Genomic DNA, 72,089 nt, shown 5'->3' with positions numbered 1-72,089 from the left:
ACAACTAAGAATAATGTAGAATGTATTATGCGAAAAGCCGGCAATTCATCAGCGGCATACACCGGTACCCGACAATTTACAACAGAAAGAATAGAGCTTCACACATAGATTAGATAGATAGAAACATGTCAGTCACATATATATGAAGTACAGTGACAGTGTTGCTTAATGTACTTGTCATTTAGTGCAAAGGATTTATTAAAAAAAATATTAGTGTTTTCATGCACCGTCTCTTTAAAAAAGCCGGCCGGCAATTCAGCAGCGGTACCCGACAATTTATAACAGACAGAATAGAGCTTCACACATAGATTAGATAGATAGAAACATGTCAGTCACATATATATGAAGTACAGTGACAGTGTTGCTTACTGTACTTGTCATTTAGTGTTAAAATAAAGGATTTATTTAAAAAAAAATTGCCGTGGGGTTCCCCTTAATTTTAGTCTCTAGAGGAGGTTAAGCAGACAGCTGGGGCAGATGTTTGAAGCCTAGGAAGGGGGTAATACCCACGGAGCTTCCCAGGCTACTAATATCAGCCCCCAGCGGAATACTTAGCCTTTACTAGCTATTAAAATGGGGGACCCCCCCCAAAAAATGACGTGGGGTTCCCCCTAATTTAATAGCTAGCAAAGGCTAGGCAGACAGCTGGGGGCTGATATTAATAGCCCAGGAAGGGTGCCATGAATATTGGCCCCCTCCCAGGCTAGAAACACCAGCCGTCAGCCGCCCCAGAAATGGCGCATCCATAGGATGCGCCAACTCTGGCACTTTGCCTCGCTCTTCCCACTGCCCTGTAGCGGTGGCAGTGGGGTAATAGGGTTGGGGTTGATGTCAGCTTATAATACCAGCTGACATCAAGCCCAGGTTAGTAATGGAGAGGCGTCTATAAGACACCCCCATTACTAACCCCATAGTCAAAGTTAAAAAAAAAAACACAAACACCCAGAATAAAGTCCTTTAATTGAAATAAACACACAATTCTTTATTGTTCTAAATTAAACCATACTTACCGTCACGCCCATTCCAGCTGAAGCCAATGATCTCCTGCAATAAAAGAAAAATAATAAAGCAACCTCATCCTTACCTTTCCATGGTTCCCACGATGGCTCCAGATCTGCTACATCGAGATGACAGGCTGGACCGCAGGAGAAAGCTGCCATCCAGCCTGTCATCCCGCAGACACTGAGAAGCGCAGGCATGCTTGCGCTCCTCAGTGTCTCTCTGTGACGGCATCCAGATGAGCCGACAATGAACTCAGCTCACCTCATGCACGTCACTGACAGCGTGGGAGAATTCTCCTGCACTCAGCTCTTCAGCGTGAGAATTTTCCCACGCTGTCAGTGACGTGCATGAGGTGAGGTCATGTCCAATGAACTCAGCTTACCTCATGGACGTCACTGACAGCGTGGGAGAATTCTCACGCTGAAGCGCTGAGTGCAGGAGAATTTTCCCACGCTGTCAGTGACGTGCATGAGGTGAGCCGAGTTCATTGGACATGACCTCACCTCATGCACGTCACTGACAGCATGGGAAAATTCTCCTGCACTCAGCGCTTCAGCGTGAGAATTTTCCCACGCTGTCAGTGACTTGCATGAGGTGAGCTGAGTTCATTGGACATGAACTCGGCTCATCTGGATGATGTCACAGAGAGACACTGAGGAGCGCAAGCATGCCTGCGCTTCTCAGTGTCTGCGGGATGACAGGCTGGATGGCAGCGTTCTGCTGCGGTCCAGCCTGTCATCTCGATGTAGCAGAGCTGAAGCTGTGGTGGGATCCATGGGAAGGTAAGGATGAGGTTGGTTTATTATTTTTCTTTTATTGCAGGAGATCGTTGGCTTCAGCTGGAATGGGCGTGATGGTAGGTATGGTTTAATTTAGAACAATAAAGAATTGTGTGTTTATTTCAATTAAAGGACTTTATTCTGGGTGTTGTGTTTTTTTTAAATACTTTACTAGAAATTCATGGTGGTCATGTCTAATATTGGCGTGACCCCATGAATTTCGGGCTTAGGGCCAGCTGATAATGCCAAGCTGGTCTTAACCCCTTTATTACCCAGTGAGCCACCGCACCAGGGCCCTGGATGAGTTGGGTACAGCGACAGAAGATGGCGCTTCTATGAACGCGCCATTTTCCGGGGCAGCTGCGGACTGCAATTTGCAGCGGGTGGGGCCCAGAAAGCTTGGGCCTCCCTGCGCTGCAGATTCCAGCCCCCAGCTGCCTAGTTGTACCTGGCTGGACACAAAAATAGGGCGAAGCTCCACGTATTTTTTTTTTTAATTATTTCATGAAATTCATGAAATAATTAAGAAAAAAAGGGCTTCCCTATATTGTTGTGTCCGGCCAGGTACAAATAGGCAGCTGGTGGTTGGGGGCAGTCCGTTCCTGCCTGCTGTACCTGGCTGGACACAAATATAGTGCGAAGCCCCACATCAATTTTTTTTAATAATTTCATGAATTTCCTGAAATAATTAAAAAAAAATTGACTTGGGGCTTCGCACTATATTTGTGTCCAGCCAGGTACAGCAGGCAGGAACGGGCTGCCCCCAACCACCAGCTGCCTATTTGTACCTGGCTGGACACAACAATATCGGGAAGCCCTTTTTTAAAAAAAATATTTCATGAAATAATTAAAAAAAAAAATACGTGGGGCTTCTCCCTATTTTTGTGTCCAGCCAGGTACAACTAGGCAGCTGGGGGATGGAATCTGCAGCGCAGGGAGACCCAAGCTTTCTGGGCCTCCCCCCCACTGCAAATTGCAGTCCGCAGCCACCCCAGAAAATGGCGCGTTCATAGAAGCTGGATGCTGTACCTGGCTGGCATACAAAAATATGGCAAAGCCCACGTCAAACTTTTTAGGAAAAATTAATTAAAAAATAAATAATAATTTAGAGACTGCATCTTTATTAACTCCTCAAATGTCATTTAGTGTTAAAATAAAGGATTTATTTAAAAAAAAAATTGGCGTGGGATGCCCCATAATTTTAGTCTCTAGCGGAGGTTAAGCAGACGGCTGGGGCAGATGTTTGAAGCCTGGGAAGGGGGTAATACCCACGGAGCTTCCCAGACTACTAATATCAGCCCCCAGCTGAATACCTAGCCTTTACTAGCTATTAAAATGGGGGACCCCCCCAAAAAAATGACGTGGGGTTCCCCCTATTTTAATAGCTAGCAAAGGCTAGGCAGACAGCTGGGGGCTGATATTAATAGCCCAGGAAGGGTGCCATGAATATTGGCCCCCTCCCAGGCTAGAAACACGAGCCGTCAGCCGCCCCAGAAATGGCGCATCCATAGGATGCGCCAATTCTGGCACTTAGCCTCGCTCTTCCACGCTGCCCTGGTGCGGTGGCAGGGGGTAATGGGGCTGGGGTCATGTCAGCGCCAGCTGCCATGAAGCCCAGGTTAGTAATGATGGGCGTCTATAAGACACCCCCATTACTAACCTACAAAGTGTTAAAAAGAAAACACACACTACACCCAGAAAAAAATAATTTATTTGAAATAAAACACACCATTTTATTTAATTCTTAGTTTACTAAAAAAAAATAGTTACCTGTCCACGTTCCTGCGCTGATCTCCCATGCACAGCTGTCACATCTGGAGATGGTGACAGCTGTGCATGGCTGCTGTAAGCTCACACTGCCGGGAACACGTCCGCTCCCGGCAGCGGGAGCCACTGACTGAGGTCACCGGAGTGCATTCAGGCAGCGCAGCTCCGGAGACCTCCTTTACGGCACTGCTGTACCGTGGGAATTTCTCACGATACAGCAGGGCCGTAAAGGAGCTGACCGGAGCAGCGCTGACTGAACTCCGGCGAACCCGCTTATGCAATGACGGGGCTGCTTTACGGCCCCATCATTCTAGCGGCGGCAGCGGTTCAGAGCGGTCACATTCTATGTGGCTGCTCTGAACTGGAGATCATCGTGGGACACTCGTGGACTACTACTGAGGGGTAAGGATAAGGTTGTGGTTTATTATTTTATATTTTATTACAGGAGATCGATGGCTTCGGGGAATTAGGTGTCTAGGTGAGTATAGGTGTAGTTTTTTATTTTTTACTTTATTTTAGGTGGCGATCGGCGGGGACAGGTAATGTATGAACTAATTTATTGTAGGTAACCACTGGCCACCAATGACATGTATTTAAAATTTATTGGGGACACAGTAGGGCAAATTAAATAGCAGGATCAGGCTGATGGGAACTACTGCTCCCATCGAGCTGATCCTGCTGGCACGAGTGGACGGGGGACAGACATAGGCCGATGGGAGTAGTAGTGTCACATCGGCCTATGTCTGCCTGCACGCACACACCCCCAGACATCGCGCAGACATCGCACAGACACCGCACACACTCGCAGACATCGCACAGACACCGCACACACCCACAGACACCGCACAGACACCGCACACACCCGCAGACACCGCACAGACACCGTACACACCCGCAGACACCGCAAAGACACCCCACACACCGCGCACACCCGCACAGACACCCACACACACCAATCATGACCGGTCTGGGAGGTGTGGCTGACCTGTGCGACCGTGGGAAATTTCATTTCAGTTCATGCAGTCAAGCATGAACTCACATGAACCCTCTGAGGGCACCGCGGCGACTTCAAATGAACAGCTGATCGGCATCACCTGATACCTCAGCTGTTCATTTGAAATAACCGGCGGGAAAGCGCAGCACAGAACGGGAAAGCCGGCGGTGAAGTCTTTTCACTGCCGGCTTCCCCGCCCGGGTTCTTCGCTCCCCGCTCTTTGGTGCTGCGCTCCCCGCCCGGTCCTAACTTACGATCGGGATGGGAGGTGGTGAGGGGAGCGGAGGATCGGGGTGGGAGGCTGCGGGGAAGCAGTATGGGGCTGTGTGATTGTTTAAAAGCCGGCGGGTTTTTACCGCGCGCCGGCTTTTAAACAATCAGGAGAATTCTCCCACGCTGGGATGGCATTCTGATGACAGGCTGGATCTCAGCTGAGCGCTGCCATCCAGCTTGTCATCCTTCAGAGACACTGCAGAGCGCAGGCATTATGGGAACTTCCCATTCCGGTATTCGATATTGTAAAAGTATCGGAATTAAGTATCGGAATTCCGATACCGCGAATATCGGCCGATACACGATATTTCAGTATTGGTATGCTCAATACTAGTCTTAGCTTATTACTATTTGTTATTTGCTTATACAAGAGTAATGCGTATATCCCCTTTGTGTCCAAATTCAATAGAACTGTCCGCATCTTGGCAGCCATGCTGTTGCATTGTCCACCTATTATACATCCATATATGTGTAAAGTTCTTCTTTATGGCCTGATAGTGTTGATATTCCACTAGGTTGCCCCATACATTAAAAATGCCCCCTAAGTGGCTCATACATTAACAATGTCCCCTTATATGACCCCCATCCATTAATAATTTCCACCTATGTGGACACCATATAATAATATCCCCATGCAGCTCTCATATAGTAATAATGTCCCCCAATTCCAACCCCATAAACAAATAATGTGGCCCCATCTAGTAGTAATGTCCCAAAATTTGGTGACTATAAATTAATACTGTCCCCCTATGCAGACCCCATATAGTAATAATGTCCCCCAATTCTGACCTAACCTAAAAGTACTTTAAAAAATATTCGCAATCGGCTTAAAGTGGGTAATTAAAACAAAATACTCTACTCACCTCCTGTACCGGCACCGCTCTCACTAATGTATTCCTCACTGGTCTTGAGGCATCAACATCCAAAGGCGTTTCAAGTGACAACTGCATCAGATTAACCAATATTAATGCCCTTATGCAGGCTCAGGACACAGTGGTAAGTGCCAAGGAGCAGCGCTGGTCCAGGAGGTGAGCATAGGATATTTTTTATTACTTCATCTTTAGTTCATTATTATTATTTTATTACTATTATTTTTATTATAGTTAGTGTTGAGCGACCACTAAAATGCTCTGGTGCTCGAAGCTCGGGCCGAGCTCACCGTGGTACTCGACCCAAGCAACGAGCCCAATGTTAGTCTATGGGAGACCCGAGCATTTTTGCGGCGGCAACCCCGGCAGTCTGTAGAAAGCCTAAAAAGTGCCCAAAACGATAGTGACAGTGCTGAAATGACATGGGGACGGCATGGGGATTGTCCCAGGAAGCATTTCTGACCCCCAGGTCACTGCTGTCAACAACGTGGTCAGAGGTATTAAGCCACTTTTACGGGCTCACAATAAAACATTTGAAAACAAAACTGAAAGTGCTTTCCTGTGAAATATGTTAAGGAACATCCTTTCCAGGGTAAAAACTTGTGTATAAGGTAAAATAAATAACCCCAAAAAAATACTCCTCCACACCTTGGGCTATGTTCACAAGTAGCATTTTTTATGTGTTTTTGCACTTTTGTATTGCTTTCAACCGTGACAAATGCAATGTCATTTTAACATTTTACAACCTTATCTGGCCATGTGCTGGGTGACACATGCATATGTGGCACCCCAGGGGTCTGGTTTTCCACAGTAATGTAATGTTATGTCTGAGAGCAGGTGGGAGGTCCTTTGGTCAGGGATCCTGTGCATGCCACACCTCCTGCCCAGTCTTGGGAGGGGAAGAACTTCCCCTGTATAAACCCGGGGCTGAGGCAGGGAGAGTCAGACAAGGAGAGTGGAGAAGAGAAGCAGCATAGGAAACAGCAGAGTTACAAGGAGTCAGGGGCTGGCAGCTACAGAGCTCGCCCTGACTAAGAAGATTCTTTACCGGACCCGGAGTCCGAGGCTGTGGGGACTAACTCCTACCCAGCAGCAGAATCCGTCGGGCAGGGGATTTCAGGTCCCCTGGCCCAGAAGCCCGAAGGCACGGTCACACGCGTGGGACCAGCACCGCCATCGTGGAGCGGAAGCCATTAGAAGGCCCCGAGTCACCGGCCATACGGGTGAGCACCACACGGTACACTCAGGGACGTGGGCTACTTACATCAGCTTCTAGCAAGGTAGCCAGAAGAGTACAGTCAGTTTGGGAGGCCTACAACTACGCCTGGCCAGGGGAGATCCCATCTGCTCAAAGACTGACCAGGCCCCGTTTGCTAGCAAGTACTCCGGGAGGGTCTGTCGTTTTTACCAGTAAAGACCCTGAACTACACCGTACCGTCTCTGAGTGGTTCCTGCTACCCCCATCATCCACGTCGGCTGCCCTGAGGCCATACCCCTCCCGTTGGGGGTTATACTATCACGCTGCACAATCCTACCACCGGCCTCAGCGGTCTGCCCTGCAGCAGCAGCTTCCTGGCTGCACTCAACGGGTGGCGTAGTCATCAACTATTTACTACTAATAGACTGCCGTCTAGTTTGACTCCCTGGGCACGGACCGGGTCACCGCCACGAGATTACAACCCTCCACGGATCCGGCTCTGGGTAAGCTCCCGCGTGCGCACCGCAGCGCGACACAGGCCCAGGGGCGCGTCAACTTTGGCGTAGTCGGCAGGATTTCGTGCCCGCAACCACCGGGTACTGCGTGCCTGAAAAGCAAAGACTGTTCAAACTTACCAGTGGTGAAGATTCCCGCTATCCATGGAGGTTTCCCGCCATCCGGCGCCATCTTCGGCCTTCTTCCCGCCATCCGTGGAGTTTTCCCGCCGTTGGACGCCATCTTGGGGACGCCGCGCGGGAAGAAGAGGGGCGTGGACTCTGAAAGCGCGCGAGAACTGAAGCCCCGCCTCACGTCCGGACGTTGCGTAAGGTCCTGGAAGGAGCCCAGCAGACGCCGACGTCACAGGAGCGCGACGGAAGGTCCTCAACCCTGACGATCCACTGCGGAGCCGCGGCCTACGGAAGAGGATCATCGCAAGGTAGGCCACGGTCCACTAGGGGGGAGGAAGATGTCGGATACGGAGGAGAGCTTCACTGCCCCAACCCCCGCCAGCGCTACCGCTGCTGCAGTTATGCCCTTCACCATGCCCTATATCCCGGGAGCAGCTTGGCTACCCCAGTACTCAGGGGAGTCACATACCCTGCATGACTTTAGAGAAAAGCTGGATAGCCTCTTCCAGGTGTACCCCCTCACAGAAGAGCAAAAAGTGAGCATCCTGGTGGCCCAACTAACCGGGGCAGCCAAAAGGGAAGTAAAATCCTGGCCACCTGGGAGGAAGACTGTCGCAGGGATACTAACCCGGCTGAAGGACACCTTTGATACCCGCACCTCAGCCGAGATTAAGCTTAGATTCTACGGGTGCAAGCAGCGAGCGCATGAGAGTATAAGGGACTATGCACTAAACCTACAAGAGGCCCTGAGGGCCATAAAGCAGACCGACCCTGATGGGGTGGGAAACGAGGACAGGCTGTTGACTGAACAATTTATAGAGGGTTTATATTGCAATGCCCACCGAACCCAGTTGCGGGCAATGGCCTTACAGGATCCCCATCTGGACTTTGCACAGTTCAAGGACAGAGCCATCCGGGTGCTCCGAGAACCGGCACCAGGTGGCGTTGTGACCCACAGACGCCCCACTACCACTTACTACCAGGAGGCGGCGCCCTTGTCAGCAGGGCCTGTGGGAGCTGATGCGCAGGCTTTGGACAATGACCCGGCTCCAGACCTACACCATCAGGTCCAAGAGCTAGCTAAGAGCGTTGCTGCGCTAACCCGAACTGTGCAGTCTTTACAGGTTTCCACCCCAGGGAAGATCCAGCTGGCATCCGGACCGGAGGATATCCCGTGGCGTCGACCAAGGAGGACCCCACCGGCCAGAGGAAGACCCAGTGACCGATACAGCGAGGACGGACGACCCATCTGCCGCCGCTGCAATCAATCCGGACATATGGAAAGGTACTGTTCTTTAAACGGGCACAACCTGGGGTAGAGGGCCAACCCCCAGGAAAAAGATCACCAGGCCCATCGAACTGGCGCGACAGATATGTGGGAGGACGTCCAGTCTTGCCTGTGGTACTGGATGGCATTCCCATGAGTGCCCTACTGGATACCGGGTCACAGGTCACCACCATCCCGTACGTGCTCTTCAAGCAGTACTGGAATGACTCGGATATTACCCACTACCCTGACGACGACTTGAGTATCATCGCCAGCAATGGCCAGCCCGTGCCACAGATCGGATTTAAAGAGGTGGCCCTCAAAATCGGTAGAGTCGAACTGGCCGCACAGGGACTGATCATTGTAGATATTGATAAACATGAGAGTCACCCAAAAATAACTCTAGGAACTAACGTAATTGAAAATTGTCTTGCAGAGGTGATTTTCCTTTTACAGCAGGTTGCCAAGAACGCCAGCTCCGGCGAGCAGCGGGTGCTCCAGAAAGAGATCCGGGCACTGATGCAACGGCAACAAGTGGAACTCTCCGGCGGTGAGATTGGTAGCGTAAGAATGTGTGACCCTTTTCCTATTGCCATGCCCCCAAAAAGTGAAATGATGATTTGGTGCCGGGCAGCTATTGGTCTGAGAGGAAGAGATTACCAGGCAATGGTAGAACCAGTTTACTCAGACAGTAGGCCCACCATTTTGACAGCACGGGGGGTGGTCAATGTACGCCATGGGAGGGTGCCCATTCGCATAATAAATATCGGGGAGAGGGAAGTGTACCTGCCCCGGTATGCCACGCTAGCCAAATTATATACCACTAATCAAAATTCTATACAATCTGTGGAACCCTTGCCTCAATCTCACCCGGAGGAAGGTAACGGCTCTAAGAAAGACATGGAGGACTGGTGTCAGCAACTACATTTGGGTACTGATTCCACTCCCTCACATCAGAAACAAGGAGTCTATCGGGTGGTTCAAGAGTACGAGAGAGTGTTTAGTAAACACCCGTTAGACTTTGGGCGGGTCAAGGGGGTAGAACACCGCATCCCCACGGGAGATCATCCTCCCATAAAAGAGAGGTATCGACCCGTACCCCCTGCACACTACCAACACGCCAAGGGGATGCTTCGAGACATGAAGGAGGCTGGGGTAATCCGGGATAGCTGTAGCCCCTGGGCAGCCCCACTAGTTTTAGTCAAAAAGAAAGACAACACCATGAGGATGTGTGTAGATTACCGGAAAATCAATCGTATCACACACAAGGATGCGTACCCCTTACCAAGGATAGAGGAGTCATTGGCTGCTTTAAGATCTGCTAACTTCTTCTCTACCTTGGATCTCACTAGCGGGTACTGGCAGGTTCCTGTAGCAGAGGCGGACCGGGAGAAGACCGCATTCACCACCCCGATGGGACTTAGCGAGTTCACCTGCATGCCGTTCGGACTCTGCAACGCCCCAGGAACCTTCCAACGATTAATGGAGTGCTGTCTGGGCCACAGAAACTTCGAGACGGTCCTGTTGTACCTGGACGATGTCATCGTATACTCCAAAACTTATGAGGACCACCTGAAACACCTGGCGGAGGTGTTCGAAGCTCTGGCGAGTTACGGCCTAAAGGTGAAACCCTCCAAGTGTCACCTCCTGAAACCAAAGGTGCAATACCTGGGACACGTGGTGAGCGCTGACGGAGTGGCTCCCGACCCCGATAAGATCACCGCAATTAAGGGATGGCCAAGCCCCTCCAGCGCAAAAGAAGTGCGGCAGTTCCTAGGGTTGGTAGGCTACTACCGAAGGTTTATTCCCGGTTTCACCAAACAGGCAGCGCCTATGCAGGACCTCCTGATAGGCCAGTCCCGGAAGGCCAAGAACCAGAAGCCGCCCTTCAAATGGGAAGAGCTAGAAGAAGAGTCCTTCCGCCAGCTGAAGATGGCCCTCACGGGGGATGAAATCTTGGCGTACCCGGACTATAGCCAGCCCTTCATCCTCTACACCGACGCCAGTAACATCGGGCTAGGAGCCGTACTGTCCCAGATTCAGCAGGGGAGAGAACGAGTAATCTCCTATGCCAGCCGAAAACTGCGACCCACCGAAAGGAACCCCGAGAATTACAGCTCATTTAAGCTAGAGTTCCTGGCCGTGGTATGGGCAGTCACCGAGCGCTTTAGGCATTACCTCGCTTCTTCCCGGTTCACCGTATACACGGATAACAACCCGTTGATACACCTGGACACGGCAAGACTCGGTGCCCTGGAGCAGAGGTGGATGGCCCGTCTGTCCAACTACGAGTTCACAATCAAATACCGGGCAGGATGCTCCAATACTAACGCGGATGCCCTGTCCAGGATGCCCAACCTGCCGGACGAAGGAGAAGATCCGGAGGGACTGGAAGAAGTTGAACTCCCTGCGTTCCACCGTCATGGGACTATCCAGTATTCCCACCGGGTAAGGGGTAAGCAGGCTGCTACGTTGAACCCCTTACCCCACTACAACTGGGCGGAAACGCAAGACAGCGACCCTGCCGTCCGACTAGTGAAGGAAATGCTGACTCGGCCGGAGGCTCGCCTTGAACCAGACGCTCCGGAGGAAGCCAAACAACTATGGGCGGAGAAGAGTCGACTATTCCTTTACAAGGGGAAGTTGTGCCGCAGAATGGTCAACTCCCGGACGCATGAACTACTCTGGCAAGTAGTGGTGCCACGAAGAGACGCAGCCATGGTGATGGAGGCATACCACGACGGAGCTGGACACTTCGGGTGGAAAAAGCTGGAGTTCCTGCTGCGCGAGCGGTTCCACTGGGTAGGCATGAGGGGAACCATCGAGAAGTGGTGCAGAGATTGTGGCCCGTGCAACCTGAGAAGGAAGGACCGAGCCAGCCAGAAGACTTCCCTGCAGTCCATCGTCACCCGGCAACCGTTGGAACTGGTAGCCTTGGATCATGTAAAACTGACCCCAAGCAGAAGTGGCTACGTCTACGCGTTAACCATCGTGGATCATTACTCCCGGTTCTTGGTTGTCGTCCCCGTCAAGGACTTAACGGCTCAAACAGCAGCTAGAGCCTTCCAGCAGCACTTCTGCCGTCCACACGGGTACCCGGACCAAGTGCTGACGGACCAGGGACCTGCCTTTGAAGCGGAGGTCTTTCAGGAATTCTGCAATCTGTATGGCTGCCGGAAGATAAGGACGACACCCTACCATCCGCAGACTAATGGACTTTGTGAAAAAATGAACCAGGTGGTAATGGATCTTCTAAAAACGTTGCCCCTGGAAGAACGCAGTCTGTGGCCTGAAAAGTTGCCCGACCTGGTGGACCTATACAACCACATCCCGGTAGGTTCCACCAACTGTACCCCGGCTTACCTAATGAGGGCAAGACCTGGTAAGTTACCTGTTGACCTGGAAATGGGAGTCCTGACCCCCGAGGACACTTCACCAGAAACAGACTGGGACACAGAGAGGCAGCAGCAGTACCGGAGAGTACAGGAGAGCGTGGAGCGAAGTCTCTGTCAGGCTAGGGAAAGACAAGAGAAAACTTACAACCAGTATGCTCCCGCTGTTCCCCTGGTACCCGGAGAGCAGGTCTTGAAGAGGAAGAGACGGCTCCACAAGTTGGACGACCAGTGGGAGAAGGACCCGTACACCGTACTGCCCTCAAGCCACGAGAACCCGAAGGTCTGTACCATCAGTAAAGACGGAGGGGAAACCACAGCCATTGTATCCCGGGACCACCTGAAGAAGTGTCCCGAACAACTGAGGAACCCTGAAGAGGAACAAGAAGACCATCGACCCGTGGAAGAAAGGGAAGATATGGTTAGTACCGTGCTCGGGGACTTCCCTCAGTCTTGGACTCAAGTCAATGGTGCAGTTGTGGTACCCGTACTCACCTTCCTCCAACCATCATCCCAAGAACCTACGGAGCAACGGGTAGAGCTGGAAGAACAGCCGGTCCAGGAGGCAGAAGACTCCACACAAGCAGAACAGGAGAATCAACCCTCTGCTTATAGTGAGCCTGCCGTACCCCTAGTGAGACAAAGAGCCGGTAGACAGCTGCCCAGTTTACCCTTGACAGTTCCTACACCCTGTAGTTCAGGGCCAGACAGTCAGCTCCGTAGGTCCACTCGGGCCACTAGAGGCCAGTTACCCGCACGCTGGAGAATTTGAAGTGTGTAAATTGTTTTATTTATGTTTTTCTGTGTCTTGTTGCTTGTATATAATTTTGTGTTTCTAGTTATTTTTAGGGATCCTTGGTGGATTTACCGGGAATCCTTGTACATAGTTGGAGCGTAACCCAGGATGGACTAGAGACTGTTAAGGACTCGGGGTAGGACAGACCCCTACCTGGTTACGTCTCCCTGTGTTGGTGAAATGGACACCTTGCTTTCTTCAGAGACTGCACCCGGTTGCGGACACGCCGTAACCATCTTTATATGTTTTCTTATTGTATTATTAATGTTTTTGCCTTGTTATGTTTTTCTAAATGTGTTTAGTCCCGGAGTACTAAATTTCACTAGGGGGGAATGTGGCACCCCAGGGGTCTGGTTTTCCACAGTAATGTAATGTTATGTCTGAGAGCAGGTGGGAGGTCCTTTGGTCAGGGATCCTGTGCATGCCACACCTCCTGCCCAGTCTTGGGAGGGGAAGAACTTCCCCTGTATAAACCCGGGGCTGAGGCAGGGAGAGTCAGACAAGGAGAGTGGAGAAGAGAAGCAGCATAGGAAACAGCAGAGTTACAAGGAGTCAGGGGCTGGCAGCTACAGAGCTCGCCCTGACTAAGAAGATTCTTTACCGGACCCGGAGTCCGAGGCTGTGGGGACTAACTCCTACCCAGCAGCAGAATCCGTCGGGCAGGGGATTTCAGGTCCCCTGGCCCAGAAGCCCGAAGGCACGGTCACACGCGTGGGACCAGCACCGCCATCGTGGAGCGGAAGCCATTAGAAGGCCCCGAGTCACCGGCCATACGGGTGAGCACCACACGGTACACTCAGGGACGTGGGCTACTTACATCAGCTTCTAGCAAGGTAGCCAGAAGAGTACAGTCAGTTTGGGAGGCCTACAACTACGCCTGGCCAGGGGAGATCCCATCTGCTCAAAGACTGACCAGGCCCCGTTTGCTAGCAAGTACTCCGGGAGGGTCTGTCGTTGTTACCAGTAAAGACCCTGAACTACACCGTACCGTCTCTGAGTGGTTCCTGCTACCCCCATCATCCACGTCGGCTGCCCTGAGGCCATACCCCTCCCGTTGGGGGTTATACTATCACGCTGCACAATCCTACCACCGGCCTCAGCGGTCTGCCCTGCAGCAGCAGCTTCCTGGCTGCACTCAACGGGTGGCGTAGTCATCAACTATTTACTACTAATAGACTGCCGTCTAGTTTGACTCCCTGGGCACGGACCGGGTCACCGCCACGAGATTACAACCCTCCACGGATCCGGCTCCGGGTAAGCTCCCGCGTGCGCACCGCAGCGCGACACAGGCCCAGGGGCGCGTCACATACAGTGCTGAAAAGACATGGGAACAGCATGGGGAAGACCCCTGGAAGCATCTCTGACACCCAGGTCACTGCCTAAAAGTGTGCCCATCAGAAGTGAACCCTACCGCATCAGAAGATGCAGACTTGCAACTATCTCCGTGCAAGTCCTTGTCCCAGGGCTCTGCTCAATTGTACCTCCCCCATTCCTTGCAATGCAAGTGCAAGTATGCAGCCTGCCACCCACCCACCCTCAGGCAGCAATACCATACTGCTTGCTTGCTTGCACTTGAAATTGGGCCTTTTAGGCATGTGAAGGTGGAATCTGGCCACCACGTCATGGCTGCGTCGGCGGCCTGGTATCCATACTCGATCCCGAGCCGCCCCGTGGCCGGGTGCCTACACACGGTCCCCAGCCGCCTGCAGGCGGCCAGGTGTCCATAAACGGTCCCCAGCCACCCCTATTTGTCCCGGTGCGCCTTATACTCAAGTGCGCATGCCAAAACATTACCTGTGCCCTCCCCAGTGCATTTAGTGGGAAGGACAGCCTAACCACAAACACATGGACAAGTGAATGTGGCCAGTCATGGTCCAGCTCACTGACGCCTTCACACTGGGTTAATATTGTGGAAGCCGGGACACAGTTGGACACTGGGATGCAACATGTCCTCCAGACATAGAGGATTGTGGGTTCTGGGTCAATCAGGCTTCAACACAAAGTTCAGAAGGTAGACAGCAGCAGTGGTTAGCCTCCTACACAACGAGTAAATTATTCATGATCATGAGGCCATCCATCTCCTTAGCTTTCTGTTCCTTGGAATGCAAGCGCATGTATGTAGTAGCGGCTAGGCCTGAGGTGGTCAGCGTTTTGGAGCATATCCTACCTCCTCTGAGGATTGCTGGATGTTTTCCTGCTACTATCCCAGTTCTATGACTCCCATTAAAACAAAGCTTCAGGTGATGAATGATGGATGAGGTGGTGGCAAAGGAGAAAGAGCAGGAGGAACAGGGACCATTCACATCAATATCAGGCCAGTCAACCACACATGTCTTGTAGGATATGTTTCTGTACCAAAAGGAGTGATTCAGCTACACAGTTATAGGGCATACAGTGAGTGCAATGCCTACCAAAAATTTTGAGGCACTCCAATGCCCCTTGGAAGTGACATAGAGGTCAGAGGACCTTAACTAAACCGTTTTTCCCATTTATAGCAACTGGGTCTCCTGTATACTTTGGCCTAAGCAGTGAATGGAAGGCTTTCCAAAAATTATGAGGAACTGCAATGCCCCTTGAAACAGACGTGGATTACAGCGTACTAAAAATCTTCTACCCATTATTGGGGAGTGGGTCTCCCTTAGTGTTCGCCTATGCATTGAAAAGCAAAAGCTGACTAAAATTAGGAGGAAATGCACTGCCCTTTGAAAGAGTCGTGGAGGTTAGAGATAATTAAAAACAACATTTCAATGCCCCTTGGAAGAGATGTGGAGTTCAGAGTGGTTTAACAAGATGGTTTTAATGCCCCTTGGAAGAGACGTGGAGTTCAGAGTGGTTTAACAAGACGGTTTTAATGCCCCTTGGAAGAGACGTGGAGTTCAGAGTGCTTTAACTAGTGTTGAGCCACCCCCGTAGTGTTTGAGTTCGGTTCGGTTCGTCGAACACCCGTGTGTTCGCCGAACTGTTCGTCGAACTGTTCGTCGAACACCTTCAAACACCGTTAATACCAATGGCAGGCAAACAAAAACACATATAAACACATAGAAAACACCTTCAAAGGTGTCCAAAAGCTGACAAACTGCTCAGAAGACACAACTAACACATGGAAAAGTGACAAGTACATATAGTCATGCGAAAAGAAAAGAGGTGGAGGAGTAAAAGGAGGGGGAGACACAGATATAGGCATGTCATGCCCTTCTAAAATCCAAAAAGTGAGAAGCCGACACGGCCAGTCCGCTCCTGCCCGTGCCACCTCCGTGTCGCCGGGTTTGTGCCAGAGCCGCGGTGAACCCTGACGGCCAGACCCCCTCTCCCAATACTGGTGCCTGTCCGCTGGTGGGTCGAGCGAGCCCCCCTGTGGTGGAGGCAGCTCTAAGCTTTTTAATTTAAATTGTCTCTCTAATTTGAATGAATACACTTTAAATCCATTTACAAGGATCTATTGAAGGGCAAGTCTCATGCCAGCAGCCGCGTAATTCCAGCTCCAGTAGCGTCCACTAAAGCTGCTGCAGTTAAAAAGCTTTTATAAGGATCGAGCTCGGCTGTCCACCGCAAGGCATCCTACTGCCAGTCCCAGCCCCTATGCCTTGGGGTGCCTCCTGATGCTCTTCACTGAGTATCCCGTGGTCCCGAAGCATTTCCTTTGAAAAAATTAAGTGTCCAAACTACAGGTGGTGTAGCTTGCTTAACAGCCGGGATAATCTGCTGACTAGCAGACACTGCTACTAGGCACAAAGTATTTCCTGGGCTAGATGCAGTTAAAAATTTGTAATTAGATACTCTCGTTTGATGCTGAGAAAGTATTCCATAGAGTCTCCTGGCACGCCATATATGATTCTCTTAAAAAGCTTGGGGTAGGGGTCTAGGGGACCCTTTTATAGCCAAAATCACGGCCCTGTATCGCAATACGTCACCTAGGCTGAAGATAAATGGAACTGTAGCACCCTGAGGGCTCGGTTGCTACAAAGGTATTGCACCTCACCCAGAGGTGTGATATCTCACTCTCAGGTAAGGATGGAGTGTGGATCAGGACCCGACACCTGCATGCATTACACCACATTGCCGTGGGGCAGGGCGACCAATATGCCCCTGAGATGGGCACGACAGTCCCTGTCCCTGGCTGGAGTGGGGGGAGGGAAAACTGAGGAAGGGGAACCCTGTAGTGCAGGAGCAGGGAGGAAGCAGTTACTGGGTGCATTGAGAAGGGAGTATAAAACGTGGGCACCATCTTAGTTCAGTGCAGAGAAGTCTGAGCAGAAGTGACAGGGAGCAGGGGCTCTGCATGAGCTCTGCTCCGGAGGCGGGCCTAGTAACAGAGGCCCAGGCCTGGAAAAGGGAGAAGGAAGGAAGAGGAGCGGAGAAGGCTCCAGGAACGAGGAACGAAGGGATCCCAGGGGTGCGGACGGGCGAGTCGCCACCGCACGCCCGAATCCACCTGCGTGGAGGGGTCAGGCCAAAGGGGGAGACCGGTCCCCGAAACTAGTGGAGGCAGGAAACGACCCTCAGCTAGAAACCGGAGGCTGTGACATTTTATGTGGCGCAGCCCCTTGCTACACCCGCTAGGAAGGCACCACATAGGGTCAGGGAAACTGGCGCCAAGTTTACCAAGAGGAGGCCCGAGGCAGCCGGACAGAAGGGTTGGTAAGAAAGGCCAGACAAAGGACACACAAAGGGGGTCCTGTGAAGCGCTCCAAAGTTATCTGGGAGTTGTCTGAGCCCCTCACCTGGTGAGCACAGTACGACGTGCGCAGCCGTTACCTGCAGACATGGTCTGGATAATAAGAACTGTGAGTAAAGGCCCTGGACGGCATCACTGACTCCGTGTCGTTACTGCTGCTGCCCTGCACCATCACCCCCATCCTCCGCATACACTGCCCTGAGGCTATACTCCTCCCGTCGGGAGTTATGCTACGCTCTGCTGCACCCACAGCACCAGCCTCAGCGTTCTGCCCTGCAGCGGCGGTTCACTCTGACCGCAGTCCACGGGTGGCGTAGTCGGACATTTGAACATCAAAACCACATAAATAGTTCCGCCACTGGTTTGACCGCCCTGAGCCACGGAACCGGGTCGCCGCCACGGAGACTACAACCACCAGCATCCACCAAAAAGGGTCCGGCTCCGGGTGTCCCAAGGCCCAGGGGGTGCATCAGAACATTTTCATCACCTTTCACAATCACCAATGGGACAAGGCAGGGATGTCCTCTGTCCCCTCTCTTATACATCCTAGTGACGGAGCACCTGCTCTCATCAATTCGCCATTACCCCAATATTAGGTGGATTGAGGTGGGAGGCACCGAGTACAAGTGCTCTCTATTTGCTGATGATGTCCTAGTATATATCACTCAATCACATATATCCATCCATGCTGTTATGGCTGAAATAGATCACTTTGTTACATGGTCAAATTTTAAACTCAATGCAGCGAAGTCTGAGGCCCTCGATGTCTCCCTCCCCAAATCCATACAGGATTCCATCCAGTCCAACTTTCCCTTTGCCTGGCCCTCACAGGGTATCAAATACTTAGGAATTCCTATTCATAGAGACTTCTCCCATCTATGTTATCTTAATTTTGGGCCCTTTATTGAACAACTCCATACAGACCACGGTTGGCAAGTTAGAACTGTAAGATTCACTACGTGTGCTAATTAGTTTGGCAGGTGTGTCCAATGAAAGGCAAGACTACTTAAGAAGGCTGTCCCACATTATTAAGCAGCCTACATTTTCTGCCAAAATGGGAAAGAAAAAGGATGTGTCGGCTGCTGAGAAGCAACAAATTGTGGAGTGTTTAGGTCAAGGCATGACTACAATCAACATTGTGCGATGATCAGGATGAAGTGTCTTGGCAATCAAGAAGTATGTAGCTGATTCACAGCACACACGTGTGCGTGCTGATAAGGGCAAATTGAGGACTCTTTCCTACAGGCAATTACATCAGGTTAAAAGAGCAGCGGCAAAAAAGCCTTGTCATAGCAGCAGACAAGTTTTTGAAGCTGCTGGTGCCTCCAACGTCCCCCGAACAACAAGATGCAGGGTCCTTCAGAGGTTTGCAGCTATGCATACGCCATCCTGTCGACATCCTCTATCCACTTCACACAAGCAGAAACGGCTCCAGTGGGCCAAACATTACATGAAGACTGATTTCAAAACTATTTTGTTCACGGATGAGTGCCGTGCAATGCTCGATGGTCTAGATGGATTGAGTGAAGGATGGCTGGTTGATGGACACCCCACGCAAACACGGCTACAGCGCCAACAAGGAGGAGGTGGAGTAATGTTTTGGGCTGGAATCATGGGGAGAGAGATTGTCGGCCCCTTTAGGATCCCTGAAGGGGTAAAGATGAACTCCATAATGTATGTGGAGTTTCTCAAACAGCACTTCCTGCCATGGTTCAAGAAGAAGAACCGTGTATTCCACAGCAAGATCATTTTTATGCATGATAATGCACCATCTCATGCTGCACATAAAACATCTGCATCTCTGGCTGATATGGGCATAAAAGGGGACAAACTTATGGTGTGAACCCCATGCTCCCCTGACCTCAACCCCATTCAGAACCTCTGGAGCATCATCAAAAGGAGTGTCTATGATGGCGGGAGGCAGTTCACATCTAAGCAACAGCTCTGGGAGGGTATTCTGTCCTCATGCAAAACAATTGAAGCAGAAACCATCCAAAACCTGACAAATTCAATGGACGAGAGAGTTCAGAAGCTCCTTTCGAACAAGGGGTCCTATGTGAAAATGTAACATCACCTAGAATAAAGTTTGGAGTTGAAAACTGTTTGATTTCAGTTTCTAATAACCTGCTAATGCTTATAATTTCAAAAATGACCATTTTTTTGGTCTTTATTAAAATGAAAAGGTTGATCGAAAAGTTTGGGGGATCTAAGAGTGTGGCAACCCAGTAGTCAGGATTACTTCGAATTCTGACAATATGAGGGTCATGTTGCAGGTAGTGCAGCAAGAAGGCACTTATGTGTCTTTCGCATCTCGGAGCCCCAAAATTATTTTCCGGGCTAGATGCAGCTAAAAATTATTATTAATTTTAAATCTGGTGGAGCTTAGTATAGATGGCCTAATAGAATCAGTACTGCACACTGCTACAAAGCCCAAATTATTTTCCAGCCAAGATACAGATAAACATGATTAGTAATTTTAAATCTGGTGGAGCTTATTATAGATGGCCTAATAGAATCAGTGCTGCACACTGCTACAAAGCCCAAATTATTTTCCAGCCAAGATACAGATAAACAAGATTAGTAATTTGAAAGCTTAAAACTGTTGGTGAGGTGATTTTAACCAATCATCAAGCTTTTACTCTCCCCAGGATGACACAGGGGTAGAAAAGTCGTTTCCGATCCATGATTTGTTCATCTTTATGAACGTGAGTCTGTCTACACTATCAGTGGAGAGCCGCGTGCGCTTATCTGTCAGCACACCACCAGCAGCGCTGAACACGCGTTCAGACAGAACGCTGGCTGCGGGGCATGACAAGATCTCCAAGGCGTAAGTGGCTAGCTCCGGCCATTTATCCAGATTGGAAGCCCAAAAAGAGCAAGGGTCCAGTGACACAGTCATGGCTTCAATGTTTACTTGGAGATACTCCTGTACCATCGTCTCTAGGCGTTGTCTATGTGTCAGACTTCTTGTCTCCTGTGGCCTTGCAAAGGATGGGCTAAAAAAGTGGTGAAATGATTCCGCAAAATTGATGTTACCAGCAGATACTGTGGTCCTTTTACGGTTTGAGTGCTGAACACTCGACGGTCCCACGGTTGGCAAGTTGGAACTGTGAGATTCACTACGTGCAGCACTGGTGTTTTGTGGAAAAGCACATGTAAGATTCTGCAACAGTCTCTGCTGATACTCCTGCATGCGTGCATCCCTTTCTATGGCAGGAATAATTTCTGCAAAGTTACTTTTGTACCGGGGATCTAACAGTGTGGCAACCCAGTAGTCAGGATTATTTCTAATTCTCACAATTCGAGGGTCATGTTGCAGGTAGTGCAGCAAGAAGGCACTCATGTGTGTTGCGCATCCAGGAGCACCAAGTCCCTGTTGTGTTGGTGGCGAGGTAACAATCATGCTTCCTTCCTCTGTCCTCTCCCCCCAACCTCGCACAACAGAAATGTGATCAAGGTCTCCCTCATCTGATGAGTCTTCCATCAGTTCGTCCTCCACTTCTTCCTGGGCTCCTGCACCTTCCTCACTAGTTTGGCTGCTACCATGCGCCCTGGTAAAACCATCTCCCCCACCCTCACATGCCTGCCGCCTTGGTGCTGCCGACCGTCTGGACCTTGCAGATATTAGCCCTTCCGCATACATCTCCTCCTCCTCTACTTTCTCCACCTCCTCTTGTGTCACCACCTGACTCCGAATTCTGTTTAACATGTGCTCCAGCATGTAAATCACCGGAATAGTCATGCTGATAATGGTATCGTCAGCACTAAACATCTTCGTCGCCATTTCAAAACTGTGCAGAAGGGTGCATAGGTCCCTGATCTGAGACCACTCCTCCAGCGTGAATTGCCCCACCTCTGGATCTCGTTGGCCCAGGCTATATGTCAGAAAGTATTGCACCAGGGCTTGTCGGTGCTGCCACAGTCGCAGCAACATGTGCAGAGTTCAATTCCACCGGGTAGGCACATCGCATTTTAGCCGGTGAAGTGGCAGGCCCAACGACTTCTGTAGAGATGTAAGTCGCTGAGCTGCAGGATGCGAACGGCGGAAGTGAGCACACAGCGACCGTGACCTCTGCAGAAGGCCATCTAGTCCGGGATAGTGGGCTAAAAATTGCTGGACAACCAGGTTCAACACGTGAGCCATACAAGGCACGTGTGTGACATTGCCCCAGCGAAGGGCCGCACCCAGGTTTGCAGCATTGTCGCACACGGCCTTCCCTGGTTTCAGGTCCAGTAGAGACAACCATTCATGAAATTGGTTCTCCAGAGCTGACCACAACTCCTCAGCTGTGTGACTCACATTTCCCTGACATTTCAAAGTAAAAACCGCCTGATGACGTTGAGCCCTACTGCCAGCATAGTAAGGAGGTGTGCAGGATCCCTTCTGCGCAGTTAGAAAGCTTGTGGCATGACCAGACAGGCTTTGGGTGCAGGTGGAGGACCGAGAGGAGGTTGAGGAGGCAGAAGCAGTGGAGGAACTTCGAGATAAAGAGGATTGACGCACAACTCGTGGGGACGGCAAGACTTGGACAGCAGCCCGTTGTCCTGCTGTCACCATAGTTACCCAGTGCCCAGTCAGCGACATGTAACGCCCCTGTCCATGCCTACTCGTCCAAGTGTCTGTGGTGAAATGCACCCTGTCACACACAGAGTTTCTCAAAGAAGCGGTGATGTTGTGTGCGACATGCTGGTGGAGCGCAGGCACACCTTTCTTTGAGAAGTAGTGCCGACTGGGCATCTGGTACTGGTACACGAGTTGGGTCATCTTTATCGATCTGAAAAAATGCCCAGGCTATGCAAGGCTTAGCACCCATGCGACCTGAAGAGCCACCATGACTTGTGGTGAGAGGCAGAGTTGTGTTTGAGGATGCAGTTGTTGACGTGCTTCCAGTACTACGTCTCTGTCCAGGAAGGCGCAACCTGACCTCGTCGACACTAGCATCCTCCTCCACCTCCTCTGCTGACCTCATCTCTTGGCTGACTGTGGGTTGACAGTAAGTGGGATCTCCAACCTCATCATCATCACCCTGTGCGTTATCACACCCGTCGTCCTCAGAGCCAACCTGTTCCTGCCTTGACAAAAAACTAAAGTTGTCGCTCCAATCAGGTATTTGAGTCTCATCATCATCTTCCTCATTGTCTCCACCAACAGGAGTTACAGTTTGGGAATGAGGGTCTACATTATGGTCAGAACCTTCTGCGTCTGGTCCTGGATCCGACTCATAAAGATTCTGGGCATCAGTGCAGATCATTTCCTCGTCTGGATTCACAGAAGCGCTGGAGTCGACCTCTGATTCCCAGGCTATAGTATGAGTAAACAGCTCTGCAGACTCAACCATCTGTTCTACCTCATACTCAGACGGGCAGCTGGAGATTTGGGAGCTGTGAGGAAGCAAGTGTGATTGGGGTGACACCTTTGAGGACTGGAGTATTTGTGATGTTGAAGTTGATGTGGAGGAGAGCCCACTTAAAGGAACACTTGATATCCGTTGAAGCACCTGCTGTTTTTGTGCCTCTTCCGGAATTTGTAGCGATTGGCGTGGCCGTAAGAAAGGGATCTTATCACATTGTCCGCTAAAAGAAGTAGACATTTTAGTTTGGCTGGAAGATGATCTTTCTTCTGCAGATGTTACTGTTGCTTTAACACCTACCCCACGAACACAACCATTTTTCCCCTTCCCAACACGCCTATTCCCCTTTCCACCAGCAGCAGGCCTTTTTCCACTCATTGTGGTGGTTAACTAATTCACAACTCTGGAGTTGTTTGCACAAAAAAACAATGGATGGGAACCGAGCAGAGCTGAGTGGCCAAACTGTGGTATTAGGCCAAAACTATTGGCTGGGTTAGATGCAGAAAAAAATTATTTTTAATTTGCAACCTGATGGAGGTCAGTATAGAAGGACTAATAGAGAAAGTCCCACACACTGCTAGAAGGCCAAAAAATTTTTCAGAGGTAGATGCAGAAAAAATATATATTCAGTTTGCAACCTGATGGAGGTCAGTATAGATGGACTATTAGAGAAAGTCCCACACACTGCTAGAAGGCCAAATATTTTTTCAGAGCTAGATGCAGACAAAAAATTATTTTTAATTTGCAACCTGATGGAGGTCAGTATAGATTGACTAATAGAGAAAGTCCCACACACTGCTAGAAGGCCAAATATTTTTTCAGAGCTAGATGCAGACAAAAAATTATTTTGAATTTGCATCGTGATGGAGGTCAGTATAGATGGACTAATAGAACAAGTCCCACACACTGCTAGAAGGCCAAATATTTTTTCAGAGCTAGATGCAGAAAAAAATTATATTAAGTTTGCAACCTGATGGAGGTCAGTATAGATGGACTAATAGAATGATGCTATGCCCAAAAGATTTTACTTCACTAGGTGCAGTAAAAAAATTGGTATTCTATACACAGGTGGTATATCTAGCAACACAGATAGGCTACTCCACTGACTAACACACTCTGCAATAGGCCAAAAAGGATTAGCTTTGCTAGATTCAGCCAAATGCTGTGAAAAAAACTTGCACAGCACTGGCACAGACCTGCCTGGCAAAAACTGATAGGAACTGATGTAAAAACAGACAGCATAGCCAGAACAATAGACAGAATTTTTAGAAAATAGCAAAAGGCAATGGTACTCACCAGCCAAGGTTTCAAGAAAAAATGCACACCAGGACACGGCCGGCCCCCTTTTGTTAGAAGGAGGTAACACAGCTGCAGAATGCTGATGAACAATCGCCCTCATCCACTCTCACTGGAGGGGCGACTGCCCAGCACTAAAACTGCACACAGATGAAACTTGCAGTAGGGTGCAATTCACACACTTGCGGCACCGTGCCTAGCCAGCATCCTATTACACGCCCCTACTATTCGACTAGGCGGGATGCCCGGCACCCTATCCGTGCATCGCAGAGTTGTGAAGCCCCAACTCACAAGGTCACCATTACTGGGCCTGGCCGTGCCCTGGCAGATAAAAAAAGTGCAAAAAATATCATATGAGGTATTAGTTGATATTTTGGCCAAAATACGTAAGCTCGCAACCCATCGTCAAGGGTCCTCACGGTTTTGCAAGTCCCTACTCTAACATTAAAAACAGACAGCATAGCCAGAACAATAGACAGAATTTTTAGAAAATAGCAAAAGGCAATGGTACTCACCAGCCAAGGTTTCAAGAAAAAATGCACACCAGGACACGGCCGGCCCCCTTTTGTTAGAAGGAGGTAACACAGCTGCAGAATGCTGATGAACAATCGCCCTCATCCACTCTCACTGGAGGGGCGACTGCCCAGCACTAAAACTGCACACAGATGAAACTTGCAGTAGGGTGCAATTCACACACTTTTTGGCCAAAATATCAACTAATACCTCATATGATATTTTTTGCACTTTTTTTATCTGTCAGGGCACGGCCAGGCCCAGTAATGGTGACCTTGTGAGTTGGGGATTCACAACTCTGCGATGCACGGATAGGGTGCCGGGCATCCCGCCTAGTCGAATAGTAGGGGCGTGTAATAGGATGCTGGCTAGGCACGGTGCCGCAAGTGTGTGAATTGCACCCTACTGCAAGTTTCATCTGTGTGCAGTTTTAGTGCTGGGCAGTCGCCCCTCCAGTGAGAGTGGATGAGGGCGATTGTTCATCAGCATTCTGCAGCTGTGCTACCTCCTTCTAACAAAAGGGGGCCGGCCGTGTCCTGGTGTGCATTTTTTCTTGAAACCTTGGCTGGTGAGTACCATTGCATTTTGCTATTTTCTAAAAATTCTGTCTATTGTTCTGGCTATGCTGTCTGTTTTTAATGTTAGAGTAGGGACTCGCAAAACCGTGAGGACCCTTGACGATGGGTTGCGAGCTTACGTATTTTGGCCAAAATATCAACTAATACCTCATATGATATTTTTTGCACTTTTTTTATCTGCCAGGGCACGGCCAGGCCCAGTAATGGTGACCTTGTGAGTTGGGGCTTCACAACTCTGCGATGCACGGATAGGGTGCCGGGCATCCCGCCTAGTCGAATAGTAGGGGCGTGTAATAGGATGCTGGCTAGGCACGGTGCCGCAAGTGTGTGAATTGCACCCTACTGCAAGTTTCATCTGTGTGCAGTTTTAGTGCTGGGCAGTCGCCCCTCCAGTGAGAGTGGATGAGCGCGATTGTTCATCAGCATTCTGCAGCTGTGTTACCTCCTTCTAACAAAAGGGGGCCGGCCGTGTCCTGGTGTGCATTTTTTCTTGAAACCTTGACTGGTGAGTACCATTGCCTTTTGCTATTTTCTAGGAACTGATGTAACCTAGTCCTGAAAAGGACTGCAATTACAATTAGTCTTTACTCCCAACCTATCTATTTAAGAGCACAGACCTGCCTGATAAAAGTCGTAGGAAATGCTGTAACCTAGTCCTTAAAAGGACTGCAATCACAACTATTCTCTACTCCCAAGCTATCTGTAGATTTGTGCAAAAATTGGCTTGAAATTAACAAGGTATAGCGCACACAGCAACAGCGGTGCCGTCTAACACGCAGCTGCAGCAGTGAGAAAACGGTGGCGACGGGGAAAATGGCTTGGTCTTATAGGGCAAGGACATGTGACATACACTGCCAATGACACATGCCCTTGCTTCTGTGAAAAAAAGCACTTCGCTCCGTGTGTGCGCTGCTGATAGGCTGACAGATTGCACCTCCCTACTGTAAATGCGGGAAAGAGAAAAAAAAATGGAGATCTTCATTATTCCTGCAGAGATCCATCCCCTGCCCCTCCCCCCGCCCCGCTGTACACTCAAACTGTGTATTAACATGAATTTTCATCATTACTGAGAAAAAATCCAGTTATGATTTTGGTGCACGAACAGTCATCGAACATAACCTCGAACAGCCGAATTTTTCTCAAATCGTTCGTGTTCGCCGAACGGCTCGAACACCGCCCAAAACAGCTCGAATTTGAGATTGGCGAACAGTTCGAGTCGAACAACGCTCATCTCTAGCTTTAACAATACAGTTTTAATGCCCCTTGGAAGAGACGTGGAGTTCAGAGTGGTTTAACAAGACAGTTTTAATGCCCCTTGGAAGAGACGTGGAGGTTACAGTAGTGGTGGTGGAGGCTGAGGATAAGGAGAAGAGGAAAAAACAGCCAAAATGAGGAAGCTTATACCAATGTGTGGGTGTGAAGCGGTGCATGGGAATACACCTCCGAAAATAACACAGTGGATTTGACTTTATGTTACTCTGCTGTCATTTGGTGGTGATGAGAAGTCTGGCCCAATCCAGCCATTGTTCATTTTGATAAGGGTCAGCTTGTCAGCATTGTCAGTTGACAGGTGAGTGTGCTTATCAGTTATAATTCCCCCAGCGGCACTAAAAACACCCTCCGATAACACGCTAGCGGCAGGGCAGGCCAGGACCTCCAAGGAGTACTGAGCGAGTTAACTCCAAGTGTCCAGCTTGGATACCCAATAATTAAAAGGCACAGAGGAATCACGGAGGACGCTGGTACGGTCGGCAAGGTACTCCCTCACCATCTTTTGAAACGTTCCACTTCTTGTGAGAGTACCCCGCGCCTCAGGGCCTGTAAGCTGGGCGGGTCTCAGAAAACTGTCCCAGAACGTTGACAGTGTTCCCCTGCCTTTGCTGGATTGGAGTTGCGTCTCTCTTGCCTGTACGCCTTGGTTGGGCAACGAACTGTGACCTCTGCCACTAGCGTGTTCAGATGGGAACTTTTTTAACAGTTCTGCAGCAAGGGCCTTCTGGTACTGCCCCATTTTTGTAGACCTCTCCACCTCAGGAATAAGAGAGTGAAAGTTCTCCTTGTAGCGGGGGTCTAAAAGTGTCACCAACCAGTAATGACTGTCACCCAACATTTTGACAATGCGAGGGTCACGGTTAAGGCAGCGTAACATAAAGTCATCCATGCGTGCCAGACTGGTAACGGGCAAGACTTCCGTGTCCTCACCAAGATGAAGACTGACCATGCTCTCCTCCTCCTCCTCCCCCGTGTCTTCAGGCCACCCACGCTGAACCGACGGTATGACAGTTGTACAGATACTACCGTCTACAGCGCATTATACCAGCTCCTGTTCTTCCTCCTCCTCCTCCTCCTCTCCCTCATTGTCCCCCAATGCATATGTTTGTGTCTGCACAGTCAGCAAGACACTCAAAATGTTTTTTTTTATTGAAAAAAGGCAAAAGAGTGCATAATGCAGAGATTTGAACCGTGGAACTGCAAAACCACAGTTCTAGTTATCTGGCCTACACCAGACTCTTTTAAACAGATATATTTGTGTCTGAACAGTCAGCGAGACACTCAAAATGTTTTTTTTTATTGAAAAAAGGCAAAAATGTGGATAATACAGAGATTTGAACTGTGGAAGAGGAAAACCACAGTTCTAGTTATCTGGCCTACACCCGACTCTTTAAACAGATATATTTGTGTCTGAACAGTCAGCGAGTAGATATGAGCGTTGTTCTACTCGAACTGTTCGCCAATCTCAAATTCGAGCTGTTTTGGGCGGTGTTCGAGCCGGTCGGCGAACACGAACAATTTGAGAAAAATTCGGCTGTTCGAGGTTATGTTCGATAACTGTTCGTGCACCAAAATCATAACTGGATTTTTTCTCAGTAATGATGAAAATTAATGTTAATACGCAGTTTGAGTGTACAGCGGGGCGGGGGGAGGGGCAGGGGATGGATCTCTGCAGGAACAATGAAGATCTCCATTTTTTTTTCTCTTTCCCGCATTTGCAGTGGGGAGGTGCAATCTGTCAGTCTATCAGCAGCGCACACACGGAGCGAAGTGCTTTTTTTCACACAAGCAAGGGCATGTGTGATTGGCAGTGTATGTCACATGTCCTTGCCCTATAAGACCAAGCCATTTTCCCCGTCGCCACCATTTTCTCACTGCTGCAGCTGCGTGTTAGACGGCACCGCTGTTGCTGTGTGCGCTATACCTTGTTAATTTCAAGCCAATTTTCGCACAAATATACAGATAGCTTGGGAGTAGGGAATAGTTGTGATTGCAGTCCTTTTAAGGACTAGGTTACAGCATTTCCTACGACTTTTATCAGGCAGGTCTGTGCTCTTAAATAGATAGATTGTGGGAGTAAAGACTAATTGTAATTGGAGTCCTTTTCAGGACTAGGTTACATCAGTTCCTATCAGTTTTTGCCAGGCAGGTCTGTGCCAGTGCTGTGCAAGTTTTTTTCACAGCATTTGGCTGAATCTAGCAAAGCTAATCCTTTTTGGCCTATTGCAGAGTGTGTTAGTCAGTGGAGTAGCCTATCTGTGTTGCAAGATATACCACCTGTGTATAGAATACCAATTTTTTTACTGCACCTAGTGAAGTAAAATCTTTTGGGCATAGCATCATTCTATTAGTCCATCTATACTGACCTCCATCAGGTTGCAAACTGAATATAATTTTTTTCTGCATCTAGCTCTGAAAAAATATTTGGGCTTCTAGCAGTGTGTGGGACTTGGTCTATTAGTCCATCTATACTGACCTCCATCAGGTTGAAAATTAAAAATAATTTTTTTCTTCATTTAGCTCTGAAAAAATATTTGGGCTTCTAGCAGTGTGTGGGACTTGTTCTATTAGTCCTTCTATACTGACCTCCAGCAGGTTGCAAATTGAATATAATTTTTTTCTGCATCTAGCTCTGAAAAAATATTTGGGCTTCTAGCGGTGTGTGGGACTTGGTCTATTAGTCCATCTATACTGACCTCCATCAGGTTGCAAATTAAAAATAATTTTTTTCTGCATCTAGCTCTGAAAAAATATTTGGGCTTCTAGCAGTGTGTGGGACTTGGTCTATTAGTCCATCTATACTGACCTCCATCAGGTTGCAAATTAAAAATAATTTTTTTCTTCATTTATCTCTGAAAAAATATTTGGGCTTCTAGCAGCGTGTGGGACTTGTTCTATTAGTCCATCTATACTGACCTCCATCAGGTTGCAAATTAAAAATATTTTTTTTCTGCATCTAGCTCTGAAAAAATATTTGGGCTTCTAGCAGTGTGTGGGACTTGGTCTATTAGTCCATCTATACTGACCTCCATCAGGTTGCAAATTAAAAATAATTTTTTTCTGCATCTAGCTCTGAAAAAATATTTGGGCTTCTAGCAGTGTGTGGGACTTGGTCTATTAGTCCATCTATACTGACCTCCATCAGGTTGCAAATTGAATAAAAAATTTTTCTGCATCTAGCTCTGAAAAAATATTTGGGCTTCTAGCGGTGTGTGGGACTTGGTCTATTAGTCCATCTATACTGACCTCCATCAGGTTGCAAATTAAAAATAATTTTTTTCTGCATCTAGCTCTGAAAAAATATTTGGGCTTCTAGCAGTGTGTGGGACTTGGTCTATTAGTCTATCTATACTGACCTCCATCAGGTTGCAAATTGAATAAAAAAATTTTCTGCATCTAGCTCTGAAAAAATATTTGGGCTTCTAGCGGTGTGTGGGACTTGGTCTATTAGTCCATCTATACTGACCTCCATCAGGTTGCAAATTAAAAATAATTTTTTTCTGCATCTAACCCAGCCAATAGTTTTGGCCTAATACCACAGTTTGGCCACTCAGCTCTGCTCGGTTACCATCCATTGTTTTTTTGTGCAAACAACTCCAGAGTTGTGAATTAGTTAACCACCAAAATGAGTGGAAAAAGGCCTGCTGCTGGTGGAAAGGGGAATAGGCGTGTTGGGAAGGTGAAAAAAGGTTGTGTCCGTGGGGTAGGTGCAGAAGAAAGACCATCTTCCAGCCAAACTAAAATGTCTACTTCTTTTAGCGGACAATGTGATAAGATCCCTTTCTTACGGCCACGCCAATCGCTACAAATTCCAGATGAGGCACAAAAACAGCAGGTGCTTCAACGGATATCAAGTGCTCCTTTAAGTGGGCTCTCCTCCACATCAACTTCAACATCACAAATACTCCAGTCCTCAAAGGTGTCACCCAAATCGCACTTGCTTCCTCACAGCTCCCAAATCTCCAGCTGCCCGTCTGAGTATGAGGTAGAACAGATGGTTGAGTCTGCAGAGCTGTTTACTCATACTATAGCCTGGGAATCAGAGGTCGACTCCAGCGCTTCTGTGAATCCAGACGAGGAAATGATCTGCACTGATGCCCAGAATCTTTATGAGTCGGATCCAGGACCAGACGCAGAAGGTTCTGACCATAATGTAGACCCTCATTCCCAAACTGTAACTCCTGTTGGTGGAGACAATGAGGAAGACGATGATAAGACTCAAATACCTGATTGGAGCGACAACTTTAGTTTTTTGTCAGGGCAGGAACAGGTTGGCTCTGAGGACGACGGGTGTGATAATGCACAGGGTGATGATGATGAGGTCGGAGATCCCACTTACTGTCAACCCACAGTCAGAAAGAGATGAGGTCAGCAGAGGAGGTGGAGGAAGTAGAGGAGGAGGAGTTGTATGCGGAAGGGCTAACATCTGCAAGGTCCAGACGGTCGGCAGCACCAGGGCGGCAGGCATGTGAGGGTGGGGGAGATGATTTTACCAGGGCGCATGGTAGCAGCCAAACTAGTGAGGAAGGTGCAGGAGCCCAGGAAGAAGTGGAGGACGAACTGATGGAAGACTCATCAGATGAGGGAGACCTTGATCACATTTCTGTTGTGCGAGGTTGGGGGGAGAGGACAGAGGAAGGAAGCATGATTGTTACCTCGCCACCAACACAACAGGGACTTGGTGCTCCTGGATGCGCAACACACATGAGTGCCTTCTTGCTGCACTACCTGCAACATAACCCTCGAATTGTGAGAATTAGAAATAATCCTGACTACTGGGTTGCCACACTGTTAGATCCCCGGTACAAAAGTAAATTTGCAGAAATTATTCCTGCCATAGAAAGGGATGCACGCATGCAGGAGTATCAGCAGAGACTGTTGCAGAATCTTACATGTGCTTTTCCACAAAATACCAGTGGTGCACGTAGTGAATCTCACGTTTCCAACTTGCCAACCGTGGGACCGTCAAGTGTTCAGCACTCAAACCGTAACAGAACCACAGTATCTGCTGGTAACATCAATTTTGCGGAATCATTTCACCACTTTTTTAGCCCATCCTTTGCAAGGCCACAGGAGACAAGAAGTCTGACACATAGTCAACGCCTAGAGACGATGGTACAGGAGTATCTCCAAGTAAACATTGAAGCCACGACTGTGTCACTGGACCCTTGCTCTTTTTGGGCTTCCAATCTGGATAAATGGCCGGAGCTAGCCACTTACGCCTTGGAGATCTTGTCATGCCCCGCAGCCAGCGTTCTGTCTGAACGTGTGTTCAGCGCTGCTGGTGGTGTGCTGACAGATAAGCGCACGCGGCTCTCCACTGATAATGTAGACAGACTCACGTTCATAAAGATGAACAAATCATGGATCCGAAACGACTTTTCTACCCCTGTGTCATCCTGGGGAGAGTAAAAGCTTGATGATTGGTTAAAATCACCCTACCAACCGTTTTAAGCTTTCAAATTACTAATCATGTTTATCTGTATCTTGACTGGAAAATAATTTGGGCTTTGTAGCAGTGTGCAGCACTGATCCTATTAGGCCATCTATAATAAGCTTCACCAGATTTAAAATTAAAAATAATTTTTAGCTGCATCTAGCCCGGAAAATAATTTTGGGGCTCCGAGATGCGCAAGACACATAAGTGCCTTCTTGCTGCACTACCTGCAGCATGACCCTCATATTGTCAGAATTCGAAGTAATCATGACTACTGGGTTGCCACACTCTTAGATCCCCCAAACTTTTTGATCAACCTTTTCATTTTAATAAAGACCAAAAAAATGGTCATTTTTGAAATTATAAGCATTAGCAGGTTGTTAGAAACTGAAATCAAACAGTTTTCAACTCAAAACTTTATTCTAGGTGATGTTACATTTTCACATAGGACCCCTTGTTCGAAAGGAGCTTCTGAACTCTCTCGTCCATTGAATTTGTCAGGTTTTGGATGGTTTCTGCTTCAATTGTTTTGCATGAGGACAGAATACCCTCCCAGAGCTGTTGCTTAGATGTGAACTGCCTCCCGCCATCATAGACACTCCTTTTAATGATGCTCCAAAGGTTCTGAATGGGGTAGAGGTCAGGGGAGCATGGGGGTCACACCATAAGTTTGTCCCCTTTTATGCCCATATCAGCCAGAGATGCAGATGTTTTATGTGCAGCATGAGATGGTGCATTATCATGCAGAAAAATGATCTTGCTGTGAAATACACGGTTCTTCTTCTTGAACCATGGCAGGAAGTGCTGTTTGAGAAAATCCACATACATTATGGAGTTCATCTTTAGCGCCTTCAGGGATCCTAAAGGGGCCGACAATCTCTCTCCCCATGATTCCAGCCCAAAACATTACTCCACCTCCTCCTTGTTGGCGCTGTAGCCGTGTTTGCGTGGGGTGTCCATCAACCAGCCATCCTCCACTCCATTCATCTGGACCATCGAGCGCTGCACGGCACTCATCCGTGAACAAAACAGTTTTGAAATCAGTCTTCATGTAATGTTTTGCCCACTGGAGCCGTTTCTGCTTGTGTGAAGTGGATAGAGGAGGTCGACAGGATGGCGTATGCACAGCTGCAAACCTCTGAAGGACCCTGCATCTTGTTGTTCGGGGGACGTTGGAGGCACAAGCAGCTTCAAAAACTTGTCTGCTGCTATGACAAGGCTTTTTTGCCGCTGCTCTTTCAACCTGACGTAATTGCCTGTAGGAAAGAGTCCTCAATTTGCCCTTATCAGCACGCACACGTGTGTACTGTGAATCAGCTACATATTTCTTGATTGCCAAGACACTTCATCCTGATCATCGCACAATGTTGATTGTAGTCATGCCTTGACCTAAACACTCCACAATTTGTTGCTTCTCAGCAGCCGACACATCCTTTTTCTTTCCCATTTTGGCAGAAAATGTAGGCTGCTTAATAATGTGAGAGAGCCTTCTTAAGTAGTCTTGCCTTTCTTTGGACACACCTGCCAAACTAATTAGCACAGGTGTCTGCAATTGCTTACAGTGATATAAAGAGCCCTGACACACATCACCATCAATGAGTTTAACTGACAAACAAACAAATTCTTCCCTTATCACTCCTAAACACTTTTTGCATAATAATTTGGAACGCGGTGTACATGTGCTTTTCCACAAAACACCAGTGGTTCACGTAGTGAATCTTACAGTTCTAACTTGCCAACCGTGGTCTGTATGGAATTGTTCAATAAAGGGCCCAAAATTAAGATAACATAGATGGGAGAGGTCTCTATGAATAGGAATTCCTAAGTATTTGATACCCTGTGAGGGCCAGGCAAAGGGAAAGTTGGACTGGATGGAATCCTATATGGATTTAGGGAGGGAGACATCGAGGGCCTCAGACTTCGCTGCATTGATTTTAAAATTTTACCATGTAACAAAGTGATCTATTTCAGCCATAACAGCAGGGATGGATATATGTGATTGAGTGATATATACTAGGACATCATCAGCAAATAGAGAGCACTTGTACTCGGTGCCTCCCACCTCAATCCACCTAATATTGGGGTTATGGCGAATTGATGAGAGCAGGTGCTCCGTCACTAGGATGTATAAGAGAGGGGACAGAGGACATCCCTGCCTTGTCCCATTGGTGATTGTGAAAGGTGATGAAAATGTTCTGACGCACCCCCTGGGCCTTGGGACACCCGGAGCCGGACCCTTTTTGGTGGATGCTGGTGGTTGTAGTCTTCGTGGCGGCGATCCGGTTCCGTGGCTCAGGGCGGTCAAACCAGTGGCGGAACTATTTATGTGGTTTTCATGTTTAAATGTCCGACTACGCCACCCGTGGATTGCGGTCAGAGTGAACCGCCGCTACAGGGCAGACCGCTAAGGCTGGTGTTGTGGGTGCAGCAGAGCGTAGCATAACTCCCCACGGGAGGAGTATAGCCTCAGGGCAGTGTATGCGGAGGATGGGGGTGATGGTGCAGGGCAGCAGCAGTAACGACACGGAGTCAGTGATGCAGTTCAGGGCCTTTACTCACAGTTCTTATTATCCAGACCACGTCTGCAGGTAACGGCTGCCCACGTCGTACTGTGCTCACCAGGTGAGGGGCTCAGACAACTCCCAGATAACTTTGGAGCGCTTCACAGGACCCCCTTTGTGTGTCCTTTGTCTGGCCTTTCTTACCAACACTTCTGTCCGGCTGCCTCGGGCCTCCTCTTGGTAAACTTGGCGTCAGTTTCCCTGACCCTATGTGGTGCCTTCCTAGCGGGTGGAGCAAAGGGCTGCGCCACATAAAATGTCAGAGCCTCCGGTTTCTAGCTGAGGGTCGTTTCCTGCCTCCACTAGTTCGGGGACCGGTCTCCCCCTTTGGCCTGACCCCTCCACGCAGGTGGATTCGGGCGTGCGGTGGCGACTCGCCCGTCCGCACCCCTGGGATCCCTTCATTCCTCGTTCCTGGAGCCTTCTCCGCTCCTCTTCCTTCCTTCTCCCTCTTGCAGGCCTGGGCCTCTGTTACTAGGCCCGCCTCCGGAGCAGAGCTCATGCAGAGCCCCTGCTCCCTGCCACTTCTGCTCAGACTTCTCTGCACTGAACTAAGATGGTGCCCACCTTTTATACTCCCTTCTCAATGCACCCAGGAACTGCTTCCTCCCTGCTCCTGCACTGCAGGGTTCCCCTTCCTCAGTGTTCCCTCCCCCCACTCCAGCCAGGGACAGGGACTGTCGTGCCCATCTCAGGGGCATATTGGTCGCCCTGCCCCACGGCAATGTGGTGTAATGCATGCAGGTGTCGGGTCCTGATCCACACTCCATCCTTATCTGAGAGTGAGATATCACACCTCTGGGTGAGGTGCAATACGTCTGTAGCAACCGAGCCCTCGGTGCTACAGTTCCATTTATCTTCAGCCTAGGTGACGTATTGTGATACAGGGCCGTGATTTTGGCTATAAAAGGGTCCCCTAGACCCCTACCCCAAGCTTTTTAAGAGAATCATATATGGCGTGCCAGGAGACTCTATGGAATGCTTTCTCAGCATCCAACGAGAGTATCTACTTACAAATTTTTAACTGCATCTAGCCCAGGAAATACTTTGTGCCTAGTAGCAGTGTCTGCTAGTCAGCGGATTATCCCGGCTGTTAAGCAAGCTACACCACCTGTAGTTTGGACACTTAATTTTTTCAAAGGAAATGCTTCGGGACCACGGGATACTTAGTGAAGAGCATCAGGAGGCACCCCAAGGCATAGGGGCTGGGACTGGCACTAGGATGCCTTGCGGTGGACAGCCGAGCTCGATCCTTATAAAAGCTTTTTAACTGCAGCAGCTTTAGTGGACGCTACTGGAGCTGGAATTACGCGGCTGCTGGCATGAGACTTGCCCTCCAATAGATCCTTGTAAATGGATTTAAAGTGTATTCATTCAAATTAGAGGGACAATTTAAATTAAAAAGCTTAGAGCTGCCTCCACCACAGGGGGGCTCTCTCGACCCACCAGCGGACAGGCACCAGTATTGGGAGAGGGGGGCTGGCCGTCAGGGTTCACCGCGGCTCTGGCACAAACCCGGCGACACGGAGGTGGCACGGGCAGGAGCGGACTGGCCGTCTCGGCTTCTCACTTTTTGGATTTTAGAAGGGCATGACATGCCTATATCTGTGTCTCCCCCTCCTTTTACTCCTCCACCTCTTTTCTTTTCGCATGACTATATGTACTTGTCACTTTTCCATGTGTTAGTTGTGTCTTCTGAGCAGTTTGTCAGCTTTTGGACACCTTTGAAGGTGTTTTCTATGTGTTTCTATGTGTTTTTGTTTGCCTGCCATTGGTTTTAACGGTGTTCGAAGGTGTTCGACGAACAGTTCGACGAACAGTTCGGCGAACACACGGGTGTTCGACGAACCGAACCGAACTCGAACACTACGGGGGTGGCTCAACACTATCAGCGAGACACTAAAAATGTTTTTTTTTTATGCAAAAAGGTGGATTACATCCAGATTTGAACCGTGGAAGAGGAAAACCACAGTTCTAGTTATATGGCCTACACTAGAATCTTTTAAACAGATATATTTGTGTCTGATCACTCACAGACGCACTCAATTTTTTTTGGGGGGTGGGGAAATACCAAAAGGTTAATAAGACGGGTATTTGTACAGTCTGACTGAAGAAAAAAAAAAAAAGAGGATTTAGATGAAAAAAAAGGATTTTTCCTGGCCCCTGAGACCTGGGGCTTAGTCTAGCAATTTGAAAAGGACTGTAATGCAGCGTTTGTTGGTATAACCACTGCTGCGTCTCCTAAACAGCCTGCATGCCTGCCTGCCTGATATCTGGGATGGATATTAGTCCTGAGAAGGACTGTTTGTTTGATTTGGCAGGCTTTAGAGACCCTACACTACCTATTTCGCAGTATAAATCTCTCCCTAACTCAGCAGCACTCTCCCTACACCGTCTGATCTGGAGCGACTGTGTCCAAGATGACGGCGCCCGGTTTTAAATACTCGAGGTGACGCTGTGCGGCCAGCCAATCACTGAAATGCCCACAACCAACATGGCTGCGGCATTACAGTGACTGGCTGGCAATCCCTGCATGTTCATTGGCTCTGTAAAGAGCGCCAAACATGCAGGGCGGAGACCTGAGCTCCCGCCCAAGTAACCCGGAAATGCTCGGTGCTCGCCGAACATCCCGAGTAGTGAGATGCTCGGGCGAGTACCGAACAGTGTCGAGCATGCTCGCTCAACACTAATTATAGTTCATTGGTAATATCTTTCAAATTAGAGGAAAAAAACTTATTTTTGTAATTTATACGAGAAGTTCACAGAAGAAGCTCAATTGTATAATATATTATAGTGTAATTGCACTCTCAGGTGACTTTTTTCAGAGTAATGCTATGTGCCCACAATGCAGATTTAAAAACGCTTGTTAAGTTGTCTACCATGTTTCCCAAAGATAATCCGCATGTGCTCTGCACATGCTGCGGAAATTTCCGCTGCGGATTATCATTGCAGAAAAATCCGCAGCACAACCATTAATTGTGCGGAATCGTGGCAAAATTGCCGCCATTGACTTGCATTGGACCGCATAACATCCGCATGACTACACGTACACATGCGGATATTATGCGATTCAATGCGCAGATGGTATCCGGGTCTGGAGAAGAGGAGAATCTCCTCCAGACCAGGGTACCATAGTACCTGTAGTTAAAAAAGAATTAAAATTAAAAAAAACATATACTCACCTTCTGATGGCCCCCTGTCTGCTACCGGCAGTGCTGCTGGGTCTTTGGCTGCATGCGGTGGTGTAAAAGGAGCTTCCATGATGTCATTTAGTCATGTGACAGGTCACGCGACCGCTGACGTTGGCAGTCGCGTGACCTGTCACATGACTAAATGACATCATGGAAGGTCCTTTTTAGAACACTGCGAGCCGACGAAGACACTGGATGCACCATAGAGGAAACCGGGGGCCATCAGAAGGTGAGTATAATGTTTTTTTATTTTTCAACATGTTTATTGTTTTTTTTACTATTGATGCTGCATTTGCAGCATCGCAACTTGGTCACACAACATATCCGTTTGCATGGATTTATATAGTGTGACCAAGTTGTCAAGCACTTTTTCAAGTGATGCTAAAATCGCTTGGAAAAGCGCTTGACAACCCGCATGCGAAATCACATGTTAAAAACGCTTCACAAAGCTTCTACCTGGCAGAAAAAACACATGTAAAATCCGCATGAGTTTTTTCAGTCAGGGAGATGCAGAAACGCTCAGGAAAAATCCAGAGCATTTCTGCATCATGGCCACTTAGCCTAAGCCATCATGTGTGTGTACATGAGGGGTATCACTCTTCCTGGCCATTATCGGACTAAATTCTGCATTTATTTCAACAGTTTTTACCTCAGAACTAAAAGCTATTGATGAGCAAATATGTTCGAGATCCGATCTCCAAACTTAAGTTCGACACGAATGTGGCACATTCGGATTCGTGATCGGAAAGGCGAGCAAAATTTGTTAAATTCTGGAAAATTGGTAATGTTCAGCGAATTTTCGTGGTTACGTGATTGCAGGCCAACTACAGCATTTTTTACACCGCGTTCAGAATTATTAGGCAAATGTATATTTTGATCACTTCGATACTTTTTATACATGTTGTACTACTCCAAGCTGCATAGGCTTGAGAACCAACTACCAATTAAGTAAATTTGGTGATGTGCATCTCTGTAATGAGGAGGGGTGTTGTCTAATAACATCAACGCCCTATGTAAGGTGTGCTTAATTATTAGGCAACTTCCTTTACTTTGGCAAAATGGGTCAGAAGAGAGATTTGACGGGCTCTGAAAAGTCCAAAATTGTGAGATGTCTTGCAGAGGGATGCAGCAGTCTTGAAATTTCCAAACTTTTGAAGCGTGATCACCGAACAATCAAGCATTTCATGGCAAATATCCAACAGGGTCGCAAGAAGCATGTTGGTCAAAAAAGGCGCAAAATAACTGCCCATGAATTGAGGAAAATCAAGCGTGAAGCTGCCAAGATGCCATTCGCCACAAGTTTTGCCATATATCAGAGCTGCAACTTTACTGGAGTATCAAAAAGCACAAGGTGTGCGATACTCAGGAACATGGCCAAGGTAAGGAAGGCTGAAAAACGACCACTTTTGAATAAGAAACATAAGATAAAACGTCAAGAAGGGGCCAAGAAATATCTTAAGACTGTTTGTCAAAGGTTTTATGGACTGATGAAATGAGAGTGGCTCATGATGGGCCAGATGGATGGGTCAGAGGCTAGATCAATAAAGGGCAGAGAGCTCCACTCCGACTCAGACGCCAGCAAGGTGGAGGTAGGGTACTGTTATGGGCTGGTATCATCAAAGATGAACTTGTGGAACCTTTTCGGGTTGAGGATGGAGTAAACACTCAACTCCCAGACCTACTGCCAGTTTCTGGAAGACAACTTCTTCAAGCAGTGGTACAGGAAGAAGTCAGTATCGTTCAAGAAAAACATGATTTTCATGCAGGACAATGCTCCATCACATGCATCCAACTACTCCACAGCGTGGCTGGCCAGTAAAGGTCTAAAAGAAGAAAAAATAATGACATGGCCCCCTTGTTCACCTTATCTGAACCCCATAGAGAACCTGTGGTCCATCATAAAATGTGAGATCTACAGGGAGGGAAAACAGTACACCTCTCGGAACAGGGTCTGGGAGGCAGTGGTGGCTGCTGCACGCAATGTTGATCAAAAACAGATCAAGCAACTGACAGAATCTATGGATGGAAGGCTGTTGAGTGTCATCATAAAGAAAGGTGGCTATACTGATCACTAATTTTTTGGGTTTTTGTTTTTGCATGTCAGAAATGTTTATTTCTAAATTTTGTGCACTGATATTGGTTTACCTGGTGAATATAAACAAGTGAGATGGGATTATATTTGGTTTTTATTAAGTTGCCTAATAATTCTGCACAGTAATAGTTACCTGCACAAACAGATATCCTCCTAAGATAGCCAAATCAAAAAAAAAAACACTCCGACTTCCAAAAACATTAAGCTTGGATATTTATGAGTCTTTTGGGTTGATTGAGAACATAGTTATTGATCAATAATAAAAATAATCCTCTAAAATACAAGTTGCCTAATAATTCTGCACACAGTGTACAGTTTTGCTAGCATAGTGCTTGTGTATGATGAGCGGGGAGACGTGGTAGATGAGAGGGGGGGGGCTGGTGATAGCTCAGAACAGGTCAGATCAGCGGCGCACTTCTTTTTTTTCCTGCGGGCAGTAACTTTAAATCAGGAAACCGCGGCTAGTCATTCAGAGAACAGGAAGCATCCACGGTGTCCCAGACACAAGGGCTTCTGCAATTGGCTGCTGAAATCATAGGTCCTCTCCATATAAAAACCGGCCATGTTCTCTCAGCGCCATTTTATGCATGTCACTGAAGGAGATAGATGCTGCTCAGTGTGCTGTGTCCTGTGTAATGAGAGATATTAGCTAAATAGATGGGCGCTTCTGTGGAAGTCAGATAGTGTAGATAAGTCTTGTGCTGTGTACCTGTTCTATCGACTTTGCAGCCCTTTTTTTTGTGCAATTACTAAGATTCTGATAGAAAGAGCAGGGCCTATGGCATAGAACAGCGTTGTGCACCGGTTGTACTGTCTATGCTCCATGCAGACCTTCAATCTATTTTTGCACTTGCTAATGTGATAAAGCAAGCAAGCCCTTGTAGGCCACTATTTGATTTTGTGGGGTTGAAATTCAGCTATCTGCAGAGCTTGTCAGTGCAGCGATTCTGAGTGCAGAGCACAAAAAATCTTTTTTTTTTCATTTGCTAATGGGATAGTTCAAGCTGTGTTAGCCAAGTTTGCCATTTTTTTAGTGGATGAACTTCAGCTTTATGCACAGTAAAACAAATATTTTTTTTTATGTTGCTAGCCACAGTCCACCAAAGATTTTTTTGTGTGGAAAACGTGATACAGTCTGCTAAAATCCACCTACTAGTTTAGTGGCGGTGAACATCAGCTATTTTCAAAATAAAAAAAAATGATTTTTTTGTCTTGCTAGACAGTCCGCAAACAATTTTTTTGTGTGGCAAACGTCATAAACTCTCCTATACGTCAACTACTATGTTAATGGCAGTGAACCTCAGCTGTTTTAGAGTAAAAAAAAAAATTTTTCTGTTACTAGACAGAGTCCAAAAAATATTTTCTTCTGTCGCAAACATGTTACACTCTGCTATAAGCCACCTAGTCCTTTTAGTGGCGGTGAAATTCAGCTGTATTCAGAGCTTGTGCAGAGTCAAAAAATCTATATTTTGCTGTTCCTAACATTATACAGCAGGGACATCTCAGTTTGAAATAGTTTGGAGAATATCTCCTATGTTATACAGTCTTTATCCACAGTAAAAAATACTTTGTTTGGTTAACAATATACAGCAGGAACATCTCAGTTTGAAATAGCTTGAAGAAATCTCCTATGTTATATAGGCGTCATCCACAGTAAAAAAAAAATACTTTGGTCGGATAGTAACGTTATACAGCAAGCCATATCTTACCTTATCATTTAGTGCTGCTGAAATTCAGGTGTGTGCAGAGCTGTTGCAGAGGAACAAATCTAATTTTGTTTTGCTAATAGCGTGCTCCTACTTCAGTGTCTGAGCAACATCAGTGGGGAAAAAGAGAGGTTGTAGTGGAAGGGGAATAGGCTTGGTGTTCAAGGTTTACGTGGGGTAGGTGCTAATGATAGTGAAAGCACTAGTGAACCAACAACGTCATGTCCTATTCAAAGACAACTGACAACTTCTGTTACTGGACGGGCTACTCCACTCCCTTTCTTTGGCAGCTGCACAGAGATACACCTTGTTGATAACGGCCAGAAAGAGCCGGTGCTGCAGTGGATGGCAAGCGCTGCTTCAAGTGGCCTCTCCTCTTTTTCCTCCACCTCAACATAGCACACAGTACAGTCCACAGAGGTGGCACCCCAATTACCCTTGCTTCCCCTCGTGTCACAACTGTCCAATCGCCCAACTGACTGTAGCAAACCACAGATGGGCGAGTCTGTAGAACTGTTCACCCATTCTATACCATGGGCATTAGAAGTGTACTCTAAACATTCACAGAGTCAAGAAGAAGAGGAAAGCATCTGCACCGATGCCCAAAATTTTTTTACATTGGATTCAAGGCAGGACGGAGCAGGATTCGAGCAGGTTCCTGACACTCATCACCAGATGTTAACCACTGGGGAGGGAGGTGATCCTGATGAGAATCAAATAACAAAGGCTCATGCGCACTGCACTGTGCTGTCAGGGTAACAATAGGAGAAGGGTCACTCTGAGGGCGAAGAATGGGATAACATATTGGATGATGGTGAGGTTGAAGATAGATCCTACTTGGTGTTAACCCAGAGTCACGCAGCCGAGTAGCTCATCTGAGGAGGTGGAGGAGGAAGACGAGGAGGTTACATTCGGCCCTACGGCGCAGACATGGAGTGATGCAAGCACGGGGAGCACAGCATTCTTAGCCACAACTGTGGCTGTGGCCGGCAGTGGTCACAGGTCTGCAGCTCGCAGGGGAGGCAAGGGTTACCTAGCCTGGGCCTTTTTTGAGACCACAAAGGATGAGCCAAATCACGTTATCTGCACACTTTGCAAGAAAAAAACTCAGTAGAGGGAAAAAGTGCAATAATTTGACTACTACATGCATGAACCTTCACATGAGCACACAACATGCGTTAAGCTGGGAATCTCACTGCGCTAAAATGCAGACCAGCGTACCTCAACAACCATCAGCTGCCCCATCAACCGCATCCACTGCTTCTTCATCCTCCTCTGTTACCGTGACAAGTGTTGACACGCAGGTCTCCCACCACAAAACTTCTGGTTCTCTACCCGCTCCAGTCAGGCTGAGTGAGAGCCCGTCAGCTGTAATGGAGGCGGACATGCCTGCTGTGATGTTTCACCAAGCACATCACACGTTTCTCAATACACCGTAACATCTGTGCCTGCATCTCACTCACAGTCCAGCAGTTTGTCGTCCATTTCACCGCACTCCACCCTCTCTCAGTACCGCAGCCTGCCCTCGGTCCCGCAGTTGTGGTCACGTAAAAGATTATTTCAGCCTACACATGACAAAGCTAAGAGGTTGAACTCCACCATCTCAAATCTGTTGGCCATGGAAATGCTGCCTTTCCACCTGGTAGATACAGACGGTTTTTGAAAGCTGATGGCCGTTGCAGCCCTACAGTACCAGTTGCCCAGTCGCCATTACTTCTCTAAGAAAGCTGTGCTTGCGCTACACCAGCATGTCGCAGACAACATCACCGGTTCCTTGACTAAATCTATATCTGCCAGGGTGCATTTCACCACAGACACCTGGACGAGTAAGCATGGCCAAGGGCGTTACATCTCGTTGACTGGGCACTGGGTGACTCTGGTGGCTGTGGGGACAGGCAGGGAAGGGGCTGCTCCACAAATCTTGGAATCCTCAAGGCTTGCAGAAGAAACCTCTGTATTTCCCACTTCCTCCACTGCTTCTGCGTCCTACACCTCTTCTAGGGCCTCCACCTGCGCAATCAACCTCTGCCTTAACGAGACACGCGTTCCAACAGTGCAGAGTGAATCCACACCACCTCTGTACTGCTCAGCCAGGCCTCACAGCAATCAGGCAGTCTTCAAATTAATATGCCTTGGAGATTGCAGTCATACAGCTGAAGAGTTGTGGACAGCTCTCCAGGCTCAGTCTCGGTAATGGATGTCTCCGCTGAACCTGGAGTCAGGGAAGGCCATGTGTGATAATGGTACGAACCTGTTGGCGGCCCTACACCGAGCCCAACTCACACACATTGCATGGCTCACACCCTCAACCTGGTGGTACAGCGATTTGTCCACCACTATCCCGGCCTGGGTGAGCTGCTTCAGAAAGTACGGAAGCTATGTGCTCACTTCCGCCGTTCGCACCCCCTATGTCTTCGACTAGCATCGATACAGAGGTCTTTGTCCATGCCAGTTAACAGGTTGATATGCGATGTGCCGACGCAGTGGAATTCAACTCATGTTACAGCGACTGTGACAGCAGCAACGAGCCCTAACACAGTATGCAATGTCTTATAGCCTAAGCCAACGCAGTACGGACGTGAGGCATATCACGTTTATGGAGTGGGAACAGATTAAGGACCTCTGCACCCTTCTGCACAGTTTTGAAATGGCTAATAAACTAGTTAGCGCTGATAATGCCGTCATCAGCATCACTATTCCGGTCATCTACATGCAGGAGGTGGCTATCCCAGAAGAAGAGGAGGATGCAGAAGGGATAATAATTAGTGTTGAGCCACCCCCGTAGTGTTCGAGTTCGGTTCGGTTCGTCGAACACCTTCGAACACCGTTAAAACCAATGGCAGGCAAACAAAAACACATAGAAACACAAAGAAAACACCTTCAAAGGTGTCCAAAAGCTGACAAACTGCTCAGAAGACATAACTAACACATGGAAAAGTGACAAGTACATATAGTCATGCGAAAATAAAAGAGGTGGAGGAGTAAAAGGAGGGGGAGACACAGATATAGGCATGTCATGCCCTTCTAAAATCCAAAAAGTGAGAAGCCGACACGGCCAGTCCGCTCCTGCCCGTGCCACCTCCGTGTCGCCGGGTTTGTGCCAGAGCCGCGGTGAACCCTGACGGCCAGCCCCCCTCTCCCAATACTGGTGCCTGTCCGCTGGTGGGTCGAGCGAGCCCCCCTGTGGTGGAGGCAGCTCTAAGCTTTTTAATTTAAATTGTCTCTCTAATTTGAATGAATACACTTTAAATCCATTTACAAGGATCTATTGGAGGGCAAGTCTCATGCCAGCAGCCGCGGTAATTCCAGCTCCAGTAGCGTCCACTAAAGCTGCTGCAGTTAAAAAGCTTTTATAAGGATCGAGCTCGGCTGTCCACCGCAAGGCATCCTACTGCCAGTCCCAGCCCCTATGCCTTGGGGTGCCTCCTGATGCTCTTCACTAAGTATCCCATGGTCCCGAAGCATTTCCTTTGAAAAAATTAAGTGTCTAAACTACAGGTGGTGCAGCTTGCTTAACAGCCGGGATAATCCGCTCACTAGCAGACACTGCTACTAGGCACAAAGTATTTCCTGGGCTAGATGCAGTTAAAAATTTGTAATTAGATACTCTCGTTGGATGCTGAGAAAGCATTCCATAGAGTCTCCTGGCACGCCATATATGATTCTCTTAAAAAGCTTGGGGTAGGGGTCTAGGGGACCCTTTTATAGCCAAAATCACGGCCCTGTATCGCAATACGTCACCTAGGCTGAAGATAAATGGAACTGTAGCACCCTGAGGGCTCGGTTGCTACAGACGTATTGCACCTCACCCAGAGGTGTGATATCTCACTCTCAGGTAAGGATGGAGTGTGGATCAGGACCCGACACCTGCATGCATTACACCACATTGCCGTGGGGCAGGGCGACCAATATGCCCCTGAGATGGGCACGACAGTCCCTGTCCCTGGCTGGAGTGGGGGGAGGGAACACTGAGGAAGGGGAACCCTGTAGTGCAGGAGCAGGGAGGAAGCAGTTCTTGGGTGCATTGAGAAGGGAGTATAAAAGGTGGGCACCATCTTAGTTCAGTGCAGAGAAGTCTGAGCAGAAGTGGCAGGGAGCAGGGGCTCTGCATGAGCTCTGCTCCGGAGGCGGGCCTAGTAACAGAGGCCCAGGCCTGGAAGAGGGAGAAGGAAGGAAGAGGAGCGGAGAAGGCTCCAGGAACGAGGAATGAAGGGATCCCAGGGGTGCGGACGGGTGAGTCGCCACCGCACGCCCGAATCCACCTGCGTGGAGGGGTCAGGCCAAAGGGGGAGACCGGTCCCCGAACTAGTGGAGGCAGGAAACGACCCTCAGCTAGAAACCGGAGGCTCTGACATTTTATGTGGCGCAGCCCCTCGCTACACCCGCTAGGAAGGCACCACATAGGGTCAGGGAAACTGGCGCCAAGTTTACCAAGAGGAGGCCCGAGGCAGCCGGACAGAAGTGTTGGTAAGAAAGGCCAGACAAAGGACACACAAAGGGGGTCCTGTGAAGTGCTCCAAAGTTATCTGGGAGTTGTCTGAGCCCCTCACCTGGTGAGCACAGTACGACGTGGGCAGCCGTTACCTGCAGACGTGGTCTGGATAATAAGAACTGTGAGTAAAGGCCCTGAACTGCATCACTGACTCCGTGTCGTTACTGCTGCTGCCCTGCACCATCACCCCCATCCTCCGCATACACTGCCCTGAGGCTATACTCCTCCCGTGGGGAGTTATGCTACGCTCTGCTGCACCCACAACACCAGCCTCAGTGGTCTGCCCTGTAGCGGCGGTTCACTCTGACCGCAATCCACGGGTGGCGTAGTCGGACATTTAAACATGAAAACCACATAAATAGTTCCGCCACTGGTTTGACCGCCCTGAGCCACGGAACTGGGTCGCCGCCACGAAGACTACAACCACCAGCATCCACCAAAAAGGGTCCGGCTCCGGGTGTCCCAAGGCCCAGGGGGTGCGTCAGAACATTTTCATCACCTTTCACAATCACCAATGGGACAAGGCAGTGATGTCCTCTGTCCCCTCTCTTATACATCCTAGTGACGGAGCACCTGCTCTCATCAATTCGCCATAACCCCAATATTAGGTGGATTGAGGTGGGAGGCACCGAGTACAAGTGCTCTCTATTTGCTGATGATGTCCTAGTATATATCACTCAATCACATATATCCATCCATGCTGTTATGGCTGAAATAGATCACTTTGTTACATGGTAAAATTTTAAAATCAATGCAGCGAAGTCTGAGGCCCTCGATGTCTCCCTCCCCAAATCCATATAGGATTCCATCCAGTCCAACTTTCCCTTTGCCTGGCCCTCACAGGGTATCAAATACTTAGGAATTCCTATTCATAGAGACCTCTCCCATCTATGTTATCTTAATTTTGGGCCCTTTATTGAACAACTCCATACAGACCACGGTTGGCAAGTTAGAACTGTAAGATTCACTACGTGAACCACTGGTGTTTTGTGGAAAAGCACATGTACACTGCGTTCCAAATTATTATACAAAAAGTGTTTAGGAGTGATAAGGGAAGAATTTGTTTGTTTGTCAGTTAAACTCATTGATGGTGATGTGTGTCAGGGCTCTTTATATCACTGTAAGCAATTGCAGACACCTGTGCTAATTAGTTTGGCAGGTGTGTCCAATGAAAGGCAAGACTACTTAAGAAGGCTCTCTCACATTATTAAGCAGCCTATATTTTCTGCCAAAATGGGAAAGAAAAAGGATGTGTCGGCTGCTGAGAAGCAACAAATTGTGGAGTGTTTAGGTCAAGGCATGACTACAATCAACATTGTGCGATGATCAGGATGAAGTGTCTTGGCAATCAAGAAGTATGTAGCTGATTCACAGTACACACGTGTGCGTGCTGATAAGGGCAAATTGAGGACTCTTTCCTACAGGCAATTACGTCAGGTTGAAAGAGCAGCGGCAAAAAAGCCTTGTCATAGCAGCAGACAAGTTTTTGAAGCTGCTTGTGCCTCCAACGTCCCCCGAACAACAAGATGCAGGGTCCTTCAGAGGTTTGCAGCTGTGCATGCGCCATCCTGTCGACCTCCTCTATCCACTTCACACAAGCAGAAACGGCTCCAGTGGGCCAAACATTACATGAAGACTGATTTCAAAACTGTTTTGTTCACGGATGAGTGCCGTGCAGCGCTCGATGGTCCAGATGGATGGAGTGGAGGATGGCTGGTTGATGGACACCCCACGCAAACACGGCTACAGCGCCAACAAGGAGGAGGTGGAGTAATGTTTTGGGCTGGAATCATGGGGAGAGAGATTGTCGGCCCCTTTAGGATCCCTGAAGGCGCTAAAGATGAACTCCATAATGTATGTGGATTTTCTCAAACAGCACTTCCTGCCATGGTTCAAGAAGAAGAACCGTGTATTTCACAGCAAGATCATTTTTCTGCATGATAATGCACCATCTCATGCTGCACATAAAACATCTGCATCTCTGGCTGATATGGGCATAAAAGGGGACAAACTTATGGTGTGACCCCCATGCTCCCCTGACCTCTACCCCATTCAGAACCTTTGGAGCATCATTAAAAGGAGTGTCTATGATGGCGGGAGGCAGTTCACATCTAAGCAACAGCTCTGGGAGGGTATTCTGTCCTCATGCAAAACAATTGAAGCAGAAACCATCCAAAACCTGACAAATTCAATGGACGAGAGAGTTCAGAAGCTCCTTTCGAACAAGGGGTCCTATGTGAAAATGTAACATCACCTAGAATAAAGTTTTGAGTTGAAAACTGTTTGATTTCAGTTTCTAACAACCTGCTAATGCTTATAATTTCAAAAATGACCATTTTTTTGGTCTTTATTAAAATGAAAAGGTTGATCGAAAAGTTTGGGGGATCTAAGAGTGTGGCAACCCAGTAGTCATGATTACTTCGAATTCTGACAATATGAGGGTCATGCTGCAGTTAGTGCACCAAGAAGGCACTTATGTGCCTTGCGCATCTCGGAGCCCCAAAATTATTTTCCGGGCTAGATGCAGCTAAAAATTATTTTTAATTTTAAATCTGGTGAAGCTTTAGTATAGATGGCCTAATAGGATCAGTGCTGCACACTGCTACAAAGCCCAAATTATTTTCCAGTCAAGATACAGATAAACATGATTAGTAATTTGAAAGCTTAAAACGGTTGGTAGGGTGATTTTAACCAATCATCAAGCTTTTACTCTCCCCAGGATGACACAGGGGTAGAAAAGTCGTTTCGGATCCATGATTTGTTCATCTTTATGAACGTGAGTCTGTCTACATTATCAGTGGAGAGCCGCGTGCGCTTATCTGTCAGCACACCACCAGCAGCGCTGAACACACGTTCAGACAGAACGCTGGCTGCGGGGCATGACAAGATCTCCAAGGCGTAAGTGGCTAGCTCCGGCCATTTATCCAGATTGGAAGCCCAAAAAGAGCAAGGGTCCAGTCACACAGTTGTGGCTTCAATGTTTACTTGGAGATACTCCTGTACCATCGTCTCTAGGCGTTGACTATGTGTCAGACTTCTTGTCTCCTGTGGCCTTGCAAAGGATGGGCTAAAAAAGTGGTGAAATGATTCCGCAAAATTGATGTTACAAGCAGATACTGTGGTTCTGTTACGGTTTGAGTGCTGAACACTTGACGGTCCCACGGATGGCAAGTTGGAACTGTGAGATTCACTACGTGCACCACTGGTATTTTGTGGAAAAGCACATGTAAGATTCTGCAACAGTCTCTGCTGATACTCCTGCATGCGTGCATCCCTTTCTATGGCAGGAATAATTTCTGCAAATTTACTTTTGTACCGGGGATCTAACAGTGTGGCAACCCATTAGTCAGGATTATTTCTAATTCTCACAATTCGAGGGTCATGTTGCAGGTAGTGCAGCAAGAAGGCACTCATGTGTGTTGCGCATCCAGGAGCACCAAGTCCCTGTTGTGTTGGTGGCGAGGTAACAATCATGCTTCCTTCCTCTGTCCTCTCCCCCCAACCTCGCACAACAGAAATGTGATCAAGGTCTCCCTCATCTGATGAGTCTTCCATCAGTTCGTCCTCCACTTCATCCTGGGCTCCTGCACCTTCCTCACTAGTTTGGCTGCTACCATGCGCCCTGGTAAAACCATCTCCCCCACCCTCACATGCCTGCCGCCTTGGTGCTGCCGACCGTCTGGACCTTGCAGATGTTAGCCCTTCCGCATACAACTCCTCCTCCTCTACTTCCTCCACCTCCTCTTGTGCCACCACCTGACTCCGAATTCTGTTTAACATGTGCTCCAGCATGTAAATCACCGGAATAGTCATGCTGATAATGGCATCGTCAGCACTAAACATCTTCGTCGCCATTTCAAAACTGTGCAGAAGGGTGCATAGGTCCCTGATCTGAGACCACTCCTTCAGCGTGATTTGCCCCACCTCTGAATCTCGTTGGCCCAGGCTATACGTCAGAACGTATTGCACCAGGGCTTGTCGGTGCTGCCACAGTCGCTGCAACATGTGCAGAGTTGAATTCCACCGGGTAGGCACATCGCATTTTAGCCGGTGAAGTGGCAGGCCCAACGACTTCTGTAGAGATGTAAGTCGCTGAGCTGCGGGATGCGAACGGCGGAAGTGAGCACACAGCGACCGTGCCCTCTGCAGAAGGCCATCTAGTCTTGGATAGTGGGCTAAAAATTGCTGGACAACCAGGTTCAACACGTGAGCCATACAAGGCACGTGTGTGACATTGCCCCGGCGAAGGGCCGCACCCAGGTTTGCAGCATTGTCGCACACGGCCTTCCCTGGTTTCAGGTCCAGTGGAGACAACCATTCATGAAATTGGTTCTCCAGAGCTGACCACAACTCCTCAGCTGTGTGACTCACATTTCCCAGACATTTCAATGTAAAAACCGCCTGATGACGTTGAGCCCTACTGCCAGCATAGTAAGGAGGTGTGCAGGATCCCTTCTGCGCAGTTAGAAAGCTTGTGGCATGACCAGACAGGCTTTGGGTGCAGGTGGAAGACCGAGAGGAGGTTGAGGAGGCAGAAGCAGTGGAGGAACTTTGACATAAAGAGGATTGACGCACAACTCGTGGGGACGGCAAGACTTGGACAGCAGCCCCTTGTCCTGCTGTCACCATAGTTACCCAGTGCCCAGTCAGCGACATGTAACGCCCCTGTCCATGCCTACTCGTCCAAGTGTCTGTGGTGAAATGCACCCTGTCACACACAGAGTTTCTCAAAGAAGCGGTGATGTTGTGTGCGACATGCTGGTGGAGCGCAGGCACACCTTTCTTTGAGAAGTAGTGCCGACTGGGCATCTGGTACTGGGGCACTGCGACGGACATAAGGTCTCGAAAATCCTCTGTGTCCACCAGGCGGAAAGGCAGCATTTCTGTAGCCAAGAGCTTGCAGATGGTGAAATTCAACCTCTTAGCTTTCTCATGGCTAGGAGGAAATGGTCTTTTACTTGTCCACATCTGAGGGACCGAGGGCTGGCTATTGTGCTTAGACGGGGTTGATAAGGGTGTCCCCGGCAAACTGCCGGTCTGTGAGGAAGATGCAGGCGGACATGTTAGGTTGCCTTGATCCAAAGGTGGTGCTATCGATGTCGGACAGCGCTCAACACCAGCTGGTGTTACCACCTCCAAAGAAAATGATGACCTGCCAATCACGCTGGCTGTTGCGGGTAAAGAGGTGGCAGGTCTGCGCCCCAAAACAGGTGTGACTGCTGTCCCCCCAGTCACAGAGGATGAAGAGGCCGCGGATGCACAAGATATGGCAGACGGTGATTGGCCCGGCCGGCTAGGCCGCATTGTAGCACACTGAGCTTCCCACTGCAACTTATGCTTCATGTCCATGTGCCGGTTCATGCATGAAGTACTCAAACTATGTATTTTTTGGCCTCTACTTAGCTTTTGCTGACAAATGTTACAGATAACACGAGTTGGGTCATCTTTATCGATCTGAAAAAATGCCCAGGCTATGCAAGGCTTAGCACCCATGCGACCTGAAGAGCCACCACGACTTGTGGTGAGAGGCAGAGTTGTGTTTGAGGATGCAGTTGTTGACGTGCTTCCAGTACTACGTCTCTGTCCAGGAAGGCGCAACCTGACCTCGTCGTCACTAGCATCTTCCTCCACCTCCTCTGCTGACCTCATCTCTTGGCTGACTGTGGGTTGACAGTAAGTGGGATCTCCGACCTCATCATCATCACCCTGTGCGTTATCACACCCGTCGTCCTCAGAGCCAACCTGTTCCTGCCCTGACAAAAAACTAAAGTTGTCGCTCCAATCAGGTATTTGAGTCTTATCATCGTCTTCCTCATTGTCTCCACCAACAGGAGTTACAGTTTGGGAATGAGGGTCTACATTATGGTCAGAACCTTCTGCGTCTGGTCCTGGATCCGACTCATAAAGATTCTGGGCATCAGTGCAGATCATTTCCTCGTCTGGATTCACAGAAGCGCTGGAGTCGACCTCTGATTCCCAGGCTATAGTATGAGTAAACAGCTCTGCAGACTCAACCATCTGTTCTACCTCATACTCAGACGGGCAGCTGGAGATTTGGGAGCTGTGAGGAAGCAAGTGCGATTTGGGTGACACCTTTGAGGACTGGAGTATTTGTGATGTTGAAGTTGATGTGGAGGAGAGCCCACTTAAAGGAGCACTTGATATCCGTTGAAGCACCTGCTGTTTTTGTGCCTCATCTGGAATTTGTAGCGATTGGCGTGGCCGTAAGAAAGGGATCTTATCACATTGTCCGCTAAAAGAAGTAGACATTTTAGTTTGGCTGGAAGATGGTCTTTCTTCTGCAGATGTTACTGTTGCTTTAACACCTACCCCACGGACACAACCTTTTTTCCCCTTCCCAACACGCCTATTCCCCTTTCCACCAGCAGCAGGCCTTTTTCCACTCATTTTGGTGGTTAACTAATTCACAACTCTGGAGTTGTTTGCACAAAAAAACAATGGATGGTAACCGAGCAGAGCTGAGTGGCCAAACTGTGGTATTAGGCCAAAACTATTGGCTGGGTTAGATGCATAAAAAAAATATTTTTAATTTGCAACCTGATGGAGGTCAGTATAGATGGACTAATACAAATAGTCCCACACACTGCTAGAAGCCCAAATATTTTTTCAGAGGTACTGTAGATGCAGATAAAAATTATTTTTAATTTGCAACCTGATGGAGGTCAGTATAGATGGACTAATAGACCAAGTCCCACACACTGCTAGAAGCCCAAATATTTTTTCAGAGCTAGATGCAGAAAGAAATTATTTTTAATTTGCAACCTGATGGAGGTCAGTATAGATGGACTAATAGACCAAGTCCCACACACCGCTAGAAGCCCAACTATTTTTTCAGAGCTAGATGCAGAAAAAAATTATATTCAATTTGCAACCTGCTGGAGGTCAGTATAGAAGGACTAATAGAACAAGTCCCACACACTGCTAGAAGCCCAAATATTTTTTCAGAGCTAAATGAAGAAAAAAATTATTTTTAATTTGCAACCTGATGGAGGTCAGTATAGATGGACTAATAGACCAAGTCCCACACACTGCTAGAAGCCCAAATATTTTTTCAGAGCTAGATGCAGAAAAAAATTATTTTTAATTTGCAACCTGATGGAGGTCAGTATAGATGGACTAATAGACCAAGTCCCACACACTGCTAGAAGCCCAAATATTTTTTCAGAGCTAGATGCAGAAAAAAATTATTTTTAATTTGCAACCTGATGGAGGTCAGTATAGATGGACTAATAGACCAAGTCCCACACACCGCTAGAAGCCCAACTATTTTTTCAGAGCTAGATGCAGAAAAAAATTATATTCAATTTGCAACCTGCTGGAGGTCAGTATAGAAGGACTAATAGAACAAGTCCCACACACTGCTAGAAGCCCAAATGTTTTTTCAGAGCTAAATGAAGAAAAAAATTATTTTTAATTTGCAACCTGATGGAGGTCAGTATAGATGGACTAATAGACCAAGTCCCACACACTGCTAGAAGCCCAACTATTTTTTCAGAGCTAGATGCAGAAAAAAATTATATTCAATTTGCAACCTGCTGGAGGTCAGTATAGAAAGACTAATAGAACAAGTCCCACACACTGCTAGAAGCCCAAATATTTTTTCAGAGCTAAATGAAGAAAAAAATTATTTTTAATTTGCAACCTGATGGAGGTCAGTATAGATGGACTAATAGACCAAGTCCCACACACTGCTAGAAGCCCAAATATTTTTTCAGAGCTAGATGCAGAAAAAAATTATATTCAGTTTGCAACCTGATGGAGGTCAGTATAGATGGACTAATAGAATGATGCTATGCCCAAAAGATTTTACTTCACTAGGTGCAGTAAAAAAATTGGTATTCTATACACAGGTGTTATATTTTGCAACACAGATAGGCTACTCCACTGACTAACACACTCTGCAATAGGCCAAAAAGGATTAGCTTTGCTAGATTCAGCCAAATGCTGTGAAAAAAACTTGCACAGCACTGGCACAGACCTGCCTGGCAAAAACTGATAGGAACTCATGTAACCTAGTCCTGAAAAGGACTCCAATTACAATTAGTCTTTACTCCCACAACCTATCTATTTAAGAGCACAGACCTCCCTGATAAAAGTCGTAGGAAATGCTGTAACCTAGTCCTTAAAAGGACTGCAATCACAACTATTCCCTACTCCCAAGCTATCTGTATATTTGTGCGAAAATTGGCTTGAAATTAACAAGGTATAGCGCACACAGCAACAGCGGTGCCGTCTAACACGCAGCTGCAGCAGTGAGAAAATGGTGGCGACGGGGAAAATGGCTTGGTCTTATAGGGCAAGGACATGTGACATACACTGCCAATGACACATGCCCTTGCTTGTGTGAAAAAAAGCACTTCGCTCCGTGTGTGCGCTGCTGATAGGCTGACAGATTGCACCTCCCCACTGCAAATGCGGGAAAGAGAAAAAAAAATGGAGATCTTCATTGTTCCTGCAGAGATCCATCCCCTGCCCCTCCCCCCACCCCGCTGTACACTCAAACTGCGTATTAACATTAATTTTCATCATTACTGAGAAAAAATCCAGTTATGATTTTGGTGCACGAACAGTTATCGAACATAACCTCGAACAGCCGAATTTTTCTCAAATTGTTCGTGTTCGCCGAACGGCTCGAACACCGCCCAAAACAGCTTGAATTTGAGATTGGCGAACAGTTCGAGTAGAACAACGCTCATCTCTAATAATAATGTTTCAAAGTTTCAGACTGTCATCACACAGGTGGATGCTAAGTGATGGTGGCTTCCTGCGACCGAGGGGGTTTGGTGATACCAGACATACTGTTAGTGAAGGTGCAAAAGCCGAGGAACAAATGGAGGAGGAAGAGATGATGGGCGAGCAACAGTCAGAAGATGAAGAGGAAAATCATCCCCTCTCTGTTGAACGTGGTTGGCAGGAGGGGAAGGAGGAAACATGCATCAGTGTTACGCAGCCAACAATAGAGTCTAGCTTTGGACCACCTGGAAGAGCCCAACATATGAGTGCCTTCTTGCTGCACTATCTGCAACATGATCCCGGTATAGTCAGGATTCAAAATAATGCTGACTACTGGGATGCCACTCTGTTAGATCCACGTTATAAGAGTAAATTTTGACAGATGCTTCTGACGCGCCCCCTGGGCCAGTGTTGTTAGGGATACCCGGAGCCGGATCAGATGGGGGTTGTAGTCTCCGAGTGGCTGTGACCCGGTCCGTGCCCAGGGTGTCAAACTCACTGTGTGGCAGTCCTACAGATGTTATTAGAGTTCTTTGTGTCGACTACGCCACCCGTTGATTTGCGGTCAAAAGGCCGCCGCTGCAGCAGGGTCCACTGAGGCTGGTGATGTGTGTGCAGCTTAGGTAGTATAACCCCCAACGGGAGGGGTATAGCCTCAGGGGGTCAGCCGTGGAGGATGGTGGTTGTGAAGGTGCAGCAAGGAGACTCAGAGGCATAAAATGCAGTTCCAGGGTTTTACTTACTGGTGTTGCTCGGGTCACTGTGTACAGCAGTGACCACCCAAGCCGTGCTGCGTCCACCAGGTCCTGGACTCGGTCAACTCCCAGGCAACTCCGGAGTGTGGTCCTGAGCTCCTTTCTGTCTCTCCCTTCTTCTGGCCGTTCCCACCAGGGATCCACCTAAGTCCGGCTCCCTCGGGCCTCTTGTTGGTCAAGCCTCCTCTGGGCTCCCTGACCCTATTCTTGGTCTGCCTTCCGGGTGGATTTAGTGGGTGATCGTGGCAGATCCTGCCCACGACCTCCGGTTCCTGGCTAAGGTGTGCTGTAGCCTCTGCCAGCTTGGGATCCGGTACCCTGTTGCCGACCCTTCACCCTATAAGCTCTCTTATGGGCTCTTGGGGTCCCCTCTGCGCCTCTGGGTCTCTCTCTCTTCTCCTCTGCTCTGCTTCTCAGGTTCTCAGACTGACTGACTGACCGACGTCTCACAGACTGACCCTGATCTAAGATGGTGCCCACCTTATATACTCCCTCTATGTGTGAGCTCAGGTGACTAGCACCCAATGAGCTCCTAACTTTACCCAGGCTGCTCCCCCTATCTGCCCCTACACTACTGGGATGTTCCACCCCCCTCCCACTCCAGCCAGGAACAGACACTGTCGTACCTGCACATTTCTTTAGTGGGAGTACCATCGGTCTGTTCCCCGGAAATGGGATGTGTGTAGTGCATGCAGCCTACTAGCTCAGTTCCACACTCCATCCTTACCCGGGAGTGGAATATCACACCTCTGGGTTGAGGTGCAATACCCCTGTAGCAGCCGAATCCTCAGGGTGCTACATTCCCCCCTGGTAAATCACAGCACGTCCTCGGGCTGTAAAATATAAACATCCAAAACATACAATTTTTTTTCATAAACATAAACATAGAAAACATCATATAGATATATCAGCAATAAACTTTTCATATAAATAACATTCTTGTTTCTGGTTCCTCCGGTCACTGTGCAACTTGTGACCGGGTAAAGTGCGACAGTCTCTCTTGGAATAAAACAGTTTCCTATAAAACCGGTAGGGGGCGCTTTAGGAAGCGCAACTATATACAAGGGAAATATGGCCGCTCTCAGTCCTCGGCCAGGTATTAGGGAGGAATGACCGCTCTCAGTCCTCGGTCAGTGGGAATAGGGACACACAGGTTTCAGTTCAATCTGCTGGTCCCAACGGGGACTATATTTTAACTAGAACAGTTCTTATACCCTGACGGGTAACTATGTACAGTCTCTCTCTACCGTACTTCAACGACGGCGTCCTCCTGCTCTTTCTTGTTGGTTGGTTTCAGTTTCAGACCCGTCCGGGTCCTCTTGCTCCTCCTCACACCGCAGCTCCTCCTCCGTCAGGCGATGCACATGGAGGGCGTAGGGTCCTTTGGCACACTTGTGCCGGGTGAAGGTGACCTCGTCCCCTACATACAGGTCACGACCTCTGTGTCCCTCCGGCAGATGGCTTTCTACGTCTCTGCGGGTGACAAAGACGTCGCCGGGGGTGTGATGATCCCTGATGAAACCCCAACCGTGCTGCAGTTGGAATTTAATTACAGTCCCGGTGGCACGGGGACCGTGGGCTGCACGGGGGTTCCTCCGGGTCCGGCTCTTCTGCTCCGCGCTCCTTATCTGCGCTTGCTGTTCCCGGACCCGCCTCTCTCTCCGCTCCCTCTCGAAGACCTCGAGCTGCTGCCGGCAGCACTCTGCACGCTCTGCTGCGGCCGCCCGAGTCTCCTGAGTGAATCCCATGAGGTCTTCTCCGGTGGGGTCCCACTCGAACTGTGCCTTCTCCAGCGGGGGCGAGGTCCTCTTTACAGGCTTCGGAGCCGGAATCAGGGGCTCGTCTAGGGGTCTCTCTTTCCGGAGTCGGGGATGGTGAAACTCCGGTGGCCATATGAAGGGCTGCCCATCCGGGCACGTATGCTGGGCGAACAGGTCCTCACCCAGGTGCGGTACTTTAGGTGCTATGGGCGCTGTGGTGGTAGCGGCGCCCAGGTTGACCAGGCCTTGCGACCAGGCTTGGGGCACGCTAAAGGAAAAGGGCACCGTAAGAACAGCGGCGCCCGTGGTTACTCGGCCCTGCGACCAGGCTGGTGGCTCCGCGGAGGTAGGGGGCGCTGTTGGAATGGCGGCGCCCGGGTGTACTAGGCCTTGCGACCAGGCCGGTGGTATTTCCTGCTTGGCCACGCTCGAGGTCGAGGCGTGTGACGTCACAGGGGTCGCGGCCGCGGTTTCCGGTTGAGGCCTAGTCGGCGGCGGTGACGATGCAGCGACGGGCACGGCAGGGGGAATTTCGGGCTCTGCGACGGGGAGCTGGGGCAGGCACGCGGTTTCCCGGCTCAGGGTAGAGACGTCCCCTTTACCTGCCTCCGTCCGTTCAGCTCCCTTCTCGGCGCCGTCTCCTGCCTTCATTCCTCCTGCGCCATCCTCAGAGGCGGTCTGTCTCCTCGTCTCAGGTGGCGTGCTCCGCTGACGGGTTTCGGTCTGCTGGGCCATCTCTCGGCTCCACTCCGCCAACGTCTCCCGCTGCACCCGGGCCATCCTCCGTGCGAGGCCCTCCAGCTCGGTCTGTGCACACTCCCGGTCTCGGGGGAGCTGTGCCAGGATCTCCACTAAGCCTAGTGGGGTTGTTGCTTGCAACAGGCTCCTGACCACTGGGTCGGTGCTGCCTGTCTCTCCCTCCATCTCCGGGTAGGCTCTCTCTGGACTCTCCTCCAGACGTCTTGTCTCCGGGTGCGCTCTCTCCAGACTCCTCCAGGCTGCACCCATCTTCGTTCTCTTGTTCTGTCTCCGCCCACATCGAGGGTGGTCCCGGGGCAACTTCAGTTCCAGGGGCAGTTCTCTTACGCTGATGGACACTTCCAGCATCACAGTCTCTGTTGGTGGGCGCGGTTTCCGCTTTTGGCGCCATTCTTCGACCTGGCCCACGATGGGAGGTGGCCTTTTGCCACCCTCTGGCACGCCCATAATGGCGTCCGCTCTTCCAAGGCGGGAAATCTTTGGAAATGGCGGGAATCGTCTCCCAGTGGCGGGAAACTCCATGGATGGCGGGAAAAAGCTGCAAATGGCGGACAACCGGCGGGAAACGACCTGTGATGGGGTCCGTTGGCGGGGACCCTCCGGAACCGGCAGGAAACTTCTTTTTGAGGTAACGGTGAACTTTTCTTCAGGCACGCAGTACCCGGTTGTTGCGGGCACGAGATCCTGCCGACTACGCCAAAGTTGACGCGCCCCCTGGGCCAGTGTTGTTAGGGATACCCGGAGCCGGATCAGATGGGGGTTGTAGTCTCCGAGTGGCTGTGACCCGGTCCATGCCCAGGGTGTCAAACTCAGTGTGTGGCAGTCCTACAGATGTTATTAGAGTTCTTTGTGTCGACTACGCCACCCGTTGATTTGCGGTCAAAAGGCCGCCGCTGCAGCAGGGTCCACTGAGGCTGGTGATGTGTGTGCAGCTTAGGTAGTATAACCCCCAACGGGAGGGGTATAGCCTCAGGGGGTCAGCCGTGGAGGATGGTGGTTGTGAAGGTGCAGCAAGGAGACTCAGAGGCATAAAATGCAGTTCCAGGGTTTTACTTACTGGTGTTGCTCGGGTCACTGTGTACAGCAGTGACCACCCAAGCCGTGCTGCGTCCACCAGGTCCTGGACTCGGTCAACTCCCAGGCAACTCCGGAGTGTGGTCCTGAGCTCCTTTCTGTCTCTCCCTTCTTCTGGCCGTTCCCACCAGGGATCCACCTAAGTCCGGCTCCCTCGGGCCTCTTGTTGGTCAAGCCTCCTCTGGGCTCCCTGACCCTATTCTTGGTCTGCCTTCCGGGTGGATTTAGTGGGTGATCGTGGCAGATCCTGCCCACGACCTCCGGTTCCTGGCTAAGGTGTGCTGTAGCCTCTGCCAGCTTGGGATCCGGTACCCTGTTGCCGACCCTTCACCCTATTAGCTCTCTTATGGGCTCTTGGGGTCCCCTCTGCGCCTCTGGGTCTCTCTCTCTTCTCCTCTGCTCTGCTTCTCAGGTTCTCAGACTGACTGACTGACCGACGTCTCACAGACTGACCCTGATCTAAGATGGTGCCCACCTTATATACTCCCTCTATGTGTGAGCTCAGGTGACCAGCACCCAATGAGCTCCTAACTTTACCCAGGCTGCTCCCCCTATCTGCCCCTACACTACTGGGATGTTCCACCCCCCTCCCACTCCAGCCAGGAACAGACACTGTCGTACCTGCACATTTCTTTAGTGGGAGTACCATCGGTCTGTTCCCCGGAAATGGGATGTGTGTAGTGCATGCAGCCTACTAGCTCAGTTCCACACTCCATCCTTACCCGGGAGTGGAATATCACACCTCTGGGTTGAGGTGCAATACCCCTGTAGCAGCCGAATCCTCAGGGTGCTACACTTCCCACCCTGGAAAAGGACAAGCTTATGTTGGAGTATCGAAACAAGCTTTCAAGCAACCTTAATAGAGCTTTTCCCCAAGATAGTAGTGAGGCATACAGTGTGCATCGCAGCTGTAGTCTTTCAACCTCCGGCACATCAGTTCGTCAATGCCAAAACATAAGCAGCAGCAGAAGCAATTTCTGTGATTCCTTTCATTTTTTATACCTTCTTGTACACCAGCACAACAGAGTACAAGTTTGACACGTGGAGAATGACTGGAGAGGATGGTGGAGGACTATCTAGAGCTCAATACGAATACCATCAGTGAGGATTTTGACCCTTTTACATTTTGGTCTTCAAAAATGGATTGAGCATGCCTGTCACGCCTTGGAGGTTTATCATGCCCGGCAGCCAGCGTTCTCTCAGAACGTGTGTTCAGCGCTGCTGATGCTTTCCTGACAGATAAGCACACCCGGCTGTCCCATGAAAGTGTTGACCACCTAACTAAGTCATGAATCTCAAAGGACTTTTGCACCCCATTTGCAGACTGTATGGAGTAGGCGATGTTGTAGCTTTTAGTGTGCTGCATTGATCTTGTGGAATTGCAGTCTGTGATATGGCTTGTGTGCCTACTCCTGCTGCGGCTGCAGTTTTTAAGCCCTAAGTTTTGGAAATGTGGAGAATACCGATTTGGTCTCTCAATCTATTCGGTTGGCTGTAATAGAAGAGGTGTCGGTCCCCATTATACTACCTATACTCTAGTGAAATTGATGCCACTTCGGTGGTTTTAGGCCCAAATGTTTTCAAATGGGAACAGTCCTGATTGGGTCTCCATCTACTGGGTTGGCTGTAGGGGAAGAGGTGTCGGTCCTAATTCTACAATTTGTACTGTACTGAAATTGATGCCACTTTGGTGGTTTAGGCCCTAATTTTTTGAAATGTGGAGAATCCTGATTGGGTCTCTCCATCCATTGGGTTAGCTGTAGTGGAAGAGGTTTCTGTCTCCATTAAACTACTTCTACTCTGGTGAAATTCATGCCCTAATTTAGGGAAATGTAAACACTTCTGATTGAGTCTCCATCTACTGGGTTGGCTTTAGATGAAGACGTGTCGTTCCTAATTCTACAATTTCTACTGTAGTGAAATTGATACCACTTTACTGCTGTCTGCCACAAATTTTTGGAAATGTGGGGAATCCTGATTGGGTCTCCATCTATTGGGTTTGGCTGTAGTGGAAGAGGTTTTTATCTCCATTAAACTACTTCTACTCTGGTGAAATTGATGCCACTTTGCTGGTGTCTGCCACTAATTTTTGGAAATGTGGGGAATCCTGATTGGGTCTCCATCTATTGGGTTTGGCTGTAGTGGAAGAGGTTTCTGTCTCCATTAAACTACTTCTACTCTAGTTAAATTGATGCCACTTTGTTGGTGTTAGGCCCAAATTTACGGAAATGTGAACACTCCTGGTTAGGTCACCATCTCCTGGGTGGGTCGTAGTGGAAGAGGAGGTCTCTATCTATTTGTATAGTTATACTGTAGTGAAATTAATTATTTGGTGCAGATATTGTTCTCCCAAAAAGGGTACACAAACATGATTAACTCAAAATTGGTTTTCAATAAACAACCATCATCCACCCCATCAAACGCATCTGCTGCTTTTTCCTCCTCTGTTACCGTGCAAAGTATTGTCACGCAGGTCTCCAACTGCAAAACCTACAGTTGCATACTCACTCCAGTCAGGCTGAGTGAGAGCTTGTCAGCTGTAACAGAAGCTGACATGCCTGCTGTGTTTGTTTCACTGAGCACACCACCTGTTTCTCAATCCACCATATCATCTCCGCCTGCTCCTCACTCACGGTCTACCAGTTTGTCCGTTTCACCGTACTCCACCCCCTGTCAGCACTGCAGCCAGCCCTCGGTCCCGCAGTTGTGGACTGGTCACGTAAAAGATTGTTTCATCCAACACATGACAAAGCTAAGAGGTTGAACTCCACCATCTCCAATCTGTAGTCCACGGAAATGGTGGTTTTAGGCCCTAATTTTCTTAAATGTGAACAGTTCTGCTTGTGTCTCCATCTGCTGGGTTGGCTGTAGTAGAAGCGGTGTCAGTCCCCATTATACTACTTAAACTCTAGTGAAATTGATGCCACATTGCTGGTGTCTGCCACTAATTTTTGGAAATGTGGGGAATCCTGATTGGCTCTCCATCTATTGGGTTTGGCTGTAGTGGAAGAGGTTTCTGTCTCTATTAAACTACTTCGACTCTGGTGAAATTGATGCCACTTTAGTGGTGTTAGGCCCTAATTTAGGGAAATATAAAAATTCATGTCACTTTGGTGGTGTTAGGCCCTAATTTAGGGAAATGTAAACACCTTTGATTGAGTCTCCATCTACTGGGTTGGCTTTGGGGAAGAGGTGTCATTCCTAATTGTACAATTTCTACTGTAAAGAAATGGTTGCAGAATGACTAATTATATATTAATGGTGGGTGCACGTCTGTATTCAGCTGTGTAGTGTAGAAGTTGGAGAATGTGCTCTAGATAACTGTGTGTTATTTTATGCAGAGATGAGTCCTGGCTCGAAGAAGTGATGTCGGTCTGTGCTGGATGAAGGAGAAAAGCGAAGATGAAGGACTTCACCTAGAGGCTATTGATGAGTGAGCACTAAAATGTTTGGGTACTCTTAGCTCGGGTCGAGCAAATTGGAATGCTCGAGTGCTCGGTCCGAGTAACGAGCCCAATGAAAATCTATGGGAAACTCGAGCATTTTTCTGGCGGCCACCCCTGGCGGTCTGCAGAGGGCCTAAAAATTGCCCATATCAATGGGAATAGTGCTCAAGTGGCATGAGAACAGCATGGGGAAGACCCCTGGAAGCATTTCTGACTCACAGGCCACTGCTGTCAACAATGTTGTCAAAGTTATTCCGCCACTTTTACGGACAATAAAACATACAAAAACGAAACCAAAATGGATTTTCCTGTGAAATATGTTAAGGAACATCCTTTCCAGGGTAATGACTTGAATATAAGGCAAAATATATAACCAAAAACAAAAATACTCCTCCACACATTGGGCTATGTTCACACATAGCGTTTTTGATGGTTCATGGGTCTCCCGGAACTAATGGCATTTATTTCAGTCATTATCTTGCGGGGGGTGACCAAGGTTCCATCACTACATGACAGCTGGTCAGCAAACTTGGCAAACCCAAGGATCATTGCAACTATGACCTGAAACCGCTTCCAAGACATCATGCAACACCTACGCTTTGATGACATGTTCACACGCAGTGAGTGAGTGGAGACCGATAAGTTTGCTGCAATCTCCGATGTGTGGAGATCGTTTGTCACCAATTGCATCGCATCTTACAACCCTGGCCGACACATCACTATTTTCCCATAAAAGACTCGATGCTGGTTTCTGCAATACATTGCAACAAAACCAGACAAGTTTGGCATCAAGTTTTGGGTGGCTTGCGAGTTGAAATCAAAGTACATCTGTAATGTCCTCCCATATCTTGGCAAGGACCCCAGTCGTCCCAGCGGGGAGAGACTGTCCGGAGCTGTTGTGATGAGGCTGATGGAACCATTCATGGACAAGGGCAGAACTGTAACCACGGACAATTTCTTTACATCATTGTCACTTGCACAATGACTGCTTATCCGGAAAACCACTATCCTCGGCACAGTCAACAAGAGTCGCCGGGAAATTCCTCAATCCGCTAGACAGATGGACCGCACTGAATTCACCACTCAGGTGTTTTCAACCACTGGTGTCACACTGACAGTGTATGCACCCAAACGAAAGAAGGCCGTCTACATTCTCAGCAGCATGCACAGCGTGGTTGAGACTGAGGATACTAACAAAAGGAAGCCAAACACGGTAACACAATACAACCACACAAAGTGCGGTGTGGATGTAATGGACCAAATGGTGCGGGAGTACAGCGTGCGTGCAGGAACACGGAGATGGCCAGTCGCCGTGTTCTACAACATGATTGACATGGCAGCACTGAATGCTCATGTTCTTTATCAGGCCTGTACTGGGGTGCAGGAGAGACGGGTGGACTTCCTGGTTGAGCTTGCAAAAGAGTAAGGTGGCTCTCATGTGACTGAAAAGAAGGCACGCAAGGAGAAACTCCTTCAGCAACAACCTTCCACACCCAGCCCTGGCAAAAGGGCGAAGTGTCAGGTCAACCATCGATGCACGAACAATTGTGCAACTGAGAGATGTGTTGACTGCTACAAATACACGTGTGGCAAATGTACCAGGGACATACCCAGGCAGTACCAGGTATGTTCCGACAGTGCAGACAGACTGCTGAGTGAGTGCTGAAATGCTAGTCACACAAGAAGGACATGCCACTCACACACACACACGCAGCCCCCCACTTCAGCCTATTGTAAATATGTGTGGAATTGTTTTATTCCTTGTATTTTTTTATTATTTTTATAACAAAAATAAAAAGCATCCTTTGATGCGTGCTCCTTTACTCCCCTACCCCCATGTGTTTGTCTTTACCCTTTCCCCCCCCTCTCCCCTCTTCCCACTTCTCCTCCCCCAACATCCCTTCCTGTTGTATAATTTGATGATATTGTTTTCTTGTTCACTGTCTTGTCACAATTGTTTGGCCATGCCGCTTATACACTGCTCATCTTGAAAATGTGACTATTGTTTGATGTTGGTGTGAAATAACACTTTATTGAAAATAAAAATAAAAAAAAAATAAAAAGCATGGAAACAAATAACAGTTGTTCTTTTATATATTTTTCACACTGAAATTTCAGTCCTCTTGTGTGAATTTCGCGCGAAAAAAAATCGCACGAAAAAAATCGCAGCCCATTCAAGTCAATGGGTGAGAAAAAAAATCGCAGCTACTTGCGATTTTTTTGCGATCTGTCCCATTGGTCATATAGATCACTCCTCTGGGATTTTTTTAAACGAAAAAAAACGCACAAAAAAAATCGCAGGAAAATCGCACCTATGAAAAAAATCGCACGAAAAAAATCGCAGGTGTGCTTGGTGCCATTGAAATACATTGGCAAATCGCAGAAAAAAAATCACATCGCATTGCGATGCGATTTTCGAGCGATTTTTTTTTCGCTAGTGTGCTTGAGGCCTTAGACAAAAATGCTTCTGGTCATTACTCACAGCTGTGCCTTGCTTTAAAATTTCTAATTCTCTATTTAAAATATATAAAAAATGATTCATTGTTTCAGTGCTTCTTTGCTCAAATAAAACTAAACTAAATACAATATGTATAGTCTTTATATTATCAAATACAATAAACTGAATAGAACTAACTAGAAACTAAATGGCTAAACTCAATGGAAAACAACAACCTCCTGTGGTGCGACAGTAATGGCCTTAATTACAGAACAAAAGACAGTGATTATAGGATGTTAGCTAAAATCCTTCAGGTCATTCGACCCGTCTCTGGGTTCCAAAGGTAGAAATGTTAAATGACCCCTCTCTGGGACTTCTAGTGTTAAACATACATAGAGATGGGCCACAGTAATGACATGTTCCTATTAGAAAGGAGAGGCTCTGCTATCCAGTTATAGGGTATGCAGTGAGTCCAAAGGCTGCCAAAATTTAGGAAAAACCCCACTAACAATTTAAACACACATAAAGTTGGGCTACAGTAACGAGGACGACATATTCCCATTAAAAAGGAGTGGGTCTCCCATATTGCTTGCCTATGGAGTAAACGCAAAGCCTGCCAAAAATTTAGAGGAACTCCAATGCCCCTCGCAAGAGACATAGGGGTCGAAGGGCCTCCTGAAAACAATGTTACCATTATTAGGAAGTGGGTCTCTCATACTGTTTACCCATGCATTGAATGCAATGGTTACCAAAAAATTGGAGGAACTCCAATGCCCCTTGCAAGAGACGTAGAGGTCGGGGGGGCCTCCAGAAAACAATGTTCCCATTATTAGGAAGAGGGTCTCTCATACTGTTTACCTATGCATTGAATGCAACGGCTGCCATAAATTTGGAGGAACTCCAATGTGCCTTGCAAGAGACGTAGATATGGTGATATGGTAGATATGGTGGTGATTTGGAGAAGGATGTGGAGTACAAGGAGAAGGAGGAGGACAAGAGAAAATAGACAAAATCAGGAAGCGTATACTCATGTCTGAGTGTGAAGATAGAGGTGCATGGGAATAGAGTTAGACCTCCCAAAAAAACCACTGTATTTGAGTTTATGTTACGCTGTTATCATTCAGTGGTGTTGAGAAGTCTGGCCCAATCCAGCCCATGATCATTTTTATAAGAGTCAGCCTGTCAGCATTTTCATTTGCCAGATGGATGCTCCTATTGGTTATAATTCCACCAGCGGCATTAAAAACATACTCTCACAAAATGCTAGCGCAGGACAGGCCAGGACCTCCAAGGCGTAGAGAGCCAGTTCATGCCATGTGTCCAGCTTGGAAACCCAATAATTATAAGTCACGGAGGAATCACGGAGGATGTTGGTACAGTCGGCAAGGTGCTCCCTCACCATCTGCCGAAACCTCTCCCTTCTTGGGAGAGTACACCGCGCCTCAGAGCCTGTGCGATGGGAGGGTCTGCAAAAACTGTCCCAGAACTTTGACAGTGTTCCCCTGCCTCTGCTGGATTGCATTTGTGTCGCCTGTACTTCTTGGTTGCCCTCTGGCACCAGCATTTTCAGATGGGAATTTTTTAAATAATTCCGCAACAAGGGCCATCTTGTCGGGCAACATTTTATTAGGCCTGTCCTGCATGAAAATAAGAGACAGAAAGTTCTCTATGTAGCATGGGTCTAGGAGTGTCACCAACCAGTAATGATTGTCACCCAAAATTTGGACAACGCGAGGGTCACGGGAAAGGCAGCATAACATAAACTCAGCCATGTGTGCCCGACTGCTAACAGGCAAGACTTCCGTGTCCTCACCAAGAGGATGACTCACCATGCTCTCCTCCTCCTCCTTCTCCTCCCTGTCCTCAGGCCATGCATGCTGAACAAATGGGATGACAGTCATGCAGGTAGTACCGTTTATAGCGCAGGAAACTAGCTCCTTTTCTTCCTCCTCCTCCGATTCCTCATTGTCACCCAATCCATGTTGGGATGAGATGAGGCTGGGCTGTGTGGAATCAACCTGTAAGTTTCCTTGCTCCATCTCATCCTACTCCACCTGCAATGCATCCTCTTTAATTGTGAGCAAAGAGCGTTTCAGAAGACAAAGAAGCAGGATGGTGATGCTAATTATGGCGTCATGGCCGCTCACCATCTTGGTAGAGTCCTCAAAGTTTTGGAGGATGGTACATATGTCTGATATTCTTGTCCACTCCTGAGGTCTTATGTGTGGAGCCTGAACTGAATACCGACGGCCTTGTTGATGCTGGTAGTCAACAACTGCCCTCTTCAGCTCACAAATCCTTCCCAACATCTGCAATGTAGAGTTCCAACGCGTGGGGATATCAAAGATCAGTCAGTGAGCTGGAATCTGCAAACGCTGCTGAAGCATGGCAAGGGCGGCGGAATCTGTGGCTGACTTTCTAAAATGGGCACACAGGCGGCATACTGTGACAAGCAGATCCGGCAGATTCGGGTAGGTTTTGAGAAACTGCTGGACCACAAGGTTAAGCACATGGTCCAGGCATGGTACGTGTGTGAGCTCGCCTCGCCTCAGAGCTGCCACCAGGTTCCGGCCATAGCCACATACGACCATGCCTGGCTTTAGGGTCAGCATTGTCAGCCACGATCTGATTGCCCTTTCAGAGCTGTCCACAACTCTTCAGCATTGTGCGGTTTGTCACCTAAGCAAATTGGCTTCAGCACAGCCTGTCGCCGCTTGGCCGAGGCAGTGCTGCAGTGCTTCGATCTTGCAACTGATGTGGTCATTTCGGAGATGGTGGCTGAAGAGGAGGAGAAGGGGGAGGTGCAGGAGCTGTAAAATGGGGGGGCAACTCTGATTGACCCAGGGCCGCAATCCTCTGCGTCGGGAGGATGTGTTCCATCTAAAGGTCCGACTGGGTCCCTGCTTCCACTATATTAACTCAGTGTGCCGTCGGCGAGATGTACCATCCCTACCCACAAGCACTTGTCCACGTGTCCGTGGTTGGGTGGACTTTCCCAGTAACTGCATTGTTGAGGGCACGGCTAATGTTGTGGGGCACGTGCTCGTGTAATGCGGGGATGGCAGACTGGGAGGAATAGTGGCTGCTGGGGATGAAGTACTGAGGGACGGCTGCCGCCATCAGGCTGCGGAAAGCATAAAAGGCAACATTTCGAGCTCAAGCATTAGCAAAATGTGTGAATTTAGTAGTGTGGCCTGTGGAGTGTTGGCTGCGTATTTGCGCTTGCTTTCCAAGGACTGGGGTAGGGACAACTGAACGCTGCGCTGGGACAAGGATGTGGATGTGCTTGCTGATGGTGCTAGTTGAGAGTATGCAATGACACGTGCAGGGCGGGAGGCATCTTGGCATGAGCAATGGACAGGGGATTGTCGTGCACGCACAACAGCGAAAGAAGCAGTGGTGTCACCCGCAGACACTGTTTCTCGACCCTGGGGTTTGGCCCACTTAGTCGGGTGCTTTGCTGCCATGTGCCTGATAAGGCTGGTGGTGGTCAGGCTGCTAGTTTTGCTACCCCTGATGATGCTGGCCTGGCAGGTGGTGCAAATGGACTTTTTTGGGTTATCTGCAGAGTCTGTAAAAAATAACCAGACTCGGGAAGACCTAACAGTTGTACTGACAACTTCCATCGTGTTGTCGTTATGAGAATGCTTTCTCACCATCACACTGCCTCTTCCTGCCTGTTGTGGTGCTCTGCCTCCCTCCACCGGTGTGCTGCTTGTCCTTGCTCTGTATGTCTCCCTGCCAGGTTGAGTCAGTTACTATATCATCCACAGCCTCGTCTTCCACTTCCTCACCTTGGTCCTCCTGACTTTCTGGTAATTGTGTGTCATCATCATTATCCACCTCTTGCAACAGTAATTACACTTTCACACCATTGACTCGTGTGAGCGTGGCTGCTCCAATATTTGGGTATCGCTGCACGCGTTCTCATCTTGACTCACTTGAAGCTGGCCGGGCATGAGACCTGAATCTACAAATGAAAAATTGAACAACTCTTCTGAGTGTCCAAGTGTGGGATCAGTTGTCTCCAGGCACTCAAGATGGTGGGTGGAAGGAAGAATACAGTACAGACCAAAAGTTTGGACACACCTTTTCATTTAAAGATTTTTCTGTATTTTCATGACTATGAAAATTGTACATTCACACTGAAGGCATCAAAACTATGAATTAACACATGTGGAATAATATACTTAACAAAAAAGGGTGAAACAACTGAAAATATGTCTTATATTCTAGGTTCTTCAAAGTAGTCACCTTTTTGCTTTGATGACTGCTTTGCATACTCTTGGCATTCTCTTAATGAGCTTCAAGAGGCAGTCACCGGAAATGGTCTTCCACCAATCTTGAAGGAGTTCCCAGAGATGCTTAGCACTTGTTGGCCCTTTTGACTTCACTCTGCAGTCCAGCTCACCCCAAACCATCTCGATTGGGTTCAGGTCTGGTGACTGTGGAGGCCAGGTCATCTGGCGTAGCACCCCATCACTCTCCTTCTTGGTCAAATAGCCCTTGCACAGCCTGGAGGTGTGTTTGGGGTCATTGTCCTGTTGAAAAATAAATGATGGTCCAACTAAACGCAAACCAGATGGAATAGCATGCCGCTGCAAGATGCTGTGGTAGCCATGCTGGTTCAGTATGCCTTCAATTTTGAATAAAACCCCAACAGTGTCACCAGCAAAGCACCATCACACCTCCTCCTCCATGCTTCATGGTGGGAACCAGGCATGTAGAGTCCATCTGTTCACCTTTTCTGGGTCGCACAAAGACACGGTGGTTGGAACCAAAGATCTCAAATTTGGACTCATCAGACCAAAGCACAGATTTCCACTGGTCTAATGTCCATTCCTTGTGTTCTTTAGCCCAAACAAGTCTCTTCTGCTTGTTGCCTGTCCTTAGCAGTGGTTTCCTAGCAGCTATTTTACCATGAAGGCCTGCTGCACAAAGTCTTCTCTTAACAGTGGTTGTAGAGATGTGTCTGCTGCTTGAACTCTGTGTGTCATTGACCTGGTCTCTAATCTGAGTTGCTATTAACCTGCGATTTCTGAGGCTGGTGACTCGGATAAACTTATCCTCAGAAGCAGAGGTGACTCTTGGTCTTCCTTTCCTGGGGTGGCACTCATGTGAGCCAGTTTCTTTGTAGCGCTTGATGGTTTTTGCAACTGCACTTGGGGACACTTTCAAAATTTTCCCAATTTTTCGGACTGACTGACCTTCATTTCTTAAAGTAATGATGGCCACTCGTTTTTCTTTACTTAGCTGCTTTTTTCTTGCCATAATACAAATTCTGACAATCTATTCAGTAGGACTATCAGCTGTGTGTCCACCAGACTTCTGCACAACACAACTGATGGTCCCAACCCCATTTATAAGGCAAGAAATCCCACTTATTAAACGTGACAGGACACACCTGTGAAGTGAAAACCATTTCCGGTGACTACCTCTTGAAGTTCATCAAGAGAATGCCAAGAGTGTGCAAAGCAGTCATCAAAGCAAAAGGTGGCTACTTTGAAGAACCTAGAATATAAGACATATTTTCAGTTGTTTCACACCTTTTTGTTAAGTATATAATTCCACATGTGTTAATTCATAGTTTTGATGCCTTCAGTGTGAATGTACAATTTTAAAAGTCATTAAAATACAGAAAAATATTTAATTGAGAAGGTGTGTCCAAACTTTTGGTCTGTACAGACTCACGGCTACTGAGGCTTGACCGTGTGGAAGACAGGGTGGTGGTGGTGGTGGCAAAGTGACTGGAAGCATTATCTGCTATCCAACCAACAAACTTTTGACACTGCTCAGGGTTCAATAGTAGTGTACTGCGGTCAACTAGTAATTGGGACAGAAAGGTCGAGCAACAATATATAGGTGTTTGTTGTGGCACAATTTCAGCTTGCCCACGCCCACATCCTCGGCCTCTGCATGCAGCATCACCATCACGTCCACTTCTCCATCCCTTGCCACGCACCTTGACCATTTTAAACGGAGGACAATATTTCCATGTTCATGAGAAATGGCTGATTTTGAAACACAGTTATATGTGATATCTGACAGAGAACCAACATTTTAAATAGCAGGGCTGTAATTTACTAATATTATTCTTCACATAGACCTAGTGTGAATAGCTTGACCGACACACTGCAACGAAATGAAAGTGGAAGAAATGGCTGATTTTGGAACACTCTTATAGGTGAAATGTCTGACAGAGAACCACGGTTTTAAATAGGAGGCCTGTAATTTACTAATACTATTCTTCACAGACACCTAGTGCGAATAGCTTGACCGACACACTGCAACAAAATGAAAATGGAAGAAATGGCTGATTTTGGAACGCTCTTATAGGTGATATGTCTGACAGAGAACCATGGTTTTAAATAGCAGGCCTGTAATTTACTAATACTATTCTTCACAAACACCTAGTGTGAATAGCTTGACTGACACTGCAACAGAATGGAAAAATATTTTCCGCATTCAGTTCAAATTTCTGGATTTTTATCGCTGAAATATGGAACAGATCATCTCGCTGTATTCTGCAGTACTAACAAGCAAATGGAGAAGAAAAATGGTGACCTCTGGATTGATTTTTAAGCAAATAACCAGGATCACGATTAAAAAAATTTGCACTGGCCTTTGCTATCTAGGGCTATGTCAACAAATATCTGTAATTATTACAGTAGCAGCAGGCAGGACGTTCAATGGACCCTCTTGTGAGTTATGCACTTCAGTCTGCCACATACACTGCCTGCCTGCCTAACACCTGCTATCACCACTGAATATATGCAGCTGGATTAGTCCACAGAAGGACTGTTAGTTCAGATAGATAGATATATATATGTTGTGGAATACCTATACTATCTCTAAACAAGCAAATCTTTCCCTGACTCAGCAGCAGCTCCCCCTACTTTGCCTGTTTCTGGAGTAGACTGTGATGAGCATAGCGGCACCAGGTCTTATTTGGACCTGATAATGCTGTGCGGTCA

This window comes from Phyllobates terribilis, unplaced genomic scaffold, assembly GCF_046119375.1.
Source record: "Phyllobates terribilis strain yellow unplaced genomic scaffold, ASM4611937v1 Scaffold_11__3_contigs__length_659146591, whole genome shotgun sequence".
Lineage (NCBI taxonomy): Eukaryota > Metazoa > Chordata > Amphibia > Anura > Dendrobatidae > Phyllobates > Phyllobates terribilis.
This window is presented reverse-complemented; position numbering follows the sequence as displayed.